At 38.2% G+C, this 72,089-nt stretch overlaps 1 long non-coding RNA gene across 1 annotated transcript; it reads left to right on the top strand.

The window, feature by feature from the left end:
* Positions 1 to 36,120: 36,120 nt before the first annotated feature.
* LOC123572747 (uncharacterized) lies at positions 36,121 to 42,219 on the top strand. The gene is made up of 2 exons (XR_006697261.2): positions 36,121 to 36,167; positions 41,693 to 42,219. It is a non-coding gene; the product is annotated as an uncharacterized lncRNA (long non-coding RNA).
* The last annotated feature ends 29,870 nt before the right edge of the window (positions 42,220 to 72,089 follow it).

Here is a 72,089-nt window from a genome sequence, read left to right on the forward strand (position 1 = left end):
GTAGACTTGGTATTAGATTTGCTTGCTTACTATTGAAAAAGGAGGATTAGCAAATATTAAATAGGTTTTATATATATGCTCTTATGAAACTGAGAATTTTTCCTTGATGTAACCAGGTTTGATATATAATAGAAAAGGAACAAAATGTTACATGATGAGATTTATTGTCATTTAATTGATGTCCTTCAACCATTTAAGGCAACTTTTATTCCACTCATTCTTTAGAAGAAAAATTATAGTGGAAAAACCAAAGTTTGGAAGCTAGAGAAACCAGGATATAAAATTCAGCTCCACTCCTTACTTGCTAATTACACTGGGCAAGTTATTCAAAGTCTTTGGGCCTCGGTTTCCTCCTATGTAAAATTAAATATTAATACCCAAGTTGGAGATTATTTACAAGGATGCAATAAAGAATGTAAAAAAAAGTACTTAGTAAAGTGTCTTGCATTCATAACAGAAAAGCAAAATGATGATGACAGGGAAAATTGTCTTGTCAAAGGGCAGATAAATAAAATAAAGGGCAGGTTGTTTGTGTGCCCAGCCACCTAATTAGCTGGGACAAAGATGTTCTGTAATTCTCATCCCAGACATCTGGACAACCTGTCAGCACATAACTGGGTGGTTTTGAAACACCCCAGGATTATATAATGTTGGATGGAAACCAGGACTATTGGACCTTCTTCTTTTATTTCTTGATATATTGGTTTCATTTCTCAACCATACAAACTTAAAAAAAAAACTTTTTTGTAGACTAAGAAAATACTATTAAGCAGAAAAGAGAAAAATAAATACTTGTGATCCCGCTACCCTAAAATAGAAACTGTTAATGTCTTCAAATTCTTTTTTGCATTTTTCTGTGCAGATTATAAGTATATAACTTTTCAAGTGAAAGGCTATTCTACCCTTTATTTCATTATCGACTTTGTTAACTCAAATAAAACGTGTACTCACACAAATATTTGTATCAATAAATATCATTCTACAACATGATTTTCATGCCTATGATAGAATATCCTAGGAATGCAGCAAAATATCCTTTGTCAATTCTCTAACATTATTTAGGCTTCTCCCCTTTAAGCTAATAACTACTATTTTTATTTATTTATTTATTATTTTATTTTATATTATTTTATTTTATTTTATTTTGAGACAGGGTCTCACTCCGTCTCCCAGGCTGGAGTGCAGTGGTGCAATCTCAACTCAGTGCAACATCCATCTCACGGGTTCAAGAGATTCTCCTGCCTCAGCCTCTAGGGAGCCCTAGTAGCTGGGACTACAGGCACGTGCCACCACATTCTGCTAATTTTTGTATTTTCAGTAGAGATGGGGTTTCACCATGTTGCCCAGGCTGGTCTCGAACTCCTGAGTACAGGTGATCCATCCACCTCAGCTTCCCAAGGCGCTGGGGTTACAGGCGTGAGCCACCGCATCCAGCTAATAACTACTAGTTTAAAATATTGTAATTCATTTCCTTTAAATTAATTATCCATAAACAGAATATTTCTTTCAAATCAATTATAAAAGAATTTCTTGTTAAAAAATATAGGCAGTTTAAGGCTCTACTACTTTGTCATGTTACTCTTTGAAAATTTAATATCAATTTATAGTAAAAGTATAAATAACACTCATTTCTTAGAACCCCTGCCCAAACTAGGTGATGTGGCATAAAGATATTTTTGCCAATTTAGGTGAAAATGTTATTATTTTAGTTTGTACATTCCTATATACTTGGTGATGGTTTCTATTTCTTCTGATATAAACTTTGTGTTCAAATTTGTACTTTTTTTTTTTCCTTTTGGGTACTGATCTTATTCTTACCGATTTGCAAGAAATCTTTACATATTAAGTTCAGTAATTTGTATGTCTGAACATTGGCACTGTTTTTTCCTGTAATGTATTGACTTCTTGTTTTTATACATGCCATATGTGATACATAGAATGTTAAAAAACATTTTGTAGTCATAAGGGTTCGTGATTTATTTTATGATTGCATTTTTGGTATCAAGCCTAGAATGATTATATAAATTTACTCTACAGATGATTATATAAATGTTTGCATATATTTTCTTCGAGTGCTTTACAAGTATTTTTAATTATATACATAAAACACAAGTATAATTTTATTGTAAAATTTAAATATTTATGGTAAGAATTACTGGAACGTGCCCTTGTTTCCTTGATTATCTCATTTAGTCTCATGGCATAGAATGTGATTGGATGATGCCCAAATTTTTATATCTATTTCTGACCTGTTCTGTGAATTCTAGGGTCACATAGTCATCCACTATTTAATATCTCAACTTGGATATCTATTAATAATAAGCATTTCAAATTTAACAGATCCGCAACTAATCCCTGATACCCCCTTTAAAACCTCCTCCTCCCACTAATCCTCCCATGTCAGTGATTACCAAATCTACCTTCTTATTGCTTATAAAAACAGCCTCAGTGTCCTTCTGCCTCTCTTTCTCTAACATGCTTCTCCTAACCAGTCAACAAGCCCTCTCAGCAATACTCTCAAAATATATTCAGAAACCAGCTAGTTTACACCACCTGCACTGCCACCACCCTGATCTCATCCACTGCCATCTCTCCTCTCCAGTGTTATGCCATGCTCTTGTCTGACTCGTCTTTGTATGATTCTCTACATAGTAACCACAGCGATCCTGTTTAAAACAAAAATAACTAAGTGGGATTATGTCTGTCTGTGACTTGAACTTTCCACCAGCTTACTCGCTCACTCAGTGGAATCACTGAAGTTTCCAAGTGGCTTACAAGGCTCTGCGAGCTGTGTCTTATCTTTTATGCCAGGCTCACTCTCTTGCACTCACTGTTTCTTCTGTCTGAGAAAATGCTCCCATAACCGGATGGGATGGCTCTCCCTCACCTCTTCTACATCTTTACACAAATGTCATCTTAGTGAGGCCTGCCTTCCTTGTCTTGTACGTGTGTGTGCAGGCATGCATGCACTTTATTTTCCTTTGAAGTGTCTGTCACCATTTAATATAGGGTACATTTTACTTAAATATTTTGTTTATGGTTTATGTCCTCCCCATGAGAATGTATGATCTATGGGGGCAGAGTTCTTGTTGTTATTCACTGCTGTATCCCCAGCAACAAGAATACGGCCTGGCACTTTGTAGGCACTCAATCATTGTTTATTGAATTAACTAATTAATATATGATGATCTCCCCTTTTCTTGTCACTCTCAAACTCAGTCTGTTCCCCACTTTCCAGAGGTAACTAACAGTAAGTGAAGAAAGTAAGTTGAAGGATACATTATATGCAAGAAATCTACAATGTAAAAAAAAAAATAAGTAACTGCCAAAATAAAGTTATGGAAGAACACACACCAAACCAAGATGCTGTTATTCCACCTGGAACTTATTATTTTGTGAAGTGTGAGGGGGAATATATTTTTTCCCCAAGTGACTTGCCAGTTGTGCTATTATTATAAAAAGAACTGTCCACCAATTCCCCACTGATCTGTTATGCCACTTCTAACATATATTACATCTGTCTCTAGTCAGCCCAGGTTCCTTGACTGTCTATATCTGCAACACACAATTTTAAAATTATAGGTGTGTAGCAAACTTGCCTATCTATTAGAGTTAGTCATCTCTTATTATAATTTTTCAAAATGTCTTGGTTATTTTCATGAATTTATTCTCTCAGATATCTTTTGGAATTATGTTGTTAGGTTAAAGAATTAGAATTTTAATTGGGATTTTATTAAATTTACAGATTAATTTGTGGAGAATTAATATACCTACAATACTAACTCTTTCCATCTTGGAACATGGTATTTCCTCCCAGTAATTCATCTATTTTATGGCCCAGAGTATAGTCATTCTGTCATCTTTAGGTTTAATACATTTCCTATTAATTTTTAAAGTAAATTATTACTGGAATATAGAACAGCTATTCATTTTTATATATTAATTTTAATCATAAGGAATGTACTGAGTCCTATTATTAGATCTTTGTTGTTGTTGTCTTCTTCATTGTTATTGTTCCTGTTGTTGCTGTTGTGACTCTTTGGTTTTCCAGATAGACACTCATCATCTCAAAATAACGGTAATTTTGTTGCCCCTTTGATTAGCCTGGTTTCCTCAGAATTCAGAAATTGAGGTAGTGGTTTATATACCAGTAATTGAGCAGGTAGTACAATCCCGTTTAATAGCTTTTGCACACTAGGGAGCAACGCAGAGAAAGACAATCAAAAGAGGTGTCATTGGGGGGGTCACAGCTAGTGGTGACCACTTGTCTTATTCCCACAGGACTGACTGAGAAGCAAATGTGATACATCCCTTGATTACCTGTGATTAGGAGAGCAAAGGAGAAGAATTTCTCCACTTTCTTGCATCTACCATCTGTCAAAGCTTCATCCCGAGAAGTGTTCACTTTGCCTCACCTCTGGGTTTGCATGTGTGGGCACTGAGTGCAGTCCCAGCCCTTTCCATGCCTCACAAGGAAGAGAGAGGTTCCAGGGAAGGAGAGGCACATGGTGCAGGTCTGCGGTGAGGCTGTGTTGGATTGGATCAGCAATAAGTCAGTCTGAGAGTGCATAGAACTGTGCTTACTGGACTAAGAGAGAGATGAAGCACAGGGGATGTGAAGTGGTATATAAGAGATGGCTGATACAGTCCACCCCTTGTACCCAAGATCCTCTAGTGCCTTCCATGATATCCAGCTCCTATACTGCATCATGGAGGCAAAAATAATGCCCTCACTTCATCTCTGAGGGAAGGGAGATACAAACCCAATCTTTTATAGAGTCGCATTCAAAAAGGTAGCCAGCCAAAATCTATGCAAGGTTTTATAAGAGGAGTAATGAAACAAGGTCTAGTCCCTGTTTGTATTAGTCAGGGTTCTCTTAGAGGAACAGAACTAATAGGTTATATATATATGTAAAGGGGAGTTTATTAAGTATTAATTTACATTATTACAAGGTGCCACAATAGGCTGTCTGCAAACTGAGGATCAAGGAGAGACAGTCCCATTCCCAAAACTGAAGAACCTGGAGTCTGATCTTCAAAGGCAGGAAGCATCCAGCATGGGAGAGAGATGTAAGCTGGGAGGCTAGGCCCATCTCTCTTTTTCACTTTTTTCTGCCTGCTTTATACTCTCTGGAAGCTGATTAGATTGTGCCCACCAGATTAAGGGTGGATCTGCCTTCTCTAGCCCACTGATTCAAATGTTAGTCTCTTTTGGCAACACCCACACAGACAAGCCCAGGGTTAATACTTTGTATCCTTCAATCCAATCAAGTTGACAGTCAGTATTAACCATCACACTGTTGTTACAGCTACATTGATACAGATACTTTCTGCCCAGTAGAGTCTCTGGCTTCCCTTGGGATGCCTGCAGAAACACTCTCAGCCATTCTGATGTTATTTTATATGTGTACCATATATGTATTTATATTGAAAGTGATTTTCTTATAGGCAAGCATAGAGTCAGGTCTTACTTTTTGAATCTCGTTTGAAAATGACCCCCCTTTTAATTACAGTATTTAGGCCATTTAAATTTAACGTAATTATTGATACAGTGGGCTAAATGGTCATTTTGCTATTTATTTTCCATTTGTTCTTCCTATTTCTTATTTCCTTTTATCTTCTTTGCTGCCTCCTTTTGGAATTTTTTTTTAGTATTTTACTATTCACCACTATTGGCTCAGTAGTTGTATTTTTTTGCTTTACGTTGTTTAGTGGTTGCTTTAGGATTTACGATTTACTATTTTAACCTACAACTGCCTTCAAATTATGTTACGTGACTTCATGTACTGTATAAGAATCTTACAATAGTATACTTCAATTTCTCCTTCTTATACTTCGTTCTGGTATTGTCATGCATTTTACTTCTACCTATATTCTAAATTTTACAACTTAATATTATTTTTGATTTACAAATTGATTTAAAGAGAAAAAGTCTACATTTACCATTTCTAGGGGCCGTTCGTTTTGTAGATCTGAATGTGTACCTGGCCACATTTTTCTTCTTCTAAAAGAATTTTCTTTAACTTATAGTGCAGATATTCTACATATAAATTTTATACTGCTTTATTGGCCTAAATTTTTAAAGCAATATTTTTTTGAATAATATTTTCTTTGTTCTGTCCTAATGCTCTGTTTTTCTTTTGCTTTTATGTATTTCATTTTGGGCAATTTCTACCATATATCTTCAAGCTAATTTTTCCTTTTCAGGAGCTAATCTGTTTATTTTCTATTTTAGTTTCATTGTATTTTTATTTCTAGAAATTCCGTTTGCATCTTGTTTTTATATCTTGCATTTTTCTTCTTATTCTGTTTATGTTTTCACTTTCTTCTTGAAAAGATGAAACATTTTAACATGTTTGTAGTCTGATAGTTTTATTATTTCTGTCATTTAAGATCTGTTTCTATTAATTTTTTTCCAGATTATGGTCTATAATATCCTGTTAATTTTGTATTGAATATCAGTGCATTAGTCAGCATTCTCTAGAGGGACAGAACTAATAGGATAGAGGCATATATAAAGGGGAGTTTATTGTGGAGAACTGACTCACACAATCACATGATGAAGTTCCACAACAGGCCATCTGCAAGCCAAGGAGCAGGGAAGCCAGTCCAAGTCCCAAAACCTCAAAATTAGGGAAGCCAACAGTGCAGCCTTTACTGTGGCCAAAGGCCTGAGAGCCCCTGGCAAGCCACTGGTGTAAGTCCAAGAGTCCAAAAGCTGAAGAACTTGGAGTCTGACGTTCGAGGGCAGGAAGCATCTGGCACAGGAGAAAGATGAAGGCTGGAAGACTTAGCAAGTCTGTTTATTCCACTTTCTTCTGCCTGTTTTATTCCAGCTGTGCTGGCAGCTTATTAGATGTTGCCCACCCAAAATGAGGGTAGGTCTGTCTGTCTTAGTCCACTGCCTCAAATGTTAATCTCCTGTGGCAACACCCTCACAGACCCAACCAAAGACAATACTTTGCATCCTTCAATGCAATCAAGTTTAACCACACTCAATATTAACCATCATAGCCAGACATTGTGATTTTGCATCGTTGGGTGCTGAGTTTTGTTATATTCCTTTACATAGTATTAGATGTTGTTCTGGCATGCAGTAATTTGGAATCAATTGAATCCTTTTAATGTTTGCTTTTAAGCTTTGTTAAGGCATGTGAAGAGTAGCTGTAAGTCTAGAACTAGCTTAGCCCCACTACTATGGTGATTGTCTTCTGGGAATTTGACCTGATGCTCTATTACAATGTCTTTCCACTTGGGTTGGTTGTCACACAAACTACTTCAGCCCTCTGAAAGCTCTGGAAATTTTTTGGTTTACTGATTTCCAATGGTTCTTTCTGGATTTCGGTTGTTTCCTTTCATGTATGCATAGATTAATACTAAGCCAAACATCTGAAGGACCTCTCTGGAGATCTCTGGAGCATGCTCATGCTCACTCTCTTTACGTGTGTGTGTGTGTGTGTGCGTGTGTGTGTGTGCCTCCCTCCACTCTGGTACTGTATCTCTCAAGATCTGGTCACTTTTTACTTCCCAAGATTTGATCTACTTGAGTTTTCCCTACATGCTTTGCAACTCTAGGCTGTAAGTTGGGCAATCATAGAACTCACCTTGTTTGATTTCCTTCTCTTAGTCTTCTGCTGCTTGTTGTTCAATGTCTAAACCTCACTCCTTAATATTTTTTTCTGGAATTAAAGTTTTTTAATAGAGGTTAGTAAATATGTTCCCTCTTCTTCCATTATGTCTTGGAAAAGAAAGTCATTTACACATAAATTATACTTCAGAAAACTTTCTTTTTTAAAAAGGAAAACGATTGTTGTAAATTAGTCAGACTCTAGGTGTTTGGTAGTGACAGATGCTTTTTGAGAATTCTTATTTCCTTTAATGATGAGTTGAATTTTTGGTTTCACTCCAGAAATTGAGTATGTTAAAATAAAAAATATAAGTAGACACTTGTGGTTTATATTTTTATTCGACTAATTGTCAAGGGAGAAAGAGCTTTGGGGTAAATCTGATGAGTTCAATTTTGGGTTTATGCTTGAAGTCCTGTTTAATGCCAGATGGCAATGGTCAACAATCAATTGGACCTATGGCTTCTGGCATTCAAAAGAGTTCTGAACTGCAGACAGAGATTTAAGAATCACACTTGGAGAGTTGGTAGCTGAAGCCCATCAGGATGGAGTAAATATGGAAAGCTGGTAAAGAAGAATCGGAGGAGAAGCAGGTGCAGGACTGGAATCCTAGCAGAAAGGCAGAGAAAAAAGAACTTACAAAGGAGTATAATCTAGAAAAGTGTTGTTGGAACTAAATTCAATGTCGACTTTCCCGAAGAAATTAACATCTAGATGAATAAAGAGTACTGTAACCTCATTTATTATTAGTAATAACCCTGAGTGGTAGGCTGTTTCATAAGCACCTATTGTCATTTTTTCTTCTGTCATCCCACTCTGTCTCTTCTCTCCAGTAGGAGGTAGTTATTCAGCCTTTGGATTCTGAGGATGAGATGCCTACATGAGTGGGATATTGCCTGAGATTATGACTAAGGGCCCTTCTAAATCTTGTTGATCATGAAAATTTAATAAAACACAGATTTTACAGACAAATAACAGTAAAAACCAATCAGAAAACTTTGTAAGGTGCTCTGCCACATACACTATTAAGGTCAAAATAGAAGCTCCATGTTGTTTCCATGACTGCTATCAATAAATTCCTGGAAAATACTGTAAACAGGTATGGAGTTCCTCACTTACATGACTCGTTTCGATTTAATTTCTCTCCATCTGAGGTTGAAGAACTCTGAGGTTAGAATTGTATTGCTCTTTATGTGGTAAGACAGTTTAGTGTTTGAAATTATGCTTCCACTCAAGGTTTTGGCAGCTAGTGGGTTCTTCCCTTCTCTAAATAATCTACAAAATGGAATTAGATTGGTCTTTGATTTGATCACATTTCTTCCCAATAGATGTCATTTTGTATAAAGACATTAACCCACACACAAAGAAGCATTCAGTCTTCTTTGGAAGACTATAATTGGAAGATTTAGAATTACATGGGTAGAGTAAGTTCCTTCTTAAAAATATATTCATTATTGGCAGCAAAAGGAGATAGTCATTTGTGGAATGGAAGAGATGGTGAGTTAACATTTGTCAGTGTGCCCAGGTGTTTAAAATATGGTTTTCATTCCTTACCACCCAGTGAAATAAGACATATTATTCTCATTTTCTACAGAAGAAAATGCCTGCAGGGAGTTAATAACTTGCTCAAGGCCATCAAGTCAGTCCACTGTGATTTGTCTAGTCTGGTTCATAAATCTTTTCACTTTCTATATGTCCTGCTGCCTTCAGAGTGCAGGAAGGCAATTTCTGCTTTATTCTGAGATGTCAGAGAGTTTGCATCATTCCAAAAGACTTAGGAATGGAGAGTAGTACAGGAAATAATTTCTACCACCATACCTAATAGATATTTTGTTTGTTTTTTAGTACTGAAGTATGTAAGTACATAAAAGAAAGTAACCTATTTTACTATATGTGCAAGAAACATGTACTTAGAAAATAACACAGGATTTTATCTCAAAGCAGCTGGGTTCCAGTTCTAGATCTGACACTCACTAGCTCTGTGTCCTTGAACAAGCTACTTAAGTGTCTTTAGGCTCAGTTTTCTTATTGGGAGACATGGGGTAATAATGCCCACTTCATATTGCTTTTGTAGAAATCTGAATGTGCATCTGGCTTTAGCAATGTTCCAGAAGATTCAAAGAGGCACCTCTTGCAAATAATTTTTATGTTTGGAGTCCAGAAACAGTTCATGAAAGGACTACCTTAAGGGAATGTCAGATCATAGCCCCTTTGAGTAATATGAAACTCTGTTACGGATTCAATGGATCACAGTAAGGAGATGGAGGCAGGATTCAAAGGTGATATGACAGATAAAAGTGACAGCCAGTAGAGAGGAGATACACAAAGGGTAATGAGGAGTGAAGTCTGGTAGAGTTTGCTGAAAGTAAAGTGGCTTGCAGCAGTTCTCACATTTATAGGAAGCCATGTGTTGGGCAAATGAATATATGAGAATCAGTATGGAGTGGGAAGGATGAGATGACATTTTAAATGCAAAAGTGTGTAGCATGGTTCCTCACTTAAATAGTCTATGAAATAAATATTAGTACTTTTCCCACATCCTTTGTTGAAAGTTTAGCCCTAGAGAGATAAAGGGGCACAGGTGAAGGGAGATATAGATGTCAACAGAAAGGGTTTCACCCTTACATTGGCAACAACCTGCAGCACTACTGTATTGAGGAGGGAGCCATAACATCTGAGTGGTGGTTTGGAAAGATTGGCCTTGCCATGGTGTGAAAGATGAGATGGAGGGACTACAAGCTGAAAGATCAGTTAGGAAGCGGATGCAATAGCCTAGGTTTATGATATGAATCTGAGCTGGGGTGCCACTAGCAGAATAGAGCAGAAAGAAGGAATTTGGAAAACACAATGGAGAAAGACTAAGCTTCTGAGATAAAAATTGGTTACAGAGAAAAAAAACAGGTAGAAATGTTTTTGAAATATTTAATCAGTGACTGGAAAGGTGAAGGAAACATGAACTGAGATAGAACTCACCATAGTGGGGTTAGGTTTCAGGGCCAGCATTGAGACTGAGGGATTCTGAAAAGTGCTGTAGTGCCAGAGGAATTGGAAATTTAGTTGTGGACCTCAGCATGTTAATAAGGAAGATGAGATGAATCAATATCATATAATTAAAAATGTAGTCAGAATGGAATAAGAAGAAGGAGATTTCTGCTTAGAGCTGCTACATGTTGGGCTAGATAATATTTGAAGACTTCTATGTGCAATATAAAGGAAGACAGAGATGCAAAAAAACAAACAAACAAACAAACAAAAAACAAAAAACAAAAAAACAAAAAAACCCTGCATTTTCTGTGTACGATGTACCAAATATTGTTCTTTGCACTTCACATGCAAAACAAAATTTGACTCCCAGAACAATCTATGAAATGAATATTATGGGTATCTCTATTTTATATAAGAGAAACTTGAGGCACAGAGGTGGTGATAAAGTTTCCCAAAGTCATATATCTAGTAAATTTGAGTCTGGGTTTCAAACCAAGAAACCTGACTCCAAAGCCTCTTAATTGTCATATGATTGTTTTCCCTATGGTACATCTGTATATAACTGGGAAAATGAACACTAATGATAATTAATATATGCATGAAAGTATTTTGTAAATAATAAACATCATATATTTAAACTGCTATTCTCCCTATTTTACAGAGGAGGGTGTTGAAGATCAGAAAAGATAAATATCTTTCTGTAGGGTAAATGGTAGTAAATTGTTGATTTAAGACTCTTTAGGCTGGCTTCAGCCACTCTGAAAGCCATTGTTTTTCCTACTAACCAGTGCTGTTCATCCCTAAAGCCTGTTTGAGTGTGTGAGAGTAGAATCTCATTGAGGAAAGCATTTATTCAACCAACATATGAATGCCCACCAGGCACTGAATTAGACACTGGGAACAGTGACATAAGTGATCATTCTTTGGGGCTATGAAGGATCACAGGCTAGTGTGGGAGAGAGACACATTAGAAAACAACCACAACAAAACAAGGATAATTCCATACATTGAATACTCTGAGAAAGGAGGACTTCGTAGTTTGCATTTTATTCAATTCACTATACACATATTGACTGCCATTGTGTTTTGAGCACTGTGCTGAGAGTTAAGGAAATAAAGAAATATAAGACAGAATTCACGTCTTCAGATTGACCCCCTCAAAAGTGGCAGCACTCCTGAGATTTGTCTACTTGCATTTAAATAAATATCTAGCTATTCCATTCTGAGATGTCTAAGTCCTGTTTTGCTGCCAGGTCATTTTATTACAGAAATTGGGAAATCTAATCTTTGCTTTTCTTGTGGATATTACACCATGTTTCCTTTCTGCTACATGTACCTAGAGACCCAAGTATCAGGTAAAGTCTTTAAGTTCAAATAAGTAGTGATGGATAAAGGTGATATACTGAAGAAATGGCTAAATTGAATGTGGGTAAGAAAATGATACTTCAAAAGCGGTTTCATCTTATATGAGAATTGAGCTTTGGCCAGTTTTTACACCTCAGCACCTTGACTGTATTGTATTTCTAGAAGGTAGAGAATATTAAACATTGTTAATGATTGATTGCATCTCAGCTTTCAAGTGTTACATCAAACGGACCTTTAAAAGGAGGAATTTTATTCTTTTAAAGCATATTGACAGAACTTTTTGATTATTAAAAACTAATGCCCTGGATTTACTACATTTAATCCAAATTTGATCTAAGAGTGAAATTCCTTTTTGGCAGCATCATCAGTAATTTACTGCATCATGGGCTTTCCTTTCTGGGGCAAAAAATATTGGCTAGGGGAGTTCTGGCTAACACATTGTAAAATAAAGCTGGCAAATGGATTACATGGGACTTTGCCAATTCTATACCCATCTGAAGATTCCCAAGTGAACCAATACGGCTTTCCTTTACGGCTGCCCTCTGAGAACTGGTAAGCACCACTGAGCACTCAGAAAGACCTAGGGCTGTGGAAATATACACCTGGAATGGATATTAATAGTCATCTAGCTTACCCGCTCTCCTAAATCAGGAATTATTTTATTTGAAAACACCCCTGATAGAGGTTCACCCAGATTCAACTGAACTTAGTAAGTTGGAAGGCTACATTTTTATTATTGGTTAGCTCTAAATGCTAAACAGCTGATAAAGGTCTCTCAGACACTTCTACCCATAAACTCTAGGTACTTCACCCGAGATTGCAATGGACTTAGCTACCCGCTCTTCAGCATACAGCCCTGCAGAAACTTGGAAGAGTTTACTCTTATCCTTTCCCAAGTCTTCTCATTTCTCTGGAAAACATAACTAGGTCTTTCAACTATACTGATTGCTCTTTTCTGGACTTTCTCTGTTTTATCAGAATCCTTTAAAAACTGTGAGGCCCGAACAAATATCCAAGTGTTCAATCAATTTCAATATACTGCCTATCTGTTGAGCGTCCAGTTATGATCAATATGATTCATCTCATGTGCCGCCTCCAGTTAACTACCAGTATCTGCCTGGAATGCTATATTAAGGAAGATTCTAATGTTATCTCTCAGCTCCAATGTGATCTGGGTTCTGATACTATCTCTGTGCCATGAGCACATGAGGTAGGTGCATGAGGTGGAAGCAGGTTTGCCATATTGATACCTTAGGTTTAATGACTGTCTGAATGACCATGTATCCAACTTCTCACATTTCAAATTTCAGATTTTCCTGAATACAGAATCTAAGAAGCCTTGCCACTTGTGTTTTCTCCATTTCCTTTAAGCTTACAGTATCCTATTTATTCTCTGAAAACTTCACTGTAGTACATAGTTCTCTGTAGCCATGCTATTTATATATTGGTAGACAGCAGTGGTGAAGCTTTGAAATATTCTGGCATATAGAAAACTAAAATATTTGTCATAAGATGGCTTGTTGAAATAGTTTTTTAACATCAATGAGTGTCTCTGAAGGTTGTAGTACTAATAATGATGATAATAATAATGACAAAATGAGTGGAATTTCACTGTCTTGTAGTTTTTGAATAACCCTTAGATATACTATTTCCTTCGACCCTGATGGCATCCTTGGCATTGTTATTCCCATTTTAAGCTAAGAAGACTATCTCAGAACATTTAAATAACATTTCCAAGAACACCTAACGAGTATGTCACAAAGAATCCAGGGTTTTTCCAGGGTTTTTTTTTTTTTTTTTTTTTTTTTTTTTTTTTTTTTTACTACGAAATCAGAAACATTTCTCAGGCAGGATGGGTTTTGGAAACATTTGTTCTTATCTTTGCCAGCTAGGCTGCCCTGCTGGTTTAGCAGTAGCTGCCTTTCTCCTTCTATGGCTATATGTCCTGCCAGGTGCACCTTTTTCCATGGCTATACCGCTCACGCTGTTCCAGGTATTGCTCTAGTCTCTGCCCATTCGGTACTAGAGGCAGTAATGGCTTCCCCCATTGCTAGTCCCTTAGTCTTTCTCCATCCCATGTTGGTTCCCCTAATCCTGACCTTAACTGTAAATGGGCCTTTGATTAAACCCTTTTCAATTATCCCTTTGCGTGTGCCTGCCAGGGTGCTGACTGATATCACTGACCTCAGAGCAGACAACATCACTGCTTCCTTTCTCTGGTTTACAAGGCAAGCTTGGGTCTCAGTGACATTCAGACTGGATATTAAACAGAGGCTGTCCCATGCTTTGATGGGAACAGTTACCAAGGCACAACTCAATTCTTTTAGCTGCGACTAGTCCTTTAGGAGAAATAGTTTCCCAAATTCAGGACCGTATTGAAGTTTGAGGGAGTTCTCTATAGTCAGGATTATCAGAAGTGATTTTTTCTTTTGATACTCTGCCAATTTTGATTTACCGAATCTATTTATATTTGTGTTAAAATAGTATGTCTTTCTTTCCTCATGTTCTTGGTAAAATAAAACTTTCAGTTATATTGTCTGTAATCTAAAGGGTTGTGTGCATGTATGTGTGTGTGTCTGTGTGTGTGTGTGTGTGTGTGTGTGTGTGTGTGTGTATTTCCCAAGAAATATATGTGGAATTATCTCTTCAAAAATAAAACTAATGGAGAGGAAACAGAAAAGTCTATTTTTGAAATGATCCATCTAAACCATTTAACTGTTTAATGAATCATAATAGCAGAAATGGAAAGTAGCCCATTAATTCCTGAGCCTTTTAAACATACAGGTCATGATGGCTGAAATGTACTATTATATTTCCTATTCCTCTAATACAAAAATAGTGGCTTTTCTCTCATAAGTTATTAACATATTACAATGTATCATTCAAACTTATGTATAGAAAACGTGTATCACTCAAGGTATCTTAAGGATCTTTTAACAGAGAATTCAGGACTTTCTAAAGTGTTCTAAGGGCTTAAAATGTGGAAAATAGCTGAGTCTTCAAAAAATGTCCCAGAATATCACAAGAATGATTCCAGCCACCACCACTCCTCTCCACACACACACACACACACACACACACACACACACACATGCAACTTCTGTTTCTGCCACAGTCCAAAAGGTGGGAAATTAGGAGACAGCCACTGGAACTCTTGAGTTTAAGAATATCCCTCAGTGGCTGCAGCCAAGGATCAATAAGACAGATTAGGAGGCCTCTGCTGCTGTCGTCACAAATGCTCTCAACCTTCACAGATTTGGTAACTGGGCAGTGAACACTGAATCTACTCAGTGCTGTGACTTTTGACATGTAAGCCTACAGACAAGTTGCTGGAATGCCACTGCAGAAAAATTGCCCAAGTCTCAAACAGGACAATAACCTCCACCTTATTCTCATCTTAAAAATCTCAATGTGAGTGCATCTAATTGAAAAATACTAATTGGCCTCCTGAGCCCCAGCTGCAAAAAAGCCTGGAAAACAATGTCTTTTAACTTTATAGCTTTTTGACATACAGGAAGGACTGATACACTAAAAGGAGGTGGGACTGAATGTAGAATACTAATCAACACTATGCACCCCAGTTTTTCATATTTATCACATTTGTTCTTCCCAATAACTCCCAGTTTTGTATGGTCTGTTTGAAGAACCTGAACTAATACACAACCAAAGCAAACAAACACTGTGTGATTACTTAAGTATATATTTTTTCAATGTACGTACATTATATTAACAAACATCTATATTTTTAGGACACAAGTATTTATCTCTACCTCAGTAGTAGTGCTGGAAAACTGAGTAGTAGACCTGATTCTACTATTTATTAACTGCGTTACCTTGGTAAAATTACATAGCCAGTCTTAGCCTCAGTTTTCTCCTGTCATAAATAGTTAAATGGACAGTACTAAACTGGAAGTGATTGGGAAGACCAACATGATAAATATGTAAGTCACCTATCGCTATGGTTTTCAGACTGTGTGGTAAGGTGTTCTGGGCACCACAAGTGACAAAGACACCTCAAGATATCCCACATTTTAAAGGAAAACACAGTAATGCTTGACATTTGCCAAGTATTATCTTGTGATAGTTTCCATTAGGTGAGTCTCAGCATTAGATAATGCTTCCTTCCATTTGATGATGTCGCCTGCTTGTGAAAATGAGTTTTGGGCAGCTACTCTGATGCCAAGCTTGTATTGTATAAAATTCAACGTGAGGGTGGCAGTGATGAATATGATTCCAACGTCTGAGAAAATGTACAATGGCAAATGGGCCCATAAACCTTGTCAGTAAGTGTTATTGGTTGATTTGGGTCTCCCCACCTTCAAAGTCATATGTTGAAATCCTAATCCTAGTACCTCGAAATGTGACTGTATTTGGACATAAGGCCATTAAGGAGGTGATTAAGTTAAAATGAGGCTACTAGGTGGGCCCTAATCTAATCCGACTGGTGTCCTTATAAGAAGAGAAAATTTGAACACACAGAGAGACCCCAGGGATGCTCACGCACAGAGAAAAGACCATGTGGAAACACAGGGAGAAGGCGGTCATCTGCAAGCAAAGGAGAGAGGCCTCAGAAGAAATCAAAGCTGTCAACACCTTCATCTTGTACTTTTAGCTTCCATAACTGTGAGAAAACAATTTTTTGCTGTTTAAGCCACCCAGTTAATGAGTTAATCACTCATTAACATCACAATGAGTGATAGCTAATTTTATGAGTCAGTTTGACAGGGCCATCAAGTGCACAGATATTTGACACTATTGTCTGAGTCTGTCTGTGAGGGTGTTTCTGAATGAGACTGACATTTGAATTGGTGGACTGAGGAAAGCAGATAGCCCTCCTTAATGTGGGTGGGACTTGTCCAATCTGTTGAAAGCCTGAAGAGAATAAAATGATGGGTAAAAAGAATTTATTCTTTCTCCCTAACTGTTTGAGCTGGCACCTTGGTCTTCTCCTGCCTTTGGACTCAAGACTTGGGATTAGAACTTACATCACTGGCTCTCCTAGTTCATGGACTTGGACAGGAATGACACTATCCTCTCTCCCGGGTCTGCAGCTTGCTGATTGCAGATCTTGAGTCTTGCCAGCCTCCAAAACATGCAAGCTAATTCTTATTTATATACATATGTGTAGTCTCCTTGGAGAACCCTGACTAATACAAAGCCATAGCAAACAAATACAGCAAGTGTGGTTATTTAAGAATATATTTTTTTCAGTGTATGTGCATTATGTTTATAAATGTCTATGTTGTTAGGATATAAATGTCTATTATAATAAGCTGTTTTGTACTAACTACTTAATTAGTAGTTAAAAAATCAAGAATTACTAGGTATTTCTTTAAGCCTAGGCATGCCATGAAAAAATTACTGAGATACTAACTACCATGAACTTGAGGAAGTTTAGGAATTTCAGAGCTATGATAAAACATAACAGGTGCCAATAATGGCTATCATGATGATAGATGGGAAAACTGTTTTCCTATTCTAAAATGGGGTTACTTATAGTATGAGGAAATGATTGATAAGTCTAAGGAAATGGTGTAGATGAATTTCCCCAGAAGAATCAAAAGGTACTCTCAGTTAAGGTACCCATGGCAGAATTCTAGAGAGTAGTGTCAGTTAGCAGAAGCCTGTGAAGGAAGGCAACGTGACTGAGGCCAAGGCACCAAGAAGGGATAAAAGCAGGAGCTGCCTACACTAAAACTCTGTCCCGAACCTCGGGAAAGAATTAACTGTATTTCTCAGATACTCCACCTGTTGTTTGTATTTTTACCCTTTTAGAGCCCATATTTATTACTCAAGCCGAGGCAATAACAAAAGAGAAAAAATCAATAGTTATAAGAAGGAACATAAGAGACAAGCTTACTACCTTGTGGCGGGGTAACTTCCAAATGTGTTGCAGTTGCTGGCGGGCACCCCTGCCGAGCTCAGGAGGAACGCAGCACTAAACAGGTGCTGCAGGCCATCTTCCCTCGCCACATCCACATGCGGATCAGCTACATCCACCCCATACCCACCTTTATCCAGAGCATCCTGTGGCCTGATGGTCCTAGGGCCCTATAGCCAGTGGTGCACACCTACCACCCCCAGCTGTGCTGCCACCCCAAGCACTCCCGGGGCTCCCTGTGTGGCCAGCTGCTCTTCTCAGAGCTCAAGTACCCCTGGAGTCAAAGAGGGCCAAGGTCCTGGTCAGCTCTCCAGTCTGCCAGGGTGACATTAACCGCTGGGGCAGCACGCGGCTCCCACAGTGGCAGGCTGGGCACTGCAGTGTGTGTTCCTCTATGTGTGTGAGCAGGCCCTGCTCTTTGTCTTCTCTGTCCCCAGTTCTCCAGGGATTCCACAGGTGCTGCTTGAGCCCTGCCTGTCACACTCTTCCTTCTGGTTCCCAGGTTGTGGGGAGAGTGAGCAGGAGGCACGAGCTGCCAGCCAGGCCAGCAGGCCTGTTCTCTGTCACTAGCACTGGTTGCCTTGGGACCTGCCTCCTGAAGTTGTGATCGCCACACTGTTAAGCTGCTATCCCTAAACCACTAGGCCTGCCCAAGAGCTTCATCCACCCTCCCTCCCAGCAGAGCGGGGGTTGTCTCTTCCAGATTCTGGGAGAGAGAGGTTTGCAGAGCCTTGGTCTCTGCCCACAATATCCATTTCCAGTGGGGTGTGATTCCAGGTCTCCTTGGCTGCTTCCCAGCACCCCACCCTGTCAGGCTTCAGTGGAGGTTTTACCCAGAATGCACTCTGCATTCCTTGAGACTCTGACCCCAAGTATCCTCTTCTTTGGGAGTTTTTCTGCAGGATACCCTCCTGGGTCCCCGATGCCTTCCAGCTGTCTCAACAGAGCAATTGCCAGCGGATCTTGGGGAAAGAAGCAGCCACTGACCCCAAGCCAAGACCAAATCATCTGGTCCAGCAAGCTAGAGCCCCCCAGGAGGCCAGTGCCAGTGACCCTCATGCCCTGCATCGCCCTAAGTTTACTCCTTGATGGTCCCTGGAGAGATGACTGCAGAAGAAGCTGCTGACAGGACATGGGGTGTCCCTTTGCTTGAAGTCAGGCCCTACGGGGTGACCAGGGCTGCTCTGTTAGCAACCAAGTGCCTGCCCACCCTCTGTCCTTGTGGGAACAGGGCCCTTGGCCAAGTCATCCATCTGCCCTGGCTAGCTCTGGAGGAAACAGGCCACTCCCCAGGTGCAAGAGACTAGCCCTCCTAGGCAGGTGTGAGCGGCTCTGGGGAGGTGGTCCTAGCATTTAGCCTGGGTCTGTTTGCCAGAGTCAGTAGAATGTAGGTGTAGGTGTGAGTGGAAGTGAGTGTGGGATGTGCCTGTGTGAGCACTATGATCCCCAGGGGCAGGGAAGCCTGAAGATGCCCAATGGTGTCCCATGCGATTTATCATTTTTGAGTTGGACATCTTTGAGATGTGCTGGAGACCGAAGGAAGCTGTGCTCCCTGTCCATCTCTCAGGGGCACTTGCACTGTCCACTTCTGCCCACAAGCTCATTTGCTGCAGGCCACAGGGACCCTTTGCACCCAGTCGGGAGAGCAGGCACTGATGGGGCCTAGGAGAGTCCCCACTAGCCCAACATCCTGCAGGGATGGATCCTGAATCCACCTTTTTACTTTATTTTTCCTGTGAATATAAAGCTTTCCAGATGTTAAATAGGAATTTTTAAGAAGACAAAGCCTCTGTATCATTACCTATATCATGAAATTAATAATTTGGCTTCCCTAGGAAATGAAGCTGCACAATTCAGATTGGGGTCCAATATCCAAATGGGGCCTTTGACACTGAGTCAGAAATCCTGCTAGGGATGCCTCAGTGCCTTCAAGGAGGGACCGATGCTCCTTGACCCCAGCCATAGTAAGCAGGGTGAAAGGAGATGGGACAAGGTCTTGGTAGTTTCATGTCAGAGTTAGAGAATGCTGTTAAGTAACCTCATATCTTAAACTTCTAAATATATTCTGTTCAAGTGTATGTTGCAGGTAGAAAGAACTCTATCATGCATAGTGAAAAAAGTCTGAGATACAGGATACCATATAACAAACAAAGGGGGACTTGCCTGTAGGAAAGTCCTTAATGTAGACCAACACAGCGAGGCTGGACACATGTGGCCTGTGTTAATCTTGAAGGCATCATTAACATTCACTAATTGCTCACACTTACTGAGAGCTTTTTATGTACCAGGTACTAATTTAGAGGCTTTGCACAAATCAGCTTATTTAAAAATTACAGTGAATTTAGGCCAGATGCAATGGCTCAAGTTTGTAATTCCAGTATTTTGGGAGGCCAATGTGGGAGGATCACTTGAGGCTGGAGTTTCAGGCCAGCCTGGGCAACATAGTGAGACCCCCATCTCTACAAAAAAATTAAAAATAAGCAGGACATGGTGGTGCATGCCTGTAGTCCCAGCTACTAGAGAGGCTGAGGTGAGAAGATTGCTTGAGCACAGGAGATCAAGCTGCAGTGAGCTGTGATAGAACCACTGCAGTCTAGCCTGCTAGCCTGAGTGCAAGAGCAAGATCCTGTCTCCAAACAAACAAACCAACAAATCACAGTGAATTTAAGAGTTTGGCACTGTTAGTATCATTGTTTTCAGATGCGAAAAGCTGATGTGTAGAAGGGCTAGCAACTTCTTCAAAGTTACAGAGGTAGTAAGAGGTGGAGGAGCCAGGATACAAATGAAGCAATCTGATTCCAGTACCCTGTGATGTGTCTACTATACTTTTGTGTATACATGCAGGTCAGCTTAGATGAGCCCCTTGAAGCTCTTCTCCCCACTTCCACTAGACCTGATGATTACACACAAAAGGGCTCCAAACTGGTGATTCTCCACTACTATGGTCTGAATGTGTTACCCCAAAATTCATATGTTGAAAGCTAATCCCCCAGATGATGGTATTAAGTCAGGACTTTGGGAGGTGATTAGGTCATGAGGGTGACACCCTCATGAATGTGATTAGTGCCCTTATAAAATAGACCCCAGACAGTTGCTCTGCCCCTTCCACTGTAAGGACACAGTGAAAGGCGCTAACGATGAACCAGAGAGTGAGCCCTCCACAGACACTGACTGTGCCAGTACCTTGATATTGGAGTTCCCAGTGTTCCGAACTGGGAGCAATATATTTCTGATGTTTATAAGCCACCAAATCTAAGGTATTTTGTTATAGCAGCCCAAATGAACAGGACATCCACCTTCCTCCTAAACCTCTCACCTTCAGTCATTCCTTGTACCTTGTCCTATATTTCTGTAAACTCACAAACTCTTTATTTGCCAACTCATTCTTAGGTTGATATTCTGTCTTTGGACCTGACATATGGTCTGGATTTATTGACTTTGACCCTCAGTCTTTCAACAATGATTCCTTCCTGGCTGCACTCCCTTGAGATATCTTGAGTGATGAATATCCAGGCTCAATTCAGCCCCTGGAATTGTCCTAGCTGTTTTTCTCTCTTTCATGAATTTATTTATTCAATGAGTCTTTATTGATAAAATGAGCCACACATTGTGCTAGGCATTAGTGTCATTATATGGTTTGGCTCAGTGTCCCCACCCAAATTTCATCTTGAATTGTACTTCCATAATTTTCATGTGTTGTGGGAGGGACCTGGTGGGAGATAATTTGAATCATGGGGGCGGTTTCCCCCATACTGTTCTCATGGTAGTGAATAAGTCTCACGAGATCTGATGGTTTTATCAGAAGATGCTTTTGCATCTTCCTCATCTTTCTCTTGCCACCATCATGTAAGAAGTGCCTTTCATCTCTTGCCATGATTCTGAAGTCTCCCCAGCCATGTGGGACTGTAAGTCCAGTTAAACCTCTTTTTCTTCCCAGTCTCAGGTATGTCTTTATCAGTAGCGTGGAAATGGACTAATACAGTAAATTGGTACCAGGATCAGGGTGTTGATGAAAAGATATTTGAAAATGTGAAAGCGACTTTGAAACTTGGTAACACGCAAAGGTTGGAACAGTTTGGAGGGCTCAGAAGAAGACAGGAAAATGTGGGAAAGTTTGGAACCTCCTAGAGACTTGTTAAATGGCTTTGACAAAAATGCTGATAGTGATATGAACAATAAGGTCCAGGCTGACGTAGTCTCAGATGGAGATGAGGAACTTGTTGGGAACTGGAGCAAATGTGACTCTTGCTATGTTTTAGCAAAGAGATTGGTGGCATTTTGCCCTTGCCCTAGAGATTTGTGGAACTTTGAACTCAAGAGAGCTGATTTAGGATATCTGGCAGAAGAAATTTCTAAGCAGCAAAACATTCAAAATGTGACCTGGGTCCTGTTAAAACATTCCATTTTAAAAGGGAAACAGAGCATAAAAGTTCAGAAAATGTGCAGCCTGATGATGCAGCAGAAAAGAAAAACTCATTTTTTGAGGAGAAATTCAAGCTGGCTGTGGAAATTTGCATATGTAACAAGTAGCCAAATGTTAATCCTCAAGACAACGGGGAAAATGTCTCCAGAGCATGTCATAGGTCTTCATGGCAGCCCCTCCCATCACAGACCCAGAAGCTTAGGAGGGAAAAATGGTTTTGTGGGCCTGGCCCAGGGTCCCCATGCTGTGTGCAGCTTAGGGACTTGGTGCCCTGCATCCCAGCTGCTCCAGCCATTGCTGGAAGGGGCCAATGTACAACTCAGCCCATAGTTTCAAAGGGTGCAAACCCCAAACTTAGGCAGCTTCCATGTGTTGTTGAGCCTCTGGGTGCACAGAAGTCAAGAATTGAGGTTTGGGAACCTCCACCTAGATTTTGGAAGATGTATGGAAATACCTGGATGCCCAGGCAAAAGTTTCCTGCAGGGGTGGGGCACTCACCTCTGCTAGGGCAGTTTGGAAGGGAAATATGGGGTTGGAGCCCCCACACAGAGTCCCTACTTGGCCACTGCCTGATGGAGCTGTGAGAAGAGGTCCACTATCCTCCAGACCCCAGAATGTTAGATCCACTGACAGCTTGTACCATGCACCTGGAACATCTGCAGACACTCAACACCAGCCTGTGGAAGAAGCCAGGAGGGGGGTTATACCCTGCAAAGCCACAGAGGCAGAGCTGCCCAAGACTATGGGAACCTACCTCTTGCATCAGCATGACCTGGATGTGAGACATGGAGTCAAAGGAGATCATTTTGGAGTTTTAAAATTTGACTGCCCCACTGGATTTCAGACTTACATGGGCCCCGTAACCTCTTTGTTTTGGACAATTTCTCCCCTTTGGAATGGCTGTATCTACCCAATACCTGTACCCCCATTGTGTCTAGAAAGTAACTAGCTTGCTTTTGATTTTACAGGCTCATAGGCAGAAAGAACTTGCCTTGTCTCAGATGAGACTTTGGACTATGGACTTTCGGGTTAATGTTGAAATGAGTTAAGACTTTGGAGAACTGTTATGAAGGGATGATTGGTTTTGAAATGTGAGGACATGAGATTTGGAGGGGCCAGGAGTGGAATGATATGGTTTTGCTCCGTGTCCCCACCCAAATCTCCTCTTGAATTGTACTCCCATAATTTCCATGTGTTGTGGGAGGGACCCAGTGGGAGATATTTGAAACATGGGGGCAGTTTCCCCCATACTGTTCTCATGATAGTGAATAAGTCTCACGAGATCTGATGGTTCTATCAGAGGTTCCCAGTTTTGCATCTTTTTCATTTTATCTTGCCGCCACTTATCTTGTAAGAAGTGCTTTTTGCCTCCCACTATGATTCTAAGACCTCCCCAGTCACATGGAAATGTAAGTCCAATTAAACATCTTTTTCTTCGCAGTCTTGGGTATGTCTTTTCCAGTAGTATGAAAACAGATTAATACAAGTTATAATAGTGAACAAGATAAAGTCCCAACTCTCAAGAGTTTACAGTCTAGTGGAGAAATCAGGCAAATAATCTATATAGAGAAATACGTTAAGGCATGGATAGAGGTACATCATGAAGGAACTTAGCCCAGTCTTAGAGATTAGAGAAGACTTTTTTTTTTTTTTCCACATGAGGTGAAATCTAAGCTGGAATGAAAAACAGGAATTATCCAGGATAAATGGGAGTAGTTACTACAGTTGGAGTTTGGGGCAGGGGTATATGTGTATATGGTGGGAGATGGGTGGAGAAGGTGAGAAAGATAAGCTATCCTAAGGAATTTGCACTTTATCCTGAAAGTAATTGGAAGCAATGGAGAGTTTAAACTATGTGGTTAAACTTGCGTGTTTGGAATATCATCTCTTCTGTCATGTAGAGAGTCATAATCAAGGCTTATACCGATGGCCAGGAGATAAGCAAGGAAGTCATTACAGCAATGTAGCCAAAAGACCAACTTAGGAATTGGAAAAAGAAATGTACCTGATTTTCCCAGATAATTTAATGCCCCAGAGATGACAAAATATGATTCTTCTTTGGATTCTTTTTCTATCTTAATATTCCTGTTGGTGCCACTAGTAATTCCATGGACTTCTTAGAATCAGCTAAGAATATTCTCCTGGGGCCCTTCTCAGCTACTTAGCCTTATATGGTAACTCCTCATTTTTCAATAGATTTTCATTTTCCTCTTTCACAGCTCCTCTCACCTCACCAGTTATTATTTGACCTTTCATCTTCTGAAGGCTGACTAGCATGCAACAGCTTCCTTGGATTTTTTAGCTGACAGATGTGATCTAAAGTTCTCTGCCATTGCCTTAAAATAAAGGGATCAGAACACCAAAACTTCTCTGCTCTTTAAAGAAAGGATGATAAAATAAGTGTTGGGGAGGTGGTAATGGGAAGACCATACCCACTCCTGGTTTCCATCTGTGCACACTCAAAGCACTTACCGATGAGAAATCCTAGAGGCCTTGGAATTTTGCATCTAAGAATATTTTTTAATTTGAGATTCCATGTCGTCCAAGTTGCACATGGCCAGAATTTCTGCAAGAAGGGATTGGAACCTTCTATTTCTCAGTGTTGTTGCTCATAAAGGAAGGACAGTGATTATTTTATAACTTTTTGAGATAGTAGAAACAAGACTGAACTTGTCAGAAAGCTGAGTTTGGAACTCAGTAGATGTGTGAGGTAATAATCCACATACCACAGGGGATTTCATAAAGTAAATCAGAAAGCATGAAGCCATTTTGGCCCCTGTGCATAGCTCTTGATTGAAATTACCCTCATCAAGGTTACCAACAATGACCATGATGTGAAATCCAATGACATTTTCCTGTTTTTGTCTTCTTAAGCCTTTCAGCAGTGTTTAACGCAGCTGATCATCCATGCTTTCTAAAAACATTCTCCCCTCTTAGCTTCTACATTTGGCTGCTTTTCCACTTGGATTTCTTCTCAGGATCTTCTGCCAGTTTTTCTTCTTTTATCTGGTGGAAATGTTGGTGATCTTAGTTCCAGGCTTAGTTGTCCAACTCATTTCTCCATACCCCCCTCAAAGTGCTCTCACTTGACATTTCCATTGGTATGTTTCACAGACATTCTCAAACTTAACATGCATGTGCCAGATACTTATTGGTTGATTATCAATCCAGATTTTGCTCTCTTGTGGTCTCCTGGACTGGTAGGACTGGAAGCCTGCAAATGACAGGCCCCTCTCCTCGCTCTGGGCCCATAACTCGTGGGGGTAGCTATACTTGAGCTGTATCCGGCATCTGGTTCTTACCTCAGGGCCATGACAACCAAGATCGCCCACACATTCCCCTTAAATAAGACATCTCGATGGATCACGGGTCTATCACCCTATTAACCAGTCACGGGAGCTCTCCATGCACAGACTCCCAAGCCTGCTGACTTCCCATCAGGTTCTGCCAATAAAACATACTACAGGGAGATGAGAAACGAGAAGAAATTAAGAACAGTTCATCAGTTGGCAGTACCTCTGGCAATGGCAACCCTGATATTTTCTGCTCAGTGGCAGTTGTGATCATTCCAGAAATTTCTGTGATGGCACTTTGAGCAGCTGCAGCAATTGAGGCAACAATGAGGTTGCAGCATTTGGTGGTTCCAGTGCCATCAGCGGATAAGTGCAGCTCACAAACTCTAGCCCACTGGTGGCAGGACCTTAGTGTTGCTGAAATACCCCATTCCCCTATCGATCTCCCTTCATTTCAACACTGTTATGAGAGCCAACATATCCATCAGGCACAGTACCTTGGGCCCACAACTCAGAGGCCAAAAAATGTTTTCATTTTTATTTTTTCATCAGAAGAAAAAAATAAATGAATGACAATGATTCTAGCTTAGATTGTATTTGTCAGTACACCAATATAGTCATAAAACATTTTTAAAAATTTAAGGGAGGAAGGGGCCCAAGAAAGCAAAAGTGCAAAGAGCTATGAAAGTTATAATGCACCCCTGACCTTTGTGGCCATTTTCCTGCAACAGATGCTTCTTTGGGAGAAATATCTAGTAGTTTCTGTATTATTTTCCTTTTAACTTGACACTAGCTAATTCTATGCCCCCAGTGGTACTTTTGATTTCTGCCCCTCAAACCTCAGTTAGTCCTCACCCTTCTCCCTCTTAGGGAATGGCACCACCATCACAGAAGAGGCCACAGAAGAGACCTGGAGTGATGTCTCGCTGTCAGCCCTCACATTTAAAGCATCACCAAATTCTGTCCATTCAGCAGAAACAAAATATCTCAAACCTGCCCACTGCTACCACCCAGTCCAAGTCATCACTGGGACTTCCTTTTTGGCCTTAAAATAAAAGAAGTCCCTGTTAGCATACCCCACAAGGCCCTGTGTTATGCAAACCCTGCTTACTTCCTTAATCTCTTTTTGTGCCATTTCACTCCTTGTTTACTATGCCCCAGCATGGTGGACAAATTGCATTAATGGCCCCAGTTCTGTCCATGCCTTCTATTCTGACATCCTTGGCTAATGCCTTCCTGCAATTGATAGTAACAGGAGGCAGCCAAATGCCTAGGCAGATAGGGTCGGGTCTCCAGTGAAATCCCACCTCCAAGACAAAGATAGTTTAAAGCCTGAAATCCAAGCTACAAGTTAAATCCTTGGACTGGATTTAGAATTTGTCTTCCTGTTTGGCATGCTTTCCTTTGATAGATCCCCACCCTTCACCTATTTTACATATACCTATGCTTTCCTAATTGGTTTTCTACACTGTCATGCCCAACTTTGAGTGGTGTCTTTTGCTTTAACCTTTTTTGCATACTCACAAACAAATCACCATGTGCTCCCCATCCTGTGCCTATAAAGATCCCAGACTCAGTAGGTAGAAAGTGAGATGGTCTGACCTTAGGGAAGAGACAACCTGACTTTGGGGAAGAGGACCTGCCCTTCCCATCCCATCTCCAGCTCCCCTCTCCGCTGACAGCCATTTTCATTGCTCAATAAAATTATCTACCTTCACCAAACTTCAACCATCCATGTGACTTCATTCTTTTTGGATGCGAGACAAGAGCTCGGGACCCACTGAGTGTGGGTACCCAGAAAGGCTGTCATGCTGGCCCTTTGCCTTCAGTGGCAGAGGGCAGCCACCCCATGCAATGAGGCAAGGAGCCAACTGAGCTGCTAACAGGCCACTGTCAATGGATGGTGGAACTAGAGAAGCACTGTAACACCCTCTCTGGGGCTTCAAGGTCACAGGCACCCTCACCTGGGGGCTGCTGCATTCCCCTTGAGGTGGCACACCTGGTCTAGATGCAGGCCCCACACAGAGCTTGCTCCATGGAGTGGCCGGCCAGGTTCTGCACTTGCTCACTTGTGTGCTCCCTCCTGCAAGGGGTTGAGCACAGCAGGCTGAGTAGATGGCACCCCTTCTGAGAGTCCAGTAAAGGGTCTGAGAAAAATACTGCAACACAGTGACTCTGGGCTCACGTCCTCATGTCTTGCTGCAGATACTATCTCATAGATAACTTGACCTAAAATTGCCCCCACTCCTCCAGCATTCCTATTATACCCTTGGAGATGCTGAAAACCTTGTTTCAGACATTAGCTCCAGCATTTCATAACTCTATGACCTCTCAGCCTCTGAGATCTTTTTCTTCATATGTAAAATGAGAATAAGTGTTACCCTATAAGAGCATTGTAAGAATTTAGTGGAATAAAACGCATAATGCTGATCCATGGTAGGTCCTCAATAAAGGTATTTTTCCTGATCAAAATGTTACCAGCAATATTTTACTATTTATTTATTTATTTGAGGCAGAGTCTTGCTCAGTCACCCAGGCTGGAGCACAGTGGCACGATCTCGGCTCACTGCAAGCTCCGCCTCCCAGGTCCATGCCATTCTCCTGCCTCAGCCTCCCGAGTAGCTGAGACTACAGGCACCCACCACCACGCTGGGCTAATTATTTTTGTATTTTTTTTAGTAGAGATGGGGTTTCACCATGTTAGCCAGGATGGTCTCGATCTCCTGACCTCGTGATTCGCCCGCCTTGGCCTCCCAAAGTGCTGGGATTACAGGCGTGAGCCACCACGCTCAGCCACCAGCAATATTTTAAAAGTAACTTTTGTTTTTTATTTAGGAGTCTACCTACTTACCAAGCATAGTAAATAAAACAAAAACAACATTAAGGAATAAAATCATCTTTTTCACTCTACTTTAGCAAGTGCTTTATAATTATACTGGGCACTGAGAATCTTGGGGTGCACTACTTTCAAATGCTCTGGTATTAAATATAGGTCTATGCCTACATATGTAGTATACTGGGGACTCATGAGACAAATAACATTGAATTCCTCACAAGTGTGTTTTATGAGTGTTTTCCTGAGGATCATAGTAGAGGCATTTATGGCTGCAGAAAACGAGACTTTTCAAGAGTCATTTCATGGGGCAAGAGATACCAAAATGGTTATAAAACAGAAAAGCACCTCTGCATAGCACGTCTTTCGGAAAGCTGTTCTGCTAAGAACTTGGCATCACTACCCCTTTTTCCCTGGGTCATCTTCATTTGCTTTTTTCCCCAAGGAGCTGTGAGATATAAAAAACAGGTGAGATTTGATTGTAACTGCCTCTGCTACTGAAAGATTCCACTCTTTAAAAGCAGAAAATTTAAAAGAGGATAAAACTGCCTACAAAGGAGTTTTTCCTTTGGACAGCCCTACCATTTATGATACACACAGCTCAGCCCTTGGCTGCCATTAGGAGTGAGAAAACTGTTGAGCCCTTTCCCATGTATTTTGTACTTCTAAATATTACAGCTGCCACTTGGATTTATGTGCTTCGACAGAAGCAGCAGACAAAGAAGTCTATGCCTGTGAAGGAATGAAATAACAATCTAAAAGAGTAATCAAAGTGAGGAGCAAATTTGGATTGGATTTAGGGATGCCCCACCACACATACCACACCCCCCCCCGCCACACAGACACACACACCATGCAGACACACAAACATTCCTAGGACAAGTGTGGTTACCTCAAAGAGAAATGCCAAGTACTTTTTCTTACCAAGAGAGCAGTTTTCTTTAACAAACTGTTTACTGCTTGCTACACAGCATACATTCTTTTAGCAATTGATATGATGAAAATTTATTTTATATTATAAAATTAGTGAACTCCACTAGTTACCTGTCACCCCAAAAACAAAGAGAAAAGAAACATTAAAGAAAGTCATGTATGAAAACTATATCAAGGTTTATTTTCCAAAATATTAGTATACAAATATCAATAAGTGTTCTAAATAAAAGAGTTCTGTGGTCAAACAGAATTGGGAAATGTTAATTTAGCTGAGGCTAAACAAATCTCTTTTGCAAGAGTTCCTAGAACCTTTATTTACTTATTTGCATTATGAATCGCTGAGAGCAGAATATGTTATGTAAACATTTTGATAGAAACACATTAATATTTTAGGAGAATAGCATGAAAAAAGAGTAAAAAATTAAAGTTCCTGTCCTTAAGACAGTCATTGGCTAGTGGAGAAAAAACCCACAAACAGATTATTAAAATCAAATGATTAAAATGTAACAATTGTGGTAAATACAGAGAGGACTGAGGAAAACCAGAAGGAAGAAACTATCCAGGCAGGGGAGTCAGTGTTTCCTGGATGAGGGGACACTGGAACTGTACCTTAACAAACGAGTGGCATTCTTCCAATTTCATCTACTTCAGTCTACCATCTCTGACCATCTACATGAAATAAACAATGCTTTCTCTTCACTAAAGCTTATTGCTTCCCTCTTTTGGCAATTATGTACATTTGCCTTTTGTTTTCTTTGGGAGCTAGATAGATCTAGATCCAAATCTCAGCTCAGACTTTTACTGCCTCTGATCTTGAGCAACTACCTTAACCTTATCCATTTTTCTGAATTGTTGGGGGAATTAGAGATAATCTAAGTAAAGCACCTAGCAAAGTGCCTGAAACATAATAGGCTTAACCGTTTGCGCTATTATCGATGCAGGATTTTTGAATGAATGCTGAACTCATGGCAGGGGTTCCCCCTCTACTCAGCCTACTGCACTCAACCCCTTGTGGGAGGGAGCACATAAGTGAGTGAGTGAGGAACCCAGCCAGCTGCTCCGAGTGCCAATACAGGAACAAGCTCCGTGCAGGACCCGTGGTCAGATCAGGTGTGTCACCTTAAGGGGAATGTGGCAGTGCCCATGTGAGGGTGCCCATGATCCTGAAGCCCCAGAGGGGACGTTACAGTGCTCCTTTAGTTCCACCATCCGCAGATTGGTGGCATGTTAGCAACTCAGTTGGCCCCTTGCCTCATTGTGTGAGGTGGCTGGCCTCCATTAGTGAGGGCAAAGAGCCAGCGTGATAGACTTTCTGGGTTACCACACTTGGTGGGTCCCAAATTCTTGTCCATTGTTCAAGAAGAATGAAGCCATGCAGACGACTGAAGGATGGTGAAGGCAGATAATTTTATTGAGCAATGAAGACGGCTCTCAGTGGAGAGGCAAACTAGTGAGGGGATGGGAAGGGCAGATGGTCTTCCCCAGAGTCAGGTTGTCTCTTCCCCAAAGTCAGGCTGTCTACCCCTTTACCAACTGAATCTGGGGTCTTTGTAGGCACAGAATGGGAAGTGCATGCTGATTGGTTTGTGAGTATGCAATAAACATTAAAGCAAAGTCACCACTCAAAGGTGGGCATGACAGTGTAGAAAAACAATTAAGAAAGGGTAGATATAGGTAAAATAGGTGAAGGGTGGGGATCAAGAGGAAAGCATGCCAAACAGGAAGACAAGTTCTCAATCCAGCCTAAGGATTTAACTTGTACCTTGGCTTTTAGGCTTTAAACTGTCTTTGGCTTGGAGGTGGGGTTTCACTGGGGACCTACCCCTCTCTGCGTAGGCATTTGGTTGCCTCCTACCGTTTTTATTATTATTATTATTAGGTCTTAAAATTGGAATAGATTTTCAGACATCTAATCTAAGCATTCACTGGATAGACCAATTCCATTCATGATATGTTTATATTACAGCTTCTGCTTAAAACTCTACTTTTATACAATTTTGTTTAATATACTCTCAGATTCTGAAAGACATAGTGCTATGCCTGTGTTACATACAGAATGAATCAAGCACAGATCTTGTCCTGGATCATGTGTTCTCAGTCTAATGCTAGGGCAGGGTGATGCTGGAGAAGGTAAGAGCATAACAACAAGCACAATAGATAGGGAAGTCCATGGGCACTAATGAAGAGGTGCAGATAAGACATCATAGGAGCAAATACTCCTGCCCATTGGCATATGAAAGGCAGATTCCTGAAAGGACTGACATTTGAGCTGAGCCTCAATGTATGGGTTATATATGGATTTAAGAGATTGGCAATGGAAAAAATCCAGGAGAAAAAAAACGGGAGAAGCAATGTAATAACTTGTCAATTTGGCCAAGTCATTAAGCTAGTATGAGTAAATTAATGGGTAATAAATATAAAACCAGAAAGATAAATTGGTAACAGATCACAAAGTGTCAAAACAGTTCACCATCTACTTCTGTCAATATGTCACATTCAACAGCTCCATAAAACACAACAAATATCATTTAAAGGCATAAGTGAACCAACAAGAAAGGAAAATCCATAGAAACTAAAAAAATAAAATAAAATAGAAACAAAAGCCCTGCACATCTCACCAGAAAGCTCATAAGGAGACCCTGGGATTAACAAAGCTCTTGATTGTTACGCATGTAAATGGACAAAGAAAGGAGACATTAGGCCTGAAATGTTGGGGATAGAGGGATGCATAACTGATATCTACCCAGTGTGTAAGAGCCTTCCTAGGGCTACAAAAATAGAGTAAAGGGTTTAAGAAATCTATCATTATAGGAAGGCACAAATAAAATTTATTTGTCAATCTGGCCACAAAATCAAAATTGTCATTTCTACTGATTTATTATCAGACTTCTGACACTCAAGATTGGAGTGTGACAATCTTTGCAGCAGCAGCAGAAGTGAATCAATGCTGTGTAAATGATTGGGAAAACTACAACCTGAGAAATTAACATAAAAAGGATACACACAGCTATTATTTTGGGGGCTCCAAGAAGAAGCAAAAAGAAATCCATCTGATAGGACATACCTTCAAACAAGTTTACAAATGTTTCCCTAGTTAAAACCTCACTGAAAGAAAGAAAAATTACAACCTCACAAAGAAAAATTACATAGTTCCTGGAGTAACAATCATTAGGGAAAAGTAGCAAAGCAGTAGCAACAGACCTCTAAGAACTTTAGTTAATAGATAGAAATTATTAAATAAGAATGTTTAATATGATTAAAGGTACAATCTTTAAAATGATTAAAGATATACAAGAAGATATAACGTGTATGAAAGAAGTATAAGACATCATTAAAAAGATGTATTTGAGAGAGAATATATAAATGAAAAACACAGCTGTTAATATTAAAATTGGAAGGAAATATAAACAGTAGCCTAAAACAAGCTTAAGAAATAATTAGTGAAATGGAAAACAGACCTGAAGAAACTCATAAGTACTGACGGATAAATATTTAAGAAATTTAGGAGACATGGAAGATGGAATTTAAAATGATAAGATAAACAGAAATGGCAGGAAGAGTTAACACGTGAAAGATGACAACTATAATAATTACTTTTTTTGCTCCAGCCATACCTACTTCCTTGCTGCCTCAAATACTTTAACAAACTGGCACATGTACCCCTGAATTTAAAATAAAAGTTAAAAACAGCATACAGATGATCCTCAACTTAACAGTGGAATTACCTCCCAATAAACCCATCATAGGTTGAAAACATTATGTGTTAAAAATGCATTTAATGCACCTAATTGACTGAACATCATAGCTTAGCCTAACCTACTGGAATGTGCTCAGAACACTTACATAAGCCTTACGTTACAGTTGGGCAAAACCATCTAACACAAAGTCTATTTTATAACAAAGTATTGAATATCTCATGTAATTTATTAAATACTGTACATTACATTGAGATTGTGAAAATTTCACATCATTGTAAAGTTGAAAAGTTGTTAAGTTGAATCATAAGTAAGTCATAAGTAAGTCAGGGATCATCATACTGATGACCAACAACATTTTTTTATCACACTTAGGGTATTTTAGATTTTGAAGGAGAATCAGAAAAATTATATCTATGGAAAATTATAGAATTATCTATGTTCATTCAGTAGTCAATTTACAAACATATGGAAATAGATAGAACTAAACAAGAGTTTAAGTTTTCTAATTTAAATCTATTTTCCTAAATGCATCCCTCATTTTACTGGTAATACTGAATGATTTTAGTTTTCACACAGACAATTTAATTATTATTAAATTTATAAATTTATCTTAATAAGTATTCAAAAAACAAGTTCCTGCTTAGGTTGAAGCTAACATAAGTAGTACCTCTACTCCATCTCTCTGCATTTTTTGGCAACACATTATACACTCTTTGGGTGGTATGTGAATAAGGTAAATAACAGGAAGGTTATTTGCAAATGTCCAAAGTCTGAAAGTCAGGAAACCCTGCAGGCCAAACTTTAGTTTAATATATAAAGAAATGGAAACTCAAGAAAAAAATACTTTAACCTTGCTTCTACCTCAGAGTTTTTGAAATTTCAGTTCCCTCTGTTTAAATGCTTTTCCCCTAGATATTGGCAAGGGTGCTTCTTTCAAGTTTTTATACAAATATCATCTTGTGAGTAAGGTCTTGCCTAATAATTCTATTTAAAATAGCAAAAAATCCCATCTCTACCCCCAGAATTCCCCATTCCCTTACCTTGAACGTATTTTATGGTATTTATCACCTATAAGATATATTTTACCACTTATTAATTATTTTTGTTCATCGCCTTTTACCACTCCACCCAAGAATATAAACTCTGTGAATGATAATGTCAAAACAAGTAGAAATTGATTAAAGCAGTAACTGGAGAAAAAATTGTAACTTGACATTGCTGTATTATAAACAAAAGACATGAAAATTAAAATGCTAGGCTTAAAATTTAACAAATTGGAAACATTTTTGAAGTGTAGACCTAAAGAACACCCAAATGAAGAAATAAGAAGTATAAAAATAGAAATTAAATAGAAAACAAAGCTATAATAGAGAGAATTATTAAAATCAAAAGCTGTGTTTCATTATAAAAATTAATTTAATATAATAGAATAACCTCTGGAGAAGTTAGGAAACAAAGCAGACAGCAAAGTTAATCGTAAGCCTTAAAAGTTTGAAAAGTGGACATGTTACAAAAATAATAGAAAATGAAAAATATTAAAGCTAATCTCTGGAAAACTTTGTTAACAAGTTTGAAAATGTAAAAGAAATGGGCCATTTTCTAGAAAAATGTAACTTAGCACAACTGATTCAAAGAGAAATTGAAAAAAACAAAAACACCTAAACAAATATACAAAATGAGGTAGGAACGATTTTAAACTATACATGATGAAGAGTAGTAACATTATTCATTTGTAAAAAGAAAAAAAAGTGTATCCTCACTCCTACGCCACACACAAAAGTATATTTCAGTTGGATATACAGAATATAACTTTTACGTACATTTTAAAACCTAGTAAATGTCATGAATTATTTTTAGACATACTGTATTGCATATATAATAGAAGGACAAAAACACTTGCATGAATGATGCACATCAAATTAGGACATTGGTTACTTCTTGGAAGAGTGGGAATTGGATGAGATGAAGGATATCGCAGGAGCCTACAACTCTAGCTCTAATTTTCAGACTCATTTTAGAATAAAAATTATTCAATCATAGCAAAAATCTGAAATAGCAAAATGTTCAGATTTGACAAGGCTGGGTTTTGGATATATGGGTGCTCATTTTATTATTCTTTGTATTTTTAGTAACTTTAAATATGCAATTATTTAGAAATGACATCTAGGCCAAATGATCTGCCTTTTTTTCCTACAAGCAGTGAGGAATTCTTGAAGTTCTTTAGTAGGAAATCTGATCATGAAGAGCTTCAAATGCCATCACAAAAACCTGAGTGTTCTCTCTCTTCCCTCTCATAGAAAGAATCTCAACAAAATTCAATTCAAATATCCAAAATGAACAGATACAGGCAGGATTAACCTTGTTAAGCCAACCATGGAATCAAAGGTGCTTTATTGAGAAATTTTCTGCAGAGAATAATATATATTTTAAAATATTGCTTATATGTTAAGGCACCCAAAGACAACCACACAATATTATGCAATCTGGAAAATAATGAATTTAAACTGATTGTGTTTGGAGCTGGGAAAGCTTCTCCATGAAAGTGTTTTGAAACTAACAACACTTTTGTGATGTGTTACAGTCAAGGCAGAAGCAAAAAGCAAAGTGTGTGCTTCTCCCAAGAGCAACTTTAAAAGAATGTGTATAGAAAGAATCATTTAAAAACTATGTGTATTTATATATCATCTGCTTGCCATAGCTTATGTAATATTTTGTAGAATTCTAATCCCATTAATTACATTTTATATTTTTCCATTTTTCTGTGTAATATGTAATTATTTCAACCTCTGCCCTAGTTTTATGTGCTCTATTATTTGGCTGGAATTCAGAAGGGTTTGTGTCAGAGAACCCTGATATGATCAAGATACCAGTCTTCCCCACTTAACTCATCTTCTCTGATCTAAACAGTTCTATTTTGTGAATGTGCCCCCACGACTTGAATAGGACAAAGCATTCAAGACATAGTGTTTCCATAAATGATTTAATCTCACTAAGACACAAGTTTTATTCCCTCAAGAAAAAAATCTAATGCCAAAAATGAATTACTTTTCATTTTTCTGTTTTTTTTTTTTTTCTCTTTCCAAGGCTGTCTGCATAGATAAAGGAACAAGAGGGCCAAAGCCATTAACTGGGTAATTCAACTTCAGTCAGTACATCTTACCCAAGATTACAAGATGAGACAAAAGTGAGGATTTTTCCATGTTGAGCTATTTGCTGGAATCTTGACACTAAAAGTATTCAGAAAAGATTGGGTATCTACCTTTATGGGATGGGAAGTTAAAAATAGAAGGGAAAACTGAGGGAAAAGGAAAGGAATGAACATTTTCTGAACACTTGACTATGTTCCAGGTACTTCAGGTAAATCACCCAAGTGAAATCGTACAGTACCTCAATGGAGTGTGTGCATTGCTTATGCCACTGATGACAAACAGAGACTCTAACAAGTGGAAAAATAGACCTTAAGACCAAGGGGTGGGCATGAAGGTGCACTACTCAGATCTCCATTCAGGAAAAGCTGCTGCTGGCAGCATAGGTGAAAATGTGGCTGCATCTTCAGATCTTGGCACTCATGCTAAGGCCATGCCTCCAGGACATGACAGAATACAGCAGTGGCTCCATAGTTAGTCCACTCCTGCTCAATGCAGGAATCCTATAAATCTGCTCTGAGACCCTGCATTGGCCTAGCTAGGAATTTCTTAGGACAGTACTCAGAACTGCAGCTCCTACAACAGCCTCCTTCCTTCCCACTCCCCTTTCACAGGTGCCAGAATGGCATCACCTGCCTTCTCTTCTTCCATCCATCTTTGTCCTTTATAACCACTTTCCACAACAAGCCTCTTGCACATCTAATCCTGTCTTGGCATTAGCTTCTCAAAAGACCTTACCTGACACAGGCCACAGAACAAATAGCTTTCAGCTTACAAATAATAAGCTTGAAGATCTATTGTACAGCATGGTGATTATTGTTAATAATCACGCATTACGTACTTGAAATTTGCTAAGAAAGTAGATCTTAAGTGTTCTTACCACAAAAAAAGAAAATAGTATAATAATTATATGAGATTACATATGTTAATTAACTTGATTGTGGAAATCATTACACAAAGTATAGTTATATCAAAACGCTGTGTTGTACATCTTAAATACACATATATTTAAATTTGTAAATCATAACTCAATAAAACTTGGAGAAAAACCCTAGTAAATGTCAGAATTAGGATCTGATACCAAAAAGGATCACTATTTCAATATTGATATTAATACTATTAATACTAATATTGATATTACTGCTAATAATTAACATGATATATACTATTTATTGAGTGTTAACTATGAGCTAATTATTGTGCTTACATGCACTATCTTATTCAGTTTTCATTAAAATTTTATAAGACAGATATTATCTGCATTTTACAGATAAGGACACAAAGACAGAGAAATCATTAACTTATCCAGATTACATCATTATCCAGTAGCATATCCAGGATTTGGACTTGGAGCTGTGTGGCTCTAAAATCCATGTTCTTACCCACTGTATTAGTCCATTTTCATACTGTTATAAAAAACTGCCTGAGACTGGGTAATTTATAAAGAGGTTTAATTGACTCACAGTTCCACATGGCCGAGGAGTCCTCAGGAGACTTACAATCATGACAGAAGGCAAAGGGGAAGTAAGGCACCTTCTTCACAAGATGGCAGGAAGGAGAAGTGCAGAGAGAAGTGTAAAAGATCTCTTGGGAACTCACTATCAACAAGAACAGCACTGGGGAAACCACTCCCATGATTCAGTTGGGGAAACCACTCCCATGATTCAGTTACCTCCGCCCGGTCTCTCCCTTGACACATGGGGATTATGGGAATTACAATTCAAGATGAGATTTGGGTGGGGAAACAAAGCCTGACCATATCACTCACCTGTGTAGTTTTTACACTTTCATTAATTTTTATGCTTTATGTCTATTATTTGATGGGTTTTTTTCTACTTAAGATGAGAATAAGCAACATATGTTTATAAAACATTAACTCTGTGGCCAGTTTTTGGGTTATATCCTGAGGATTCAATAAAATGAAAGTCCTAGTTTCTGCCCTCAAGAAAGTCATTATTAATCTGTATGCTTATTAACAATTTAATGAAAAGAAACTATTGATTCCTCTGAAACAAAGAAGCAAGCAAGAAGCTAGCCAAGTGTACGGTAGTTATTAAATGGTGTTAGCTACTTTTCTGAACAAAGTAATATAAAAATACATCAACTTCAAAGCCTGTGAAATTTCAAAATAGCAAAAAAGCAAAATAGTTCCCATTAGCTGGAATGGAGGAACCAGGGTTTTAAAATCTTGTAAAATTTGAAGAGGTACAAAATATAGGATATCAAAGTGAAGGTGAACAATTAATGACAATTTGCTACCAGGAGGGGAAAAAGTCAATCCTTAAAATTAAGTCAGATTCAAGGAGAAATATAGTTGCCCACTTGGTGTCACTTACGTTTCCTCCATGCACACATATATCATGTTCCTTTAGAACATATTGGAATGTAATATAATGGAAATAGTATGTACTCGACAGTCAAACAGAACTGTAGCCCACAAGACTGTCAGTGTGAACTGGTTAAACAATAAAATCATAAACTAGGGCAACAAAGAGAATGTTTAATGATGCTACATGGGAAATTTAATGTTGTCTAGGTTTCTCCCCAGTGGAGGAGGCTGCTGTAATCTTGGACTCCATCCAGAAATTTACCCTTCCTAACTCAAGGCCTTTTAAAATATTTCCTCCTGCCATACAATGGAAGAAATAACATATGTATTTTTAAAAGACAGACAAAAAGATACATACTAAGCTTTAAATGAAAAATAAAGAGGCAGCTGGCCTGAGTACACAGACCACCAAAAATCTGTTGGGTCCTATAAGCAGAAATAAAAATCAAGACTTGCTATTTAGTAACTTTTTACCTGTCATTTATTAGTATCTGGAGACCAAGCAAAACTTCCTTATCAATTCTTTAAAGAATCCTCATGATATGGTTTAGGTCTGTCTCTCTGCCCAAATCTCATGTTGAATTATAAACCCCAGTGTTGGAGATGAGGCCTAGTAGGAGGTGATTGGATCATAGGGGGGGGATTTTCCCCTTGGTGCTGTTCTTGTGGTAGTGAGTTCTCATGAGTCTGGTTGCCTAAAAGTATGTGGCATCTCCCTCCACTTCTTCCTGCTCTGGCCATATGAGGTGCTCACTCCCAATCCGCCTTCCACCATAATTGTAAGTTTCCTGAGACTCCCCCGAAGCCCAGCAGAAGCCAACAACATGCTTTCTGTGCAGTATGCAGAACCACGAGCCAATTAAACCTCTTTTTTTTTTTTCTTTTTTTTTTTTTTTGATGGAGTTTCACTCTGTCGCCCAGGCTGGAATGCAGTGGTACTATCTCAGCTTATTGCAAGCTCTGCCTCCTGGGTTCACGCCATTCTCCCGCCTCAGCCTCCTGAGTAGCTGGGACTACAGGCACCTGCCATCACGCCCGGCTAATTTTTTTTTGTATTTTTATTAGAGACGGGGTTTCACTGTGTTAGCCAGAATGGTCTCGATCTCCTGACCTCGTGATCTGCCCACCTCGGCCTCCCAAAGTGCTGGGATTACAGGCGTGAGCCACTGCGCCCAGCCCTAAACCTCTTTTCTTTATAAATCACCCACTCTCAGGTATTTATTTATAGCAGGGTAAGAACAGACTAATATACCTCAATATTTGAAGTAAACCGTGAAAAACACAGTTTCATAAAAATAGTATAGAGACCTCCCATTGCAAATAATCAGTATCCCAGAGCAAAGCTGTTTTAGGTCCATAATGGGGGAAAGACTCAGAAGCTAATCTTAATAATTTGGAAGAATGAGCAGTTGAGACCAGACCAAAATTGAAATTGTCCCTGGCTAAGGCCTTCCTCCTCAATGAGAAGGAACTCAATGCTATTATCACAAACCTGCTGCATAGAATTTGTTCCTCTGTTTAATGATGCTTTAGCTAACTGTAGCACAAGGGACACATTTTATAGAAGTTTTTCAAGCTGGGCTATCCCCAAGTGCCAACATGGATACATTGATTACTTTTATTTAAATGAACTTCTGAGGAGGCAAAGTGAGAATACCTGGATGAGAGGGAAGATACAAAGTCTCACTTGTCACTCTTCATTTGAACTTATTACTAAGACTAATGATATGGTACACAATTTCAATACAAACAAACTGAAAAATGCACAGGGTAGCTAGAATAAGAACAATGCTATAGTAAGCATTGGAAGGCTGTGGTTTATGAAATTTGGAAGAGGCCAGGTCACACAGCTGTTATGACATGTACAACATATACAGCTATATAAGAAGCCCTTGAATAGAATGAGTGCAAATGATTAATGGAGAAATGGATGAGTGAATGAATGAATGAATGAATGAATCCAAAGTATAGCAATAGAATAGACAATGGATTGAGAACCAGGAAATACGGTTTCTAGTCTTAAGGTCTTTCTCTTTTGTGACCCCTGGAAACTTACTTCTAATTTTATAGTTCAGTTTTCTTCTTTGTTTCATTTACTCTTTTTGATATGTCACAAGTTCTTAGCTTGTGTTTCATTAATGAATAAGGATAGTCGTCCTGACTTCGTACAGGAAAGGAGTCTAACATTTGTTGAATAATACTTAATATGTGCTACCACCCTGCCAAACACACATGCTCTCTCTCAGTGTTAATCCTTTCAACCATACTTAAAAGTAGATATAATTGTCGTCACTTTTACCAGTGAAAAAACTGAGATTCTAATATATTCTAATATATTAACTGATGTTTCTGTTTCACACAGAGTAAGTAAATAGGATAACACTGGAGGCTGTTACAGACCCAAACCTTTCAATCTTACCATGTTGCCACTTGTCTGAGAAAGTGAAAAAAGTATACATATGCAAGGTATTACCAGTGTTGCAGATATTTGCCCAAAGGCACATATCTAAGTGTTTGTTTCTATACAAAATAGTCAGACTGGTTCTTATACCAGCTCACACGGGATGTGAGGCAACAGATAGACCCAAATATTTATTAAGTGGGAAAGTAAGATGTCCATAAGTTGATGAAGACTGTTTTGTTTTGCTTTTCTTCTTGTGACCAGGCAACTAATAGCAAGGGAAGAATAGGAAATGTTGGTAGACAACTTGGCTAAAGTACCAGACTTCTTTGTCATCCAGTCAGACACTAGGGGTGAAAAAAAAATCTGCCTGGTTATCTTTGTCTGGTCTCTCTTGGCTGAAAAACAGGGCACTCTTCAGAGGTAAAAGGGATGGTCTGTTCTTTATAATTAAATGACCCTACAAACAGAGATAACTCTGAGTAAAAGGAGAAAAAGTCTCAGATCTCAATTTTTTTTTTTTTTGTAAAAAGTAAGAACAATATTTGAAAGAGAGAGCATGAATGATGGGTGTGTATGAGATTATTAGATTAAGAATTTATCCTGTAATATGCTAACAGTCCATTTTCTAACTATGTGAAATGTATGTGAATATATACATCTACAGTAAATATATTGCTGAGTTAAATATATATGTGTGTATTTAATTTTCATCACAAATTGCTACTCTTCCTTTTCTCAGATATCTTACTTTCCTTTCCCTTTTGCCTTGACTATCAGGAATCTCACAAGTCATAACCAGGCCTGATGACAACAGTTTCCTTTGACCTGGTGTGGTACTGTAAATGGTAAATTTTAGACCAACTTTTTAGTAATAGACCCTCTCTATACCTTTTGTTGTAAGCCACTGCAGATTCTTGCTGCAGGTATGAAGTAAATTCTGTTAATAGCCTTGATTTTTCACCTGTGCCACCATATACATCTTTGCCATGGCCTCATAATGGATGGAATATACTTCCCTGCCCCTTGACTTGATACTTGACCATGTAACTTGCTTGGGACAGTGAAAGATGATGGAAATGACAGTATACCAGTTCTCAGCCTAGGTCTTAAGAAGCCTCCAGTGTTTCCAGCTACACATCTGCCATCACCATGAGAAGAACCTGCTCAAGCAACCCACTAGTCACAGGAGGAGAATAAGAGACACATGGAGCAGAGCTGCCCTCAGAGTCCACCTAGATTAGTTGTCGGCAGACCTCTGGTGGACTTGTAGAAACATAAGCAATAATAAAAGGCTATTGTTTTAAGTCACTGAGTTTTGGGGTAATATTTTATTCAGCAAGTTAACCAGTACAAGGTAGATGGAAAATATTTATATTTCAAGGTTTATATTTTAAATATACATATATGTATTTATGGTGAGAAAGTTTTTATAAATGTGTGAAAAGTCTTTAATTTTCATAAACAGAATATTATTGCATAATTTAATACTTTTGAATATTTCTATGGTTTCAATGTCCTGCCAAAACTCATGTTGAAATTTAATTGCCATGTAACAGTGTTGAGAAGCAGGACCTTAAAGAGGTGATTAGATTATGGGATGCCACCCTCATGAATGGATTAATGCCATTATCAAAAAAAGTGAGTTAGTTATTGCAGGAGTTCTGCCCCCTTTTCCTCTCTTGTTCGTCTTATGTGCACTCTGTTGCCCTTCCACAATGTTATGAAGCAGCAAGAAGGCCTTCACCAAATGCTGAGCTGCTGTTGGTCCTATGCTCTTGAACTTCCCAGCCTCCAGAATCATGAGCCAAATAAACTAATTTTTTATATATATATATATATATATACACACACACACACACACACACACATACATATACATATATATGTGTGTGTGTGTGTGTGTGTGTATATATATATAAGTTACCTAGTCTGTGGTATTCTGTTATAGCAGCAGAAAATGAACTAAGTAGAGACTTACAAAGAGACTTAGACTCCCATACAATAATAATGGGAGACTTCAACACTCCACTGTCAACATTAGACAGATCAACGAGACAGAAAGTTAACAAGGATATCCAGGAATTGAACTCATCTCTGCAGCAAGCAGACCTAATAGACATCTATAGAACTCTCCACCCCAAATCAACAGAATATACATTCTTCTCAGCACCACTTTGTACTTACTCCAAAATTGACCACGTAATTGGAAGTAAAGCACTCCTCAGCAAATGTACAAGAACAGAAATTATAACAAACTGTCTCTCAGACCACAGTGCAATCAAACTAGAACTCAGGACTAAGAAACTCAATCAAAACCGCTCAACTACATGGAAACTGAACAACCTGCTCCTGAATGACTACTGGGTACATAATGAAATGAAGGCAGAAATAAAGATGTTCTTTGAAACCAATGAGAACAAAGATACAACATACCAGAATCTCTGGGACACATTTAAAGCAGTGTGTAGAGGGAAATTTATACCACTAAATGCCCACAAGAGAAAGCAGGAAAGATCTAAAATTGACACCCTAACATCTCAATTAAAAGAACTAGAGAAGCAAGAGCAAACACATTCAAAAGCTAGCAGAAGGCAAGAAATAACTAAGATCAGAGCAGAACTGAAGGAGATGGAGATACAAAAAACCCTCCAAAAAATCAATGAATCCAGGAGTTGGTTTTTTGAAAAGATCAACAAAATTGACAGACCACTAGCAAGACTAATAAAGAAGAAAAGAGAGAAGAATCAAATCGACGCAATTAAAAATGATAAAGGGGATATCACCACTGACCCCACAGAAATACAAACTACCATCAGAGAATACTATAAACACCTCTACGCAAATAAACTGGAAAATCTAGAAGAAATGGATAATTTCCTGGACACTTACACTCTCCTAAGACTAAACCAGGAAGAAGTTGAATCCCTGAATAGACCAATAGCAGGCTCTGAAATTGAGGCAATAATTAATAGCCTACCAACCAAAAAAAGCCCAGGACCAGATGGATTCACAGCTGAATTCTACCAGAGGTACAAGGAGGAGTTGGTACCATTCCTTCTGAAACTATTCCAATCAATAGAAAAAGAGGGAATCCTCCCTAACTCATTTTATGAGGCCAACATCATCCTGATACCAAAGCCTGGCAGAGACACAACAAAAAAAGAGAATTTTAGACCAATATCCCTGATGAACATCGATGCAAAAATCCTCAATAAAATACTGGCAAACCGGATTCAGCAACACATCAAAAAGCTTATCCACCATGATCAAGTGGGCTTCATCCCTGGGATGCAAGGTTGGTTCAACATTCGCAAATCAATAAACATAATCCAGCATATAAACAGAACCAAAGACAAGAACCACATGATTATCTCAATAGATGCAGAAAAGGCTTTTGACAAAATTCAACAGCCCTTCATGCTAAAAACGCTCAATAAATTCGGTATTGATGGAACGTACCTCAAAATAATAAGAGCTATTTATGACAAACCCACAGCCAATATCATACTGAATGGGCAAAAACTGGAAAAATTCCCTTTGAAAACTGGCACAAGACAGGGATGCCCTCTCTCACCACTCCTATTCAACATAGTGTTGGAAGTTCTGGCTAGGGCAATTAGGCAAGAGAAAGAAATCAAGGGTATTCAGTTAGGAAAAGAAGAAATCAAATTGTCCCTCTTTGCAGATGACATGATTGTATATTTAGAAAACCCCATTGTCTCAGCCCAAAATCTCCTTAAGCTGATAAGCAACTTCAGCAAAGTCTCGGGATACAAAATTAATGTGCAAAAATCACAAGCATTCTTATACACCAGTAACAGACAAACAGAGAGCCAAATCAGGAATGAACTTCCATTCACAATTGCTTCAAAGAGAATAAAATACCTAGGAATCCAACTTACAAGGGATGTAAAGGACCTCTTCAAGGAGAACTACAAACCACTGCTCAGTGAAATAAAAGAGGACACAAACAAATGGAAGAACATACCATGCTCATGGATAGGAAGAATTAATATCGTGAAAATGGCCATACTGCCCAAGGTAATTTATAGATTCAATGCCATCCCCATCAAGCTACCAATGAGTTTCTTCACAGAATTGGAAAAAACTGCTTTAAAGTTCATATGGAACCAAAAAAGAGCCCGCATCTCCAAGACAATCCTAAGTCAAAAGAACAAAGCTGGAGGCATCACGCTACCTGACTTCAAACTATACTACAAGGCTACAGTAACCAAAACAGCATGGTACTGGTACCAAAACAGAGATATAGACCAATGGAACAGAACAGAGTCCTCAGAAATAATACCACACATCTACAGCCATCTGATCTTTGACAAACCTGAGAGAAACAAGAAATGGGGAAAGGATTCCCTATTTAATAAATGGTGCTGGGAAAATTGGCTAGCCATAAGTAGAAAGCTGAAACTGGATCCTTTCCTTACTCCTTATACGAAAATTAATTCAAGATGGATTAGAGACTTAAATGTTAGACCTAATACCATAAAAACCCTAGAGGAAAACGTACGTAGTACCATTCAGGACATAGGCATGGGCAAAGACTTCATGTCTAAAACACCAAAAGCAACAGCAGCAAAAGCCAAAATTGACAAATGGGATCTAATTAAACTAAAGAGCTTCTGCACAGCAAAAGAAACTACCATCAGAGTGAACAGGCAACCTACAGAATGGGAGAAAATTTTTGCAATCTACTCATCTGACAAAGGGCTAATATCCAGAACCTACAAAGAACTCAAACAAATTTACAAGAAAAAAACAAACAACCCCATCAAAAAGTGGGCAAAGGATATGAACAGACATTTCTCAAAAGAAGACATTCATACAGCCAACAGACACATGAAAAAAAAATGCTCATCATCACTGGCCATCAGAGAAATGCAAATCAAAACCACAATGAGATACCATCTCACACCAGTTAGAATGGCAATCATTCAAAAGTCAGGAAACAGCAGGTGCTGGAGACGATGTGGAGAAATAGGAACACTTTTACACTGTTGGTGGGATTGTAAACTAGTTCAACCATTATGGAAAACAGTATGGCGATTCCTCAAGGATCTAGAACTAGATGTACCATATGACCTAGCCATCCCATTACTGGGTATATACCCAAAGGATTATAAATTATGCTGCTATAAAGACACATGCACACGTATGTTTATTGCGGCACTATTCACAATAGCAAAGACTTGGAATCAACCCAAATGTCCATCAGTGACAGATTGGATTAAGAAAATGTGGCACATATACACCATGGAATACTATGCAGCCATAAAAAAGGATGAGTTTGTGTCCTTTGTAGGGACATGGATGCAGCTGGAAACCATCATTCTTAGCAAACTATCACAAGAACAGAAAACCAAACACTACATGTTCTCACTCATAGGTGGGAACTGAACAATGAGATCACTTGGACTCAGGAAGGGGAACATCACACACCGGGGCCTATCATGGGGAGGGGGAGGGGGGAGGCTTTGCATTGGGATTTATACCTGATGTAAATGACGAGTTGATGGGTGCAGCACACCAACATGGCACAAGTATACATATGTAACAAACCTGCATGTTATGCACATGTACCCTACAACTTAAAGTATAATAATAATAAATAAATTAAAAAAAATTTTTTTTAAATAAAAAAAATAAATTAAAAAAAAATAAAAAAAGAAAAAAAAAAAGAAAATGAACTAAGACAAATATGGTATTTTTTTACCCTGTTTGATAAACTTCATTCTTCAAAACTGTTATATCAGAATTATCTGTGAATCCTTTCCTGATATCTCTCAACAACTAAATACATTCCTACTCTCTGCTAAATGTATATCTTGAACATATTTCTATTTTTTTCTATCTCTTACTATTATTTTTATGACATCCAAGTTCAGGACTATGTTTTATGTCTTCTCTTTGTAGCATATTTTATGGACATATCAGTCATTCAAAAAATATATATAACTGGATATGCTCAGTGATAGATTTTCAATCAGTTCACATATTGAGAATACACTATCAAAAGGATAAGGCTTTAAGCAATACTGGATATTTGCTTTTGAAAAACAAAGCATTATTGTTGCTAAGGGAACAAAGCACAGTATAGTATATAAAATCTAGCGTGGTGAAACATAAGTCAAGACAAATAAGCTCTCAAGCTCACACTTGCTCTCAGGCATCTAGATGATAATTAATAGACACATCACAATTCTGGCCTTCAGTGAGATGGGCAGAGCCAAATTAATTTACCATTGATTCTCAGAAGGTCTCAGTTACTTCATTACTCCTTACAACACAGAATGAAATAATGTGCAAATTACCTTCAACAGCATGAACAAAATCAAGGGAAAAATGTATGTAGCTCAATGAAGTGATAATTTTGGGAAGAAAATTTTATTTGATGGTCTAAACACAATGTATGGATGGAAAAATATTTATATTTTAATGTGAATATAAAATAGAGCACAGAACTAGGAAAAAATCTGTTGACTGTAATGGGCACCAGTGTTCCAGTCATAAAATTTGTTACATTGTTTAGATAAATTATGGCAAATTGGTCCCAGCTCCTAGGATTGAAATACCTTCAGCTGGTGAGAGGGAAGGGCACGGGTTACTCTGGGATTTACATCTCACTCTAAATCATTTGTAAGCAGTGAAATAACAGGAGTCCATAAATTCTGACAAGGATTCTCTACCTACAACAAAATAGTTAAACTAGCAGGAAAATGTGGTACAATAACAATTCTAATAATTAATGTCTATTAAACTAGGGCTCCTCTGCATTTTTCATGTATTAATTCATTTAAATCTCACAGCATTCTGCAAAGTAGTGTTATGGAATCTTGGGATGTCGCTTCACCAGCCAGAAACCTGTGTGACCAGTGGTGCCTTTGCCCAAGTTTTGCTGGGGCCCACTGGGCCCACACTGCCTGGAAGGTTGTGCTACCAGCCTGGATCGCATGCCTGCCAAGGGCAAGTGGAGCAGTGAGGGGTACCTGAGCGAGAGAGCATGGGGTCCAGCCATCACACACAGCCAGGCATACTGGCTGCAACAGGGCAGGCAGCTCCAGGCACCTGTACAGCCACTGGCTCCCTTTGAGGCCATGGCTGGACCAGACATATGGCAAGTAGTGGTTTCCATGGCTAGCACCAGGGAACATAGTGGTGCCTGGAAGCTTGGTGACTCCAGGAACCACAGAGCCCCAGAGAGGGTGTCACAGTCCTGGCTCAGGGAACTCCTAAGTTTGGGCTTCCCAAAAGGCCACAGCTCTTCTCTTCTTCTCTCTACTCTCCTTCTTGTCACCCACAACGTGGTGAGCAAGGGGCATGTTTCAGCCCTATTTATGTTACAGCTCTTTTAGCCCTGCCATTCAGTGGGTCCCAAGTTCTCGTCCTGCACCCAGGAAGAATGAGGTACATGAACAAATGGAGGGTGAGCAAGGTGAAGAGGAGCTTTATTACATGATGGAATAGCTCAGAAGAGACCTGCAGTGGATAGCTCCTCTCCACAGGCAGGGCGTCCTGACTGCAGCTTGTCATCCTGATGTCTGCCTAGCTCTCAGCTAAAAGGAGACCCTGCAGTGGGTAGCTCTTCTCTGCAGCTGACCGTCCCCAGTGTATGCTCAAGTCTGGCTGAGTTCGGAGTTTCTGCGGGCTTCAGAAGGGAGGAAGTGTGTGCTGATTGGTCCATGGGTGGCCATGGGTGGGCTGGGGAAAAAGCGCCATATGTTCTCCCTCCTGTCTGCGGGACTGGTAGCCCTGCTCCTAGGCTTCAGGCCTTCCTGGGCTTGAAGGTGGGGCTTCACTGGGAACCCACCCTTTTTCACCCAGGAGCTGTCTGCCTCCTACCACTGTTTAAGCCACTCAGGCTGTTCTTGCCCAGGGGTGCCTGCAGGCCAGTGCCAAGCTGCCCTCAGGCACCCTGCCCCACCCCACCACCCGCTCTAGCCAGCTTCCCTCCTATGCTCATTGGCACTGAAAGTCTGGAGGGAGTCTACGCAGCAGGGGCCTGGCGTGTCAGTGTTGCCCTGAGCTTGGGAACATCCAAGCTGAGTTGCGACATCACCCAGCCTCAGCCTCAACTTTGCTCCGAGATCAGAGTGGGCACTGGGAGTGGGGAGTGGCCACAGAGCAGGAGCAGGAACTCCCGAGCCTGTAGGGGAGCAGGCACTCCTTAGCCTGCACCTGGGAGCGTGGGGGCTCCTGTCTGCTTCTGGCCTCCAAGAGTACAGGGATGCTCCAGTCTGTAGCCATGGCTAGACATCTGCAGCTGCACCCAGGGAGCACAAGGCTCCTGCCCTTCCAATTCAGAAGGTGGTGTTTCTTCCACCTGTTACTGACTCCCACTGGCTCCATGCAGCATTCAGCCATGGCCATACCTCTCCTACTGCAGCCAGCGTCATAGCAGCAGCCTCTCTATACAGGCTGCTGCTGCCATCAGTAGCACTACTATTATGCCCATTTTACAAATCAGATTTTAGTTAATGTCTAATATGGCTTCCTTCTTCCCTCATTTCTTTTTTGTAAGTATTTTTAAATTTAAAAAAAAAATTTAATTACTGTGAGGGTACAATAGTTATAGTTATGTTATAGTTATATAATATTTACATATTTATGAGGTACATATGATGTTTTGATACAGGAATACAATGTATAATGATCAAATTAGGGTAATTGGGGTATTCATCATCTCAAGAATTTATCTTTTTTTTGTATTAGGAATACTTTAATTTTACTCTTTCAGTTATTTTAAAATATATAATATTTCATTTTATTTTATTTTATTTTATTTTATTTGAGACGCAGTCTCACTCTGTCACCCAGGTTGGAGTGCGTAGCACGATCTCTGCTCACTGCAAGCTCCACCTCCTGGGTTCACACCATTCTCCTGCCTCAGCCTCCCGAGTAGCTGGGACTACAGGCACCCGCCACCATGCCCAACTAATTTTTTTTTTTTTTTTGTATTTTTAGTAGAGATGGGGTTTCATTGTGTTAACCAGAATGGTCTCCATCTCCTGACCTCGTAATTTGCCCTCCTCAGCCCCCCAAAGTGCTGGGATTACAGGCATGAGCCACCGTGCCTGGCCAAAATATATAATATTTTATTTTTAACTAGAGTTGCCCTACTGTGCTATTGAATACTAGGTCTTATTCAGTCTGTCTAACTGTGTGTACCCATTAACCATTCCCACTTTATCACCCATTCCCCACCACCTTCTTCCCCCATTTGTGAGTTCCCAATCAAGGAATGAAACAAGCAGAAATCAACATATCACATTATTTTTAAGTCATGATAAGAAAAGGTAGCTTGGTCTATGTCAAGACTGCCTTCCTATTATGTTTCTCCAAGTTCAAACTTGTTATACAAAGAATACCTTAACAGATAAATATATACTGCATAGATTTGAAAAGTATTCATATTGCTAACATTCTCTCTTCCCTGACATGGTATACTTACTAATACAGTAAAGCTTCACTAAATAATAATTGAACAAAACATTTACAAATGAATATATGGATAGGTGAATGGATCTGGACTTGAGAAAATGAATCTTGTTTAGCTATCTGGGTAATAACAAAAGCCATAAGATACTTGAGGAGTTGGTGTAGATAATAAAGAAGACATCATCTGGCTGGAAGTGAGAAGGAACCTGGAGAGGTAGCACACTGGGTGGAAGGAAATTCCAATGTACTGTGGACAGTATTGGCAAGGTGTGTTATTAAATTATTTAGGAATTTCCCCTCACCTAGTAAGAAAATTAATTGCTTCTCAGAGATGGGAGGGGGTGAAGTAAGAGGATAATCAAAGGTAAAATTAAGGAAGTTAAAAATAACCCACCCACATTTCTTAATTAACTTCAAGGGGGAAATTACTGCCAAGAATAATGATGCAGAAGTTAGAATGTCTTTATCCCGCAGGGGGAGAAAAATTCCTCCTTCTGCCACCTTTTTTTATCCAATTTAATTGGCTTATATTTGTCTGTCAGTAATGTAGGCAATTCCAAACCAAATAGGTTTAACTTTCCTTATAAAAGGACCAAAATAGCTGCAAAAGGCTAGATGTATGTCCATCACACAGTCTTGGCAAGCAATATTTGCCACATGAAACATAGGTCGTTCTCCCTTTCTGCTCAGAACTGTAGGCCACACCTTTCAAAATGCAATGAAATGTTTGGAATAGTTGAAATTGGCCCTATAAATACTCTTTTAGGTATTTCTTCAGTAAGCAAAAGAGGAAGGAAACCCACCATAACAGTAATGTGGAATGGTGACCAGGTTTTTGCCAGTAATAGAGAACACATACGTCGCCACGGCCTTTATTCCACACACCACCCACTCTACCCTACTTTTAAAACAGCAACTGGGTGATGCAATTAGTAACATAAAAAACACACCATATGAGAAAACCATGGAGGGTAGTGGATATGTCACTATCAAATGTAGTGAGGGTTTCACGAGTGTATACACGTGTCAAAACTTATCCATGTGTACATTTTAAATACATGCCGCTTATTTTATGTCAATTATACTTCAAGAAGCTTGTTTAAAGCAAAACAAAACAAACAGAAAAACATCATATAAAATGGAAGGATGGTCCTGGTAAGAAACTAGGGGTTGAGAACTTATGTAGCTGCTTGGATAGGCCCAGAATATATATAGCTTCCAGCTATATTATCCACATTACTTACAGAGCGGTCCTTTAAAAATCTAAGTCAGATCATATCCCCCTCTGTCTAAGACCCTGCAGTGATTTCCATTTCTCCTTGAGTGCAAATCAAAAGCCTCCTTACTCTCATAGGGTACTGTAAGGCCCACCTCTCCAGCCCCTGCGACTCCTCTGGCTTTGACATCTATTACTGTCCTCTCTTTAGCCACACTGGCCTCCATGTTATCCTTTTTTTAAAATTTTTTCATTTTTATGGGTACATAGTAGGCATATATATTTATGGAGTACATGAGATATTTTGAGACAGGCATATAATACATAATAAATGCATCAGGGTAAATGGGGTATCCATCCCCTCAAGCATTTATCATCATTTGTGTTACAAACCTTCTAATTACACTCTTAGCTATTTTTAAACATACAATAAATTATTATTGACTGTAGTCACCTTGCTGTGCTATCAAATACTAGATCTTATTCATTTTATCTAACTATATTCCTCCCCCTCACCTGCCACTAACCTTCCCAGTCTCTGGCAGCCATCATTCTACCCTCTATCTCCATGAGTTCAAAGGTTGTAATTTTTAACTCACACAAATGAGTCAGAACAGGCAAAGTTCATCTTTCTATGTCTGGCTTACTCCATGTTATTCTTGATCAAGCACAGTGAACTTACCTTAGGGCCTTTGCCCTTGCCAGTTCCTCTGCCCGAAATGTTTCTTCTTCTGCTACCAAACATGCATAAAATTTACCCTGGCTACTGTACTCCTTTTTACTTTGTATTCAGATTTTACATCCTTAGTGTAGCCTTCCCAGATCTCGCTATAAACATATCACTCTCCTTCCTCACCTTCACCCCAGCATTTCCCATTTCCTTGCCTGCTTTACTTTTCTCCATAGTACTTTATCATCATCTGCTATTCTCCATAATTTACCTAGTTATTGTTCATTGTGTTTCTCCCCCCCTCCTACTATAATATAAAAGGCAGATATTATTGTCTATTTTGCCTACAATAGCACATACATATGCATGCACTCAATAGAAAATTAAAAAATCATTCAGCCAAAGCAAACATATTCAAATTATGATGGATTTTATGTGCAATAATAAATAATAAGTATACTTGTATTTATTTATAGAGGATTATTTTCACCTCTTCTAAAAATTCCCTAGTGATATATGTCACTCCTAGACTCTTGAAGTACAAAAAATAGAGAAACCTTAAAATTCATCTAATTCAGTCAGACAGTTGAATGGCATTTAAAATATCTCAGCCCATCACTATTGAGTACTATGCGCAGTACTTGATCTGGGTGCCCAGATCAATCATACCTCAAACCTCAGCCTCATGCAATACATCCAGGTAGAAAACCTGCACATGTACCCCCTGAATCTAAAATAAATGTTGAAACTATATTGTAAAAAAGTCTCAGCTCATCTTAACATTAATATCTCCAGCATTGGGTAACTCTCTGATCATTTACTCCTAAAGCATTTATAGTTACCATAAGAGCTGATTTTATGTGTCAACTTGTGAAGTTGTGGTACCAGATGTTTGGTTAAATCTCATCTAGATGGTTCTGTAATGTCTTTTTCTTTTGTTTTTTAATGTGATTAATGTTTAAATTAGTAGACTTTGGGTAAAGCAGGTTACCAAAATAATATGAATAGGCCTCATCCAATCAATTAAAGGTTTGAAGAGAAAAGACTGAAGTTTCCTGAAGAATAAGGAATTCTGCCCTTAGATTGTCTTTAGACTCTAGACTGCAATATTAACTTTTCCCTGGGCCCCAGCCTGCCAGCCTGCCCTGAAGAATTTGGACTTGTCAGCCCTCACGATTGTATGAACCTATTCCCTACAGTCTTCCCCCACCCTCTCTTTCTCTCTCTCTGTCTGTGTGTATGTCTCTCTCTCTCTTTCTGTAAATATATATGTATAAAAAAAGACATATAGAACGCACATATATGATATATATTATGTCATATATACTTATAGATGATATTTATATTATGATATGTACACATATATGTGCACACACACGTATACATATATATGTGCACATACATATGTATATAAATAAATGATTGGTTCTGTGTCTCTGGATAACCTTCACTAATACAGCTACTCAGCCACTGCTTTGAGCCAGACACACTTCTAGGTATTAGCATACGATGGTGAACAAATAAGTAAAATGTTAAGGACAGCTTTGAGATACTGAATGTGTTCGGGAAAACTGCCTATAATGTTGCCTTTTAAAACTGAGTTGAAATCCCTTTCTCTGTAGTTTTCATCTGTTGGTCCATTTTCTTTCCCCTGAAACTGTGGAGAACTCATCTACTCCCCTTTTCACTTCACAGCCCTTCCTACACTTAGGGTGGGCGCAGTCATCATGTTCCTGGCCCCAGTCTTTCCTTTGTTAAACATCCTTAGTTCCACTCACTGATTTTCCTGTGCAGTGGCTTCCAACCTTCTCACGATCTCGGGAACCCTCCTGAAAAAAGCTGGGTAATTTCTGCTTCTCTCAGCGTACTTCCCAGAATGAACCTGACACCGAATATGCAGGAGCCAACAGACTAATATGGGGCTTCCCCTCCCTGCTCTGGTTTCTGCACCTCTATTAAGCAGCCTCAGTGGACTACACTGGAGAACTCAAATCTTAGCCTGAGTAAACTCTATGAAGATGATGGGTACACATTCCATCTTACCTCTATGAGGACCCAGTCTTTAAAGCCATTTTTTGGCCGGGCGCGGTGGCTCACACCTGTAATCCCAGCACTTTGGGAGGCCGAGGTGGGCGGATCATGAGGTCAGGAGATAGAGACCATCCTGGCTAAGGCGGTGAAACCCCCGTCTCTACTAAAAATATATATATATATTAAAAAACAAGCCGTGCATGGTGGCGGGCGCCTGTAGCCCCAGCTATACGGGAGTCTGAGGCAGGAGAATGGCGTGAACCCGGGAGGCGGAGCTTGTAGTGAGCGGAGATGGCGCTACTGCACTCCAGCCTGGACGTCAAAGCGAGACTCTGTCTCAAAAAAATAAAATAAAATAAAGTCATTTTTTCCCCTCATATTTAGGAGAATAGTCATTTTCCTAAAATGTTTAGAAAAATGTTTATTTATTTATTTTTTATGGTTTCATAATTCATAATTTAAAAATCTGATCATATTATCACCAGCTTCGGTATTGCTGTACATTTTGTATGTATCAATATCATAAGGTACAAATTCCTTTAATAATAATGACTGACATAAATCAAGCCTATTACATGTGAGGCAAAATTCTTAACACCTTACAAATATTACTTCATGTCCTCCTCACTGCCTGCTGAGGGAGATGCTCTAAGACAGCAGTCCCCAACCTTTTTGGCATCAGGAATCAGTTTCGTAGAAGACAATTTTTCCACGGATGGAGTGGAAAGATGGTTTTGAGACCAAACTGTTCCACCTCAGATCATCGGGCATTAGTTCAGCTCTCATAAGGAGCATGAAACCTAGAGCCCTCACATGTGCAGTTTACAGTGGGGTTCACAGTCCTATGATAATCTAATGCTACCTGCTCTGGCAGGAGGCAGAGCTCAGGCGGTAATGCTCACTCACCCTCCAGTCACCTCCTGCTGCGTAGCTCATTCCTAACAGGCCACAGACCAGTACCTGTCCTCAGCCTGGGGGTTGGGGTCCCCTGCTCTAAGGCAATCTGAATTTGACAGATGAGGAAAATGAGGTCCAGAGGACTGGGTAACTTCCCAAAACTACTAGATAGTTATTGGAAGAGCTGGGATTCACATCTAGGCCCTCTGGTTGCAGACTCCATGCTGTGGATCCACTGTGAGATACCACCTCTCCAGATGTCATTCATGGCCCCAACCAAGCTTTCCAACACCATGGTTCCTAGGGGCAAGCCCCTGGTCGCCACCATTAGGCCACACTCATGAACTCTCATGCACACACAACACTTAGGTTCACACAATATATGCTTGTACAGACACTCCAATCACACAGAATTTTCTGTCCCTGCTCAGATACCATACTCCTTCACATGCCACAGGCTATTGTTCACATGGTTCTTTAAGTAAGAAATATAATAGTTCTCCCTTGAGCCCTTTCATAATAATAACAACAGTAACAACTGACATGTGTATATAGCTACATACCTTGAACTATGCTAAGCGCTTTACATATACTGAATCATTTAATCTCACAACAAGCAACCCCATCAGGTAGACACTGTTAAATTGAACTAAATATGGACTGGAAAGCCTCTGTGCTTCCATAGTTGAGTCCTTGTGGATGGACCATAGCCTAACTTAATAAGTAGACAAGACTGACAACCTAACTTAGGAGCATGCTTCTATAACAATAGCTGAGTCTCAGCCTCTCCCAGCAGCCATACTTCAACCGCTCACAGGCAGCTAGCCGACTGTTCAAACTGCTTTCAAATGAAGCAAATACCAAGCTGTAACCAATCCAGCTGTTTCTGTATCTCAGTTCCATTTTCTGTTTGTCACTTTCCTTTTTTTGTTTATAAATATGCTATAACCATGAGGCATCCTTAGAGTCTCTCTGAATGTGCAATGATTCTGGAAGCTGTCTGATTCGTGAATCTTTTTCTTCCTTGCTCAATTAAACTCTGTTAAATTTAATTTGTCTAAAGTTCTTCTTTTAATAACACATTATTATTTTTTCAATAATATTATTGTTTTTCAATAGTTTCCTCCTTTTACAGATGAGGAAATTAAGACAGAGAGATAAATTAAGACACAGCTAATAAGAGGTGGAGACAGGAATCTTGTGCAGGTAGCCTAGTGCTCTCAACCACTCACCTTCTTTTCTTCAGTCCTTTTTAAAATGTCCCAAATTCTGCAAACCAGAGACACTTTTTAATTTTATTTTATTCAATTTATTTACTTATTTAGTTTTATTTGTTTATTTTTTTGAGACAGAGTCTCACTCAGTTGCCCAGGCTGGAGTGTAGTGGCCCGATCTCCACCTCCCTGGTTCACGCCATTCTCCTGCCTCAGCCTCCCGAGTAGCTGGGACTACAGATGCCTCCACCACTCCCAGCTAATTTTTGGTATTTTTAGTAGAGACGGGCTTTCACCGTGTTAGCCAGGATGATCTTGATCTCCTGACCTCGTGATCCGCCCGCCTCGGCCTCCCAAAATGCTGGGATTACAGGAGTGAGCCACTGCACCCAGCCCAGAGACATGTTTTTTAAGTGTTTTCAACTTTTGGTTGTAATTATTTATTATTTTCCCCGGTAAATTATACCATCTTCAGGAGCAGGGCTTGCAGCATCTAGTTCAATGTCTGAGACTCAGTATGTACTTGCTAAATAAATGTATAAATGAGATATTGAATCAGTGACTGAATGAAGGAGCATGGGTGAAGTCTATTGCAATTAGAGGTAAAGAATGAAGAAGAGATATTGTTCTTTAATCCTTTTCCAGAAAAATCAGCATACAGGAACTTCCAAGAATCCAGGAAGAAAACAAATGCAAAAGAGAGATAAAAACCAAACCACAAATAAAAGAAACAAAAATCTCTTAGCTAATAAAAGACCTAGAAAGGCTTTAATAAGACTTCTTTATTAGAACTTTGGTATAATATTTCTTATTGTAATATGGAGCTCTGCAACACTCCCTTTCTTACATCCATTTTCTTACTTCATTTCCTGTGCTAATATTTCCATGATTCTGAGTTTGTACAATTCCTTTTCTGGGCCACGTGTCCATTTGGGGCTAACAGCCCCTTTTAAAATGGGATAAATACATGAGAACTTGGGTTATAATTCCCTGAGCCAGGAATGCCAGCCATCAGGGACAGAAATTCAGAAGCAAATGGCTTGTTAAGTATTCTACTTTATCAAGTGACTTAATAAGAAAGCCACTATAAGTGCAGAGGTTCTCAAAATTTAATGAGAAGAATCATCTATATGTTTACAGTGCAGATTATTCAGCCCAATCCCCAGAGATTCTGATTTAGTATACTGGGGGTGCAGCTTAGGAATGACAATTGTTATCAAGTGTCCTCAGTGATTCCACTGTAGGTGGTCATCAGACCACACACTGAGAAAGGCCACGGTGATGGAAAGAGCCCCAAATTTTGGATTTTAGAAGCCTCACTGCATGCTAAATAGCATTTAAACTTGGGCAGCTTTTTAAAAGTCCCTGAGCTACAAATTCTTTAACCATTAATAGGAGACAATAATACATACACCAGACTACTAGAGCATCAGGCCATATATCTATGGAATGGAAGATTTAATGAAGCTGTGTGAACATGTCACTGGGTTTGGCAGCTAGCTGTGTTGTAGAGAAAGGGTAGAGCTGAATTCAATCTAATACCACGTTTATGAACAAATATATAAACCCTCAAACCACCATACAAATACCCAAATACCTCTGACAAACATAATTTGTCATAAAGAATGAAATAATTACAAAGAATAACATTATGTTAGTACATTTGCAAACTTAGTTAAAATAGATGTATTCAGGAAAAATACAAATTATCTAAATTGACTCAAGATAAAATAGAAATCTAAAATAAACCAATAGCCATTAAAGTTAGACTGCAACCAAAATGACTGCTATATAAGGCAAAAACAAGATCAGATGTAAACATGCTAAATAAAATATTAACATGAAGATTTCAGCCAAGTTAAAAAAAAATACACCATAAGCAAATAATGTTTATTTAGGAAGCAGGGAGGTTCACCACAGTAAAATCTATTCTATAATATACAATACTAAAAAGAGAAACAATAAACAACTATCTCAATAGATATAGAATAAACATTTAAAATGTTCAACATCCATTCAAGGTGAAACTAAAAAAAATCTCATAATCAAATCTGATTAGGAAGAAAATCGCTTAACCTGTTGAAACTATCTGTCAAAACCTACCAAACACAATACTTACAGTGAAACAATAGAACCATTTCTGCTTTTAGTCAGTATTGTATTAAGAGCCCTAAATAATGCAATGTGAAGAAAGAAAAGAAAATACAAATTATAAAGGAATAAAGATAACTATCCTTATTTGTAGACAATATAATTATCTTGTAAAAAGTCCCAAAAGATTAATAGACACTATGTTAGATCTAATTAATTAATTCAACAAAGATGATAGATAGAAGATATATATAAATCAAATATACTCTTACACAAATGCAAAAATTAGAAAATATAATAGAAAAAGAAAGATTTCATTCAAATAGTATTTAAGAAGTTTATATTATATAGGAATAAGTATAATGAAAATATATTTATGTCTATATTAAGAAAATTATAAAGAATTATTGAAGGATATAAAGAAAACTTGAATAAATGAACATGTATATTAAGCTTATGGTTGAATAGACCCAATATACTAAAGTATGTCAGTTCTCCATAGTTAGTGTATAAATTCAAGTCACTCAAAACCAAATCTTAATGGTATTTCTTTACTAAATTCAAAGGGCCAAAAATAACTAAGAAAAAGCTGAAAGAACAAAACAAAGTTCTGGTAGTTGCTCTACCCAATATTAAGCTTTATTATTAAGACCTACTAATTAAAACCGTGTGGTATTAGCACAAGCCCATAGACAGACCAATGAAAAGAATACAGAGTTCAGAAACAGAATCATGTGCATATAGGAACATCATATATGACAGCTGTAGCATTGTAGATCAATAAAGTAAAAAATGATTATCCCAATAAATAGTATAAATGCAACTGTATATACTTTCAGAGAAAAAAAAATAGTTCCCTACCTCACATCATACGCAAAAATTTATTGGAAGTGAATTAAAGTTATAAATATGAAAAGTAAAACTCTAAAACTTTTGAAGAAACCATAGCAAAGAATTATTAAATAATACAAAATACCTATGAACCATGAAATTGACATAGCTATCCACATTTAAAATTTTTAAAAATTATTAAACAAAATACAATGTAAAGTGAGAAGAGCAACAAGATATTTGGAGTAGATATAAGCAATTATATAATTAGCAAAAAATTAGTACAAGAATATTCAAAATAGCCATATAAATTGACATGAAAAAGAAACTCAATCTTAAAAATTGTCCAACGATATAAGCAGAAGCAAAAATGGCCAAGAAACTTAGAAAAAGATGTTTAGTTTTATTAATAATCAGAGATATGCAAATTAAAGCCACATTTTGATAGTATTTTACATCCAGATTATTAAATATCAAAAAGCTTGTTATTTCTGAATATCTGTTTCTGGTTATGATAGAGTAGCTAAGAACAGACTTTTTCACTATGAAAACTAGAAAGATAGTCAAATGTAATTATTTAAAATGTTTTATGTTTAGCAAATGCAAACCCACTGTTTTAGTAGAGAGATCTTAAAGGCAAAGAAGAGTTCCAGAGGGATGAGAGCTATATAGAGGAAAAGCTCCAGAAAACTACACAGAAGTGCCTTTTATTATTTTGCTCAATATAAATTTACTGATGTGTAGAGTAAAATTATATGAATAAGGGCAAAGGAGCTGGGCATGGTGGCTCACACCTGTAATCTCAGCACTTTGGGAGGCCAAGGTGGGCAGATCATGAGGTCAAGAGATAAAGACCATCCGGGCCAACATGGTGAAACCCCATCTCTACTAAAAACAATACAAAAATTAGCTGGGCGTGGTGGCATGCACTTGTAGTCCCAGATACTCAGGAGGCCGAGGCAGGAGAATCGCTTGAACCCAGGAGGTGGAGGTTGCAGTGAGCCGAGACCACGCCACTGCACTCCAGCCTGGCAACAGAGGGAGACACCATCAAAAAAAAAAAAAAAAATGTCGGGGCGGGTGAGGGCAAAGGACAATTGGGAATGTGCAAGCTGAGAAATTCTCAAAGCTCATCTAGAGCTGGGAGATTCCAAGCACCAAACAGTCAGAATGAAAAGACATAATGTCATACCTGGATCATTTGCTTGAGACCCAAAAAGAGTTATGCCTTAGTCTAAGGATTAAATTATACCCAGGGTAAAAGAATACCTTGAAACTTTAAAAAATAAAACCTCAAATAATAATGCTACTCTGAAAGTAGCCTTAACCACTTGCAGAATAAATCAGAAAATTCTTCCTTTTTTTTTTTTTAGATGGAGTTTCGCTTTTGTCACCCAGGCTGAAGTGCAATAGCACACAATCTCAACTCACTGCAACCTCTGCCTTCCAGGTAAAAGTGATTCTCATTATTCTCCTGCCTCAGCCTCCCGAGTAGCTGGGATTACAGGCCCCCGCCACCAGGCCCGGCTAATTTTTGTATTTTTTTTTTTTTTTTAGCAGAGACAGGGTTTCACCATGTTGTCAGTCTGATTGCAATCTCCTGACCTCAGGTGATACACCTGCCTTGGCCTCCTAAAGTGCTGGAATTATAGGCATAAGCCACCACACCCAGCCTGAAAATTCTTTAAAGGAAAAAAAAGAATCCAGACCCTCAACAATGTGATAATCGTAACAACCATCAGCCAATCAAAAATTGATAGGCTTCAGCACAGGAATTCAAGATTGCAATGAGCTATGATCACACCACTGTACTCTACCCTGAGCAACATGGTGAAACCCCGTCGCAAAAAAAAATTTAAAAAAAATTAATACAGAGGACCAAATGCAGGAAAATACAACCCATAATGAGGAGAGGGAAAAATCCAATGGAAACATATTCAGAAATGATAGATATGCTAGAATTAGCTGAGAACGAATTTAAAGAAATCATTATACCTGTCTCTACAAAAAATACAAAAATACAAAAATTAGCCAGGTGTGGTGGCACATGCCTGTAGTCCAAGCTACTTGGGAGGCTAAGGTGGGAGGGTCACTTGAATCCAGGAGGCAGAGGTTGCAGTGAGCCGTGATTGTGCCTCCACACTCCAGCCTGGACAACAGAGCGAGACCTTGTCTCAAAAAAAAAAAAGTTATACATAAGTGTGTGTGTGTGTGTGTGTGTGTGTGTGTGTGTATAATATGTGTGAATGTGCATGTAGCAGAGGTTTTAAGGAAAAAATAAAGAGAAAAATTTGAGATATAAAATAAAAATCCAAGTGGAACTTCTGGGGATAAAAATGTCATACCTAAAATTAAAGTCTGATTGGATGGACTTCATAGCAGATTGAACACAACAGAATTTTAAAAAGCAGTGAATCTTAAGAATTAATAAGAACGATCAAGACTAAAGCACAGAGAGAAAGATTAAAGATTCAAAAAATAAACACAGCCTTGGTGACATGGAGAAATATCAAGTGGTCCAAATAACTTGTAATTGGGAACTCAAAATGAATGAAAGGACCTCAAGACAGAAAACAAAATTTAAAAAATAATTACCATAATGTTTCCAAATTGGATGAAATCTAGAAACTCAAGAAAATTAAAGAATTTCAAAAGGATAAGAATAAACATTCATGTACACATACACAAAGGCATACTATTATCAAATTGCTAAAAATGAATGACTTACTGTAAGAAGCTATGCAAACTAAAACACAATAAAATAGTATAATTAAATAATAATAATAATTTTTTATTATACTTTAAGTTCTGGGGTACATGTGCAGAACGTGCAGTTTTGTTACATAGGTATACACGTGCCATGGTGGTTTGCTGCACCCATCAACCCGTCATCCACATCAGGTATTCCTCCTAATGCTATCCCTCCCCTAGCCCCCCAACCCCCGACAGGCCCGACTGTGTGATGTTCCCCTCCCTATGTCCATGTGTTTTCATTGTTCACCTCTCACCTATGAGTGAGAACATGCGGTGTTTGGTTTTCTGTTCTTGTGTTAGTTTGCTGAGAATGATGGTTTCCAGCTTCATCCATGTCCCTGCAAAGGACATGAACTCATCCTTTTTTTATGGCTGCATAGTATTCCATTGTAGGACTGAAAGAAAAATAATCTATCAACACAGAATGCTGTAACTAGTAGAAAGGTCCATCAAAAGTGAAGGTAAAATGTTTTTTTCAGGTAAACAAAAGCTGAAAGAATGTGTTTCCAGCATAATTCAATGACAAGAAATGTTAAAGAAAGTTGTTCAGGTACATGGAAAATAATACCAGATGGAAACTTGGGTCTGCAAAAATAAAGAAAAGGCAACAGAGATGGTAAATATATTATTATATAGAAAATATTTTCTTACGAAAATTTAGAGAACAAATAATGTATTTTGGAATTCATAAAGTATATATAAATAAAGTATATGACAATGATGGAAAAGCACAGGAGCAACATAAGAGAAGTATGCAGTTTTAAGGAGTGCACATTAATTGTAAAGTGGTATAATATTACATAAAGTTAGGCTAATGATGAGATGAAGACTCATTTTGTAAACCTTATAGCAACCACAAAAAATAAAAAAGATGAAGTTGGATGGCTAATATTCCAATGATGGAGATAAAATATGTATTAGGGTTCTCCGAAGAAATAGAACCAACAGGGTGTGCGTGTGTGTGTGTGTGTGTGTGTGAAGTGATTTATTATAAGACATTGGCTCATTTGAATCATGGAAGCTAAAAAGTCCAAAATCTGTAGAGTGATCCAGCAGTAAGCTGGTCCAGCCTGGGCAACAGAGAAAGACCCTGTCTCTAAAAAGAAAAAAATACAAACACAGAGATAGATTGGAAGTAAAAAGACAGAAAAGGATATACCACAAAAACACTAAGCATAAGAAAGTTGCAGTGCCTATATTAGTAACAATGACTTCAGAACAAGAAATATTACCAAAGACAGAGAAATTTCTCAACAATAAAGCAATTAATTCATTAATAATTCATAACTCCTAAATGTGTATGGGTCTTATTTTAAAACTTTGAAATATATAAGCAAAAACTTCTAAACTTCTCTTGACACAATTGATAAAACAATAAATAGAAAATTAGTAAGGATATAGAAGGTTTGAAAAACATTTTCAATGAATTTGTCTTCATTTACATTTACAGAACACTGCACCCTACAGCAACATAATATACATTCTTTCCAGGTGTACACAGAAATTCACCAAGATAGAATATATGCCAGCCTGTTTAATAATTCTTTAAAAAAAAGTTAAAGGATTAAAATCATATAGAATATTTTCCTGGCTTCACAAACTAAGTTGGACACCAATAACATAAGATGGCTTTATAAATCCCCAAATATATGGAAATTAAATAATACAGTTTAAAAATAGCCCATGAACAGAAAAAGAAATCAAAAGTGAAATTAGGAAATACTTTGAATTGAATATAAACTTTTAAAAAGCATCAGTTTTATGAGATTCAGCTAAAGCCCTGTGACAGGTCTAAGATTTAACTCTGTTATGAAAGCTAGTAAGTGAGTCAGCTACCGTTTGTAGATACTGACAGAAACCTCATGATTCTTAGGTAAGAGATCAAGGACAGAAACAGTAGCGAACACAGTATCAACATTTTTCTTGTTCCAGTTCCCTGACTACCACTCCTCATAATGTGATACAAATAAGACTTTAGTGCACATTTACACACAGTGGGGTGAAGTACAAAAGAGAAGCCCTGGCTTTGCATCTTTTATAGTGGTCAGCAAACACATCTGTCCTTTGCTTCAGAAGCAGACATTATCTCTAACTTTTAAGGCTATAAACAACCCACCCTTTGCTTTGGAGGAAGATGCTTCCTCTATCTTGTAAGACTGTCAGATAAACATACTTAAAAAGACAGCTTCAAAAAAAAGCCATCAATGCCATTTGCAAGAAATACAGAGATGTTAGAGATGTTGGGAGAATTGTCCCCTAACAATGCTTAGAGTGAAACTTTTAAATACTACATCACAAAAAATCTAAAATTAATCATCTGAGTTTCCATCTTATGAAGTTAAAACAAAAAAGCAAAAAAATCCTGAGTAACTAGAAAGAAAAAAAAGTGGAATCAATAGAATGGAAAATAAAGAATAGATAAAAATTAATAAAACCTAAAGCTGTTTGTTTTAGATGGTCAATAAAATTGATAAGCCTCTAGCTACAGTGATCAAGAAAAAAGAAGGAAGACACAAATAGTCAATATTAGGCATGAAAAAGGGGACAACACTATAGATCCTACAGATATGAAAAAGTACAAAAGGGAATATTACAAACCATCTAATAAATTAAACAACTTTGATGAAATGGCCAAATTCCTTGAAAAACACAAATTACCAAAATGGACTAAGAATGAATAGAAAATCTGGGTATCTTGAAATCTATTAAGTAATTTATATTTATAATTAATAATCTATCCACAAAGAATCCTGATGCCCAAATGGCTTCTCTGATAAACTCTATAAAATATTCAAGGAAAAAAATAATACTGACCCCATATAAAATTTTTCAGAAAATAAAAGAGAATTAAACACCTCTCAATTCATTGTATGGGGCTAATATTACCCTTATGTAGAAACCAGACAAAAATAATTCAATAAAAGAAACTATATTATGCTAAGTGAAAGAAGTTGGACAACATGGGTGCATGTTGTATGATTTCATTCAAATGAAATTCTAGAAAAGTCAAAACTAACCTATAGTAACAGAAATCAAATGAATGGTTTCCTGGAGACAGGACTGAGAGGGAGTTTTTATGTGAAAAGTTCACAGGAAATTTGGGGAAGTGGGGGTGATAAAATTGTTCTAAATTTGTATTGTGATGGTGTTGTTCACAGAAGTGTATACATTTGTCAAAACTCACCAAATTGTTTCCCTGAAATAAGTTCGTTTTGTTATAAATGTTACTGCAATAGAAGTAAAAATTGATTTTTAAAAATTTAGTTGAGTTTTTAAAAATTTAATAACTCTGAATATAAATGAACATATGAGCAATCAAATGTTCACACACTTCTAACTGTAATGTCAATTGGTCTATTTATTTAAGATAATTACTTGGTCATATTAAGTTGAAGATGCACATGTTCTTTGACTCAGAAACTTGCACACATGAACAAGAAATAGTGTACAAGAAAGTTTATTGCATCATTGTTTAAAAAGTAAAGTAGGAAATAACCTAAATGTCCATCAAAAAGAGAATGGAAAATAAATTATGCGATATTCTTCTAATTAAATGCTATTCTGTAGTTAAAAAAATCATTGCCTAAAGTTACATATTTTAACAGGACAAATTTAAAAAGCAATATTAAAGGATAAAAGCAATTGACCACATATGTGCAGTACAATGCCATTTATGTAAAATTTGAAAGCATACAAAAAAGGCTATACACTTTTATGAATATATCCTTATATAGTATTTATATGAAAGCATGGGAATAATAACACCAAATTCAGAAATAAAGAGGGATAACAGGACTTCAACTGTATATTTTCACTTTTTCATGAATAAGAAAATGCTGATGCAATAATGAAATGAAAATGAAAAAATTTTCTAGAATCCAGAAAATAAGATAATGAATACATAGGTATTTATGTGATTTTTTTATTGACTCTATTTTTGAAATTGTAATAATAAAAAGTAAAATGTTTAAAAAATAAAGTTACCTTTGAATTAATGAAAAAAACAAAACAAAACCTAGACAAGTTTTGACCATCATTTTAATTTCATTCATTCATTTTTTTATACCTTTGATCCACAAGTAATTTCAAGCATCTACTAAATGTCAGCTACCAAGCTGAGCATTGGTAATACAAAAATATATGTACACAATGTGTCTTTTGTCCTTTAGTATCTCACAGTCTAGCCAGGTAAGTAAATATACCGCTGATATAGATATGGAGACTACTATAATTGAGCAAAAGTGTCATGCTGATATAGATAAGAGAGTAATGCATTTTACACAGTAAATTTAAGTGAGTAATTGCAAGATGATTGGAGTTTAGCAACAAAGACAACAGTATGTTTAGAGAAATGGAGACATAACCTGGTATGACATTTCATTAACTGAGGCTAAAGGAGGATGTGAGGTAAAATGGTGATAAGGAATAAGGCTGGAAAATGTTAGCAATTGATTGAATAATGGGTTGGAGAGCTTGGACTTTATCTTTTTGTCTGCTGACAGTTACAGGAGGTGTATAAAGCAAAAAAAGGGGCATGATTAGGCTTGTGTATCAGAAACATAACTTTGACCATCTGCTGTATGGAAGATGAAGTAGGACTGGATTGAGGAAGAGGAAGAAGTTGGACATGAATATGGAGTGACTCATAACAAATCAACTGAAATAATCCAGGGTGGGGTCATGAGGGCCTGAACTGAGGTACCTAAGAATTTAAGTGGCGAAGAGTATCTTTTTTAAAAATCAGAAGTTATGTGTGTGAATTCCTGCTCTTCCAATTACTCAACATTTATCCTTGAGCAAGTTGCTTCACTGTTCCAGGCTTTAGGAAGATCTGTAAAGTGGAAACCACCAATGACAAGAACTGTCAGGGAAAGTCAAGCTTGTGCCATCTTAGAATCTTTGTGACCTGCTCCAAATATCTGTTCCCTCTGCTGGAAATCTCTTTACCTGCATCTTCATACGGTTGACTCCTGCTTGTGTTTCAGATATGGAAACATTCTACCTCTTCAGTAATGGGGCTTTCTCTCACCTCCCAATCAAACAGCTTCCTTGGTCACTGTTTTCACTACATCACTTGAAAATTTTTTTCTCAATAGCATTTATTAATATCCAACATTTACTTAACTACTTGTTGCCTTTTCATTCATCTATATGCCACTAGAAGGAAAGCTTTGTGAAAAAAAGAGAGACTTTACCTGCCTTATATCCAAACATACTGCCAGTATCTAAAACCATGCTCATTGAGGACATTCATTAAATATTAGTTGAGTGTTGAATATAATAAAACCCATTTTAAATAAATGTCATGAGAGTTTCCTAAAATCACACAACTCATAAATAGTAGAAAAAAATGAAAATCCTTGTCTTCTGATTTCCTGGTTCACTGATCTTTCCATGCACAACATCTGATCTCTTACCTCATAGTACCATTGGGAGGATCGAATGAGAAGATAAGTTTTCCAAAAATACAAGGCTCATGATTTAGAAGTTGCCCAAAAAGGAAACAATGACTCAGTGCCTCTAGAGACTGAGACCAATTCACAAAAGACTCTATATGGGCTGTGTCCAATCTAAGAAGTTTGGAAAAGGTTATTCTTTGTTTTTGCTGCTATGTTAAGGCTAGCATTAGGTGCTGTTGTGAACCAGATAGAGATGGATGATATAGGAGGCAGGTAGATGGGGAAAAGGAAGTAGATATGGGTCTGTCTTATTAAAGGCAAGGAAAGTTTTGAGGTAGTCAGGATTCCCAAATGCTCACCTATAATATATTTTTCTCTTTTGGTTCTGACTAAAAGGTTATATATCCTTTTGGATTTCTTCCTCTTAAAAGACTAAAGAGATAAAATCTATTTGTATCTGACAAAGAGAAAAGACATACAGTTGTCAATGGATGACTAATAATTAAAGTTGATTTGATGAAATATATTTATCTATACAACTGTCACTCATCCATTATTTATTGAATTATAAGTGAATTAATTAATGATTAAACACTGCCAAACACTATGCTAGTTTGCTAGGCAGGATGATAAATAGGTAAACAAAATAGATATGGACTTGACTTTAGGAAATTTGAAGGTAAATGAGAAGCTATATTAAACAAATGCAAGTGTGATGAGTTTCTGTCTTATTGAGCTGACCCTGGAGAAATCCCTTCTTCTCAATAAAACTCGGGGCTAAATAATAAAACATAACTATGAAAGTTTTTTTTTATTGTTATGTTTGCATTAAACGTGTAGAAATATTGGTATAGGAAAATGTCTGGCTGTGGTGGTTGGGGTGACTCAAGTCCAGGGGTTAATGGACTCTGCTGTTGAGGTGCAGCTGATTTCCAAAAGTGACTTTTCTCACTCCAGTAAACTAAGTCAGCAGGACTCTTAGTAATGGCATCTAAATGTCAATACTCAGTAGAATTCTTTTCTGAATATTTCTGGAGGGCTGAGGCTTTGTGGAGGGTCTTCTTTATTTGTAACTGTTTTTGTTTTCTTTTTTGTATTTGGTTTCATGGAGGGTATGTTATCAAAGCATATTTTTGGCAGCAGGGGCTGGAAGGGCAACAGATTCTCACTACGTCACCCAAACTGGAGTACAGTGGCATGATCATGGCTCACTGCAGCCTTGAACTCCTGGGCTAAAGTCATTCTCCCTCCTCAGCCTCTTGAGTAGCTGGGACTACAGGCCAACTATCAACACACCCAGTTAAATTTTGTATTTTTTGTAGAGATGGGTTTCTATATCTTAGCAAGGGTGGTCTCAAACTCCTGAGTGCCAGCAATCCACCTGCATTGGTATCCCAAAGTGCTTGGATTACAGGCATGAACCACTGAACCTGGCCAGCAAAGTATTTTAAATGTTGATGTTTTGAAGCATGATCCAGCAGGTGGCGTTTAAGCATAATGTTCAGTAGGTAGGCTCTTGCTGAGTCATATAGCCTACCTACTGACCATTATGCTTAAGAAGAGAATGAGGGCATATTCTCAATATTCTTCAAGAAAAAATCTCCAACCAATAATTTAATATCCAGCCAAACTAAGTTGCATAAGTGAAAGAGAAATAAGATCCTTTTCAGACAAGCAAATGCTGAGAGATTTTGTTACCACAAGACCTGCCTTAAAAGAGCCCCTGCAATATGGAAAAGAAAGACCATTGTCAACCAATACAAAAACACACTTAAATACACAGATCAGTGACACTGTAAAGCAACCACACAAAAAAGTTTGCATAATAACTAACAACAAGATGATCATATACACACATATCAACACTAACCTTGAACATAAATGGGCTAAATGTCCCAATTAAAAGGCATAGATGAAAATCTGGATAAAGAAGCAAGACCCAATGGTATACTGTCTTCCAGAGCCTTTATTGAACCTATGGGTGTCATTACATGCAATGAGAATAAAGGAATGGAGAAAAATCTACCAATCAAAAGGAAATCAGAAAAATGCAGGAGCTGCAATCAGACAAAACATACTTTAAACCAACAAAGATAAAAAAGACAAAGAAGGGCATCACATGATGGTAAAGGGTTCAATTCAATAAGAAGGCCTAACTTAAATATATGCATCCAACACAGAAGCACCCAGACCCATAAAGCAAGTTCTTAGAGACCTATAAAGAGACTTAGAATCCTATACAGTAATAGTGGGAGACTTCAACACCTCACTGAAAAGTATTAGGGAAATCATCAAGGCAGAAAATTAACAAAGATATTTAGGACCTGAACTCAACACTTGACCAAATGTACCTAATAGACATCTGTAGAACTCTCTATCCCCAAACAACAGAATACACTCTTCTCATCACCACATAGCACATACTCTAAAATCAACCACACAATGATACATGAAACAATCTTCAGCAAAGTAAAAAAAAAATCAAAATTGTACCAACCACACTCTTGAACCCCAGAGCAACAAAAATAGAATTTAACTGAAGAAAATTGCTCAAAACCATGCAATTACATGAAAATTAAACAACCCACTTCTGAGTGACTCTTGGGGAAATAATGAAATTAAGGCAGAAATCAAGAAGTTATTTGAAACTAATGAGAACAAAGATACAACATACCAGAATCTTTGGGACACAGCTATAGCAGTGTTAAGAGGAAAATTTATAGCACTAAATGTCCACATCAAAAAGTTAGAAATATCTGAAATTAACAACATAAAATTACAACTAGAAGAACAAGAGAAGCAAGAGTAAGTCAACACCAAAGCTAACAGGAGACAAAAAATAACCAAAATCAGAGCTGAACTAAAGGAGATTGAGACATGAAATAAAACATGCAAAAGATCAACAAAACCAGGAGTTTGTTCTTTGAAAAAAGTAATAAGATAGATTGACCACTAGCTAGACTAATAAAGAAGAAAAGAGAAAAGATCCAAATAATCACAATTAGAAATGACAATGGGAACATTACCACTGAACCCACAGAAATACAATAATCATCAGAGTCTACTGTGAACACCTCTATGAACACAAACTAGAAAGTCTAAAAGAAATGGATAAATCCCTGAACACATACACTCTCCCAAGACTGAACCATGATGAAATTGAGACCAATAATGGGCTCTGAAATTGAATTAGTAATAAATAGCCTACCAACATAAAGAAAGTCAGGACCAGACAGATTCACAGCCAAACTCTACTGGACATACAAAGAAGAGCTAGTACCTTTCCTACTGAAACTATTCCAAAAAACTGAGGAGGAGGGACTCCTCCCAAACTCATTATATGAGGCCAGCATCATCCTGAGACCAAAACCTGGCAGAGACACAACAAAAAAAGAAAATTGTAGTCCAATATTCTTGATGAACATAGATGTGAAAATCCGCAACAAAATACTAGCAAACTGAATCCAGCACCACATCAAAAAGCTCATCCACAATAATCAAGTGGGCTTTATGCCTGGGATGCAAGGTTCATTCAAGACATGCAAATCAATACATGTGATTCATCACATAAAAAAACTAAAGACAAAAACCATGTGATTTTCTCAATAGATGCAGAAAAGGGCTTTTGATAAAATACAACATTCGCTTATGTTAAAAACCCTCAACAAACTTGTCAGTGAAGGAACATACTTCAAAATAATATGAGCCATCTATGACAAACCCACAGCCAACATCATACTCAATGGCCAAAAGCTAGAAGCATTCCCCTTGAAAATTAGCACATGACAAGGAAACCCTCTCTTACCATTCCTATTCAACACAGTACTGGAAGTCCTGGTCAGAGCAATCAGGCAAGAGAAAAAAATAAAAGGCATCCCAAATAGGAAGAGAGGAAGTTAAACTATCGCTGTTTGCAGATGACATGATTCGATATTTAGGAAATCCCATACTCTCTGCCCAAAAGACCTTCAGCTGGTAAAAAACTTCAGCAAAGTTTCAGGACACAAAATCAACATATAAAAATCAGTAGCATTCCCATACACCAACACCATCCAAACCAAGAGCCAAACCAGGAATGCAATCCCATTCACAATCACCATAAAAAGAATAAATACTTAGGAATACAGCTAAGGAAGTAAAAGATCTCTACAATGGAAAATTACAAAACATTACTCAAAGAAATCAGAGATGACACAAAGAAATGGAAAAACATTCCATGCTCATGGATAGGAAGAACCAATAATTATTAAAATGGCCATACTGCCCAAAGCAATTTATAGATTTAATGCTATTCCTATCAAGCTATCTGTGACATTCTTCACAGAACTCAAAAAAGCTATTCTAAAATTAATATGGAACTGAAAAAGAGCCAAAACAACCAAAGCAATCCTAAGTAAAAAGAGTAAAAAGAACAAAGCTGGAGGCATCATGTTACCCAACTTCAAACTATACCACAGGGCTATGGCAACCAAAATAGCACAGTACTGGTACAAAATCAGACACATGGACCAGTGGAACAGAACAGAGAGCTCAGAAATAATACCACATACCTACAACCATCTGATCTTTGGCAAAGCTGACAAAAACAAGCTATGAGGAAAAGACTCCCTATTCAATAAAC

This window comes from Macaca fascicularis, chromosome 1 (assembly GCF_037993035.2).
Source record: "Macaca fascicularis isolate 582-1 chromosome 1, T2T-MFA8v1.1".
Classification (NCBI taxonomy): Eukaryota; Metazoa; Chordata; class Mammalia; order Primates; family Cercopithecidae; genus Macaca; species Macaca fascicularis.